General features: G+C 39.8%; 1 protein-coding gene across 1 annotated transcript; it reads right to left on the reverse strand.

Moving 5' to 3' along the window:
* Positions 1-10742: 10742 nt before the first annotated feature.
* Positions 10743-58827, reverse strand: Qrfpr (pyroglutamylated RFamide peptide receptor). Its single transcript, XM_038321038.1, has 6 exons — positions 58491-58827; positions 22040-22198; positions 18283-18344; positions 13204-13439; positions 11800-11897; positions 10743-11098 (listed from the first exon to the last, which is right to left on the reverse strand). Exons 1-6 carry the CDS (start codon positions 58825-58827, stop codon positions 10743-10745), a joined length of 1248 nt encoding a protein of 415 aa, XP_038176966.1.
* Between the last annotated feature and the right edge of the window lie 13262 nt (positions 58828-72089).

Below are 72089 nucleotides of genomic sequence, written 5' to 3' on the forward strand. Positions count from 1 at the left end.
GTGGTAATTGGGTAATAAAAAGGCCAAAATACATCATAGACATGTATATAGTTGTCAACGAATAAATAATGAAGATAGTGATTTTTAAAACAAAAATAATTTTAGAAGACAGGTATTGTTTTACACTGTCAGAAGTTTCTACAATAGACTCAGTAGAGGACAACTGGATTTTCATTTCTAAGCTGATGCACAGACAGTTGCTTTATGATCTGCTACAAGCCAGAACATGATACAGTAATTGCTCAGCCATCTTTCACAAGCAGTTTGTCAGAGCTAAAAGCCTTGGTAAAGGGTAAATCTTGATTCAAGGAAATTTTGGCGTTATTGCCTTGTGAACAAAGAGGCTGTCTTTTGCTGTAGATTTTTACTGTAGCTGACTCCCCTTCTGTTACACATTTGAGAATTAATTTCCACAGTTCAGAACTGTTTCTTATGCCTTTGTGTTATATGTGAAAACAGTTTCCCACTTCCAGGTCTTTGTTCCTTTCATATAGGTAAAAGCAGAGATCTGCCTTTCTGCAAGTATCTTTATCATCACGCATTTGGTCAGTGTTTAGGATTTAGGAAAGAGCATTCTTTTTAAGATATTCACAGATCTCCAATGACATAGAATTACTACGTGCCCAAGCTGCTGTTCTAGTTTACCTAACTTAAAAGATTCTTAACTCCTTACACTCACTTTCACTTCACCAATGATTTTAATTCAAGAAATTTACTGCTTGTCTTATACTCTCAAGGACAATTGAAGAGATAATTAGCTACAACCCAGAGAAAAACCCACAACACCATGTTCAGAATGGCTGATAAACAGCATACCCCAGAACTGATAATTTAAAGGTTTGGGTCTCCTCTTTGTTTCTACCGCCTAGGGCAAAACTTCAGACCTAGGCCCATAGAAATTGCAGTGTCTGAATTGTGCCTTTCAGATCAGAAGCCATTAGCTTACCCCTGACTGTTTACGTGGGTTATCTGGTTACCTGTATCTTCTATGCATGCTGGGAGAAAAGAAGCAGCGCACTGATTTAAACAATCCATGCCCTATCCATAATTTTACTGAAAATAAACCTTTGTAACTCTTTCTAACCACCTAAAAATATAGCATACTAACCTTCCACTCTAGAATTTCCTAATGATTTAATTCCTTTCTTAACTAACTTTCTCCATTAAGTAGTTCACTGGATGTGCACTTTTGAGCTAAGAGCCAAAGATCTCTGTGTGTGTAAAAACTTTTATCTGATTTTATTGGGGCAAAAGAATTCCATCCCTGGAACCTTCTAGGGCTGGGGAATTGCTGGTAATAAGGGTATATATGTCTGGGAATGTTTGTAACAGATAGAACAAGAAAAAACAATGGGAATAGAGAATAAAGTGAAGAAAAGAGAGACATGGTAAGAAAGAACCTACTGTGAGTAGACTTCTTAACCCTCAGATTTTAGGTCCTTTAACTTATTTTGGTGTCTTTAATTGAACCCTGAGAGGGTTGTTATTTAAGAGTCAGACTCTTAGGAAGCCCCATTAATTATTCTTTACTTGACTCACAGGAAGAAAACCTAGTTCTCATGAATATGATTTGGAAAAGACAGGTGTTTTAACTGCCCTTTCTGATTTTTTTTTTTTTTTGATGCTGCATATAAAACATGTGACCAAGTGGTAGTTTCTTGGCGGTTATTCTAAAAACAGATTCTGAAACTATATAATAAAGTCTTGACATCCTAATTATCAAAATCTACCTGGGTTCACCATTCTGAACAGATTTCATCTATGCATGATTTAAAAATATGATGATTTAAACTTGTTGAGAACACTGGTTTAAGGGTGATGTAGATCTCCTAACTTTGTTACCAGTTTTTCAGATAATGCTAAACTCTCATGTGTTAATAGTACTGTAACTCTTACCAAAAAGTTGGGGTAGCATTGGAAAGTGGTTAGCCTTTTGTGTGTGTGTGTGTGTGTGTGTGTGTGTATCAATCTATTTTTTTCTAAAAACTGGAAACATAAAATCGTTTTCCTTGATGAGATAAGCTAACTTCTTCCAGTTTCAAAGAAACTAATCTGTCAAATACCTAAGTCTGAATGACCAAAACTCATCTGTCATTTCTTTCAAATACAATCGTGCCATGGTACTTAAAGACATCTATTAATATTTTGTGGAACTAACTGAAAGTATATCTAAAATAGTTCTGCAGAAATCCAACTATAATAGTTTTCAGAATGTGTACTGACTTTCTTTCAAATCCATGGCCTCTTTCTTCATTAATTGTTGTTATAACCATCAGTGGATATGTACATGCATATGCATTCCTAGTGCACCCTGCTCATCTATATAGGCAGTCATGTATCTTTCACAGCTGACCTTTGGTACTGAATAACCAATTGCTGTGGTCGGTGTAGTGTCTTGATTTGTGCTACTGCTGTGGCAGCTTCACCACCATTGCTTCTGTCAGAATCAACACAGAGTATCTTCAGAACTGCCCGGGATCTATGAGTAAAACCTATCCTAAACTATCCTAAAGCGAGTTTTTATATATCATGTCTACTCATTGTCATTGAAGATATTGTGGGTATAAGTTAATGATAGACTGTAAACATTAAGAATTTCCTTTGCTATTGAAGTAACTTACTTTTTGCTTCTTTATCAAGTGTTGTCAATGTCCATATCTTATATATGTATTTTTAAACTTATAAGTACTAGAATACATTTATTATATTAAGTATATTCACACATTGTCTAACCTGTCATCCACTGGAGAATACCTCAGCTGGGTCCAGGTCTGACCTTTTGCTAGTGGATTATCATTAAATATTTATGTGCTGTGTTTCATTTAAGCACAAGTTGTCAATTTTTCTAGTATAAAAATTCAAGAATGGGGTTGCTCAGTCATAAAATAATTGTATACTTAGATTTTTCATTATATTTTTTATTTATTTGCTTTGTGTGCATGTGTGCTCATGTGTTTGGAAGGAGGCATATGTGTGCCGCAGCAAGTGGGTGGAGGTCCAAAGTCAGTTTGGGGGGAGTCAGTTCTCTGCTTCTACCATGTGACCACAGGGAACAGATGAAAATTATGATGAAAATTATGATGAACAGATGAAAAGTATGAAAATTAGATGGGAAAGGAGAGTGAGTGGGAGGAAGAGAAGGAGGGAAGGAGTGGGAAAAAGAGACATTCTATATTATTTGTTTCTTTGAATTTGTATCCTCTCATTCATTATATTTTAAGGTTAATTTGAAGCATAAGCATGACTCCACATTTCCCTAATCTTTTTTTTTACTTCTTTGTAGTAAGAGCCCGCTTGTTTGTTCCCGGCTGCTCAGATCCGAAACAATCACACAGAAATCGAATAATTTGCAATACTGTTTGTCCCATAGCTTAAGCATATTTCTGGCTAACTCATATCTTAAATAAACCCATCTTCATTAATTTGTGTATTACCATGAGGCTGTGATTTTCCTGCTAAAGTTCCAGAGTCTTTTTCCCACAGGGCTCCGTGGCATCTCCCTGACTCTGTCTTCTTTCTCCCAGCATTCAATTTAGTTTTCACTTCCTAGATTTACAGTGTTGCTTTTATTGGTTAATGAATAAAGAAGCTGTTTTGGCCAGTGGCTTAGCAGAATAAAGTTAGGCAGGGAAAACTAAACTGAATGCTGGGAGAAAAAAAGGCAGAGTCAGGGAGATGCCATATTGCTGTTAGCTGGAACCTTGCCGGTAGGCCACAAGCCTCATGGTAAAATATAAAATAATAGAAATGGGTTAATTTAATATGTAAGAGCTTGCTAGGAATATGCTATAGTGATTGGTCAAGCAGTGATTTAATTAATACAGTTTCTGTGTAGTTATTTCAAGAGTCTGGGTGGCCAGGGAAGGAACAAACAGCCTCCTACAATACTTCTTTATTATTTATTTTTATTTAATTTTTTTTTTTTTTTTTTTTTGGTTTTTCGAGACAGGGTTTCTCTGTGGCTTTGGAGCCTGTCCTGGAACTAGCTCTTGTAGACCAGGCTGGTCTCGAACTCACAGAGATCCGCCTACCTCTGCCTCCCGAGTGCTGGGATTAAAGGCATGCGCCACCACCGCCCGGCTTTATTTAAAATTTTTAATTCATTTTGCATACCAACCACAGTTCCCCCTTCCTTTCCTTCTCTTTCCCCTATTCGTTCTCCAGAAAGGTTAAGGCCTCCCATTGGGAGTCAACAAAGTCTGTCACATGGCATTGAGAAGGGCCAAAGCCCTCTTCCCTACGTTAAGGCTGAGCAAAATATCTTACCACAGTGAATGGGCTCTAAAATCAAGCTCATGCACCAGAAATAGGTCCTGATTCCACTACCAGGGGCCCCACAGACAGACCAAGGCACACATGCAGAGGGCCTAGTTCAGTGTCATGCAGGTACCCCAACTGTTGGTCCACTAGCTTGGGCCAGAGTCTCTGTGGATTTCCCAGTTATGATCTTGATACCCACTGTCATGTAATACCTCCTCCCTCTCTTTAACTGGACTCTTGGTGCTCTGGCCAGTGCTTAGCTGTGGGTCTCTGCCCTTTCTGCCATGAGTTACTGGATGGAGGTTCTATGATGATAATTAGGGTAGTCACCAATCTGATTATAGGAGAAGGCCAGATCAGGCACCTTCTTTACTATTGCTAGGAGTCTTAGCTAGGGTCATGCTTGTGGATTCCTGTGAATTTCTCTAGCCCCAGGTTTCTCCCTAATCCCATAATGGCTCCTTCTATCAAGACCTCTCTTTCACTGCTCTCCCTCTCCCCTTTCCATACCTCCCTGAACAGATCCATCCTGTTCCCTCAGGTTCTCATCCCCCATCTCCTCCACTGTACCCCCTGCCTCCAATTTACCCTGGAGATCTCACCGATTTCCCCTTCCTAGGGAAATCCATATGTCTCTCTTAGGGAACTTCTCATTACCTAGCTTCTCTGGAGCTGTAAATTGTAGCCTGGTTATCCTTTGCTTTACATCTAATATCTACTTATAAGTGAGTGCATACCATATTTGTCTTTCTGTGTTTTGGTTACCTCATTCAGGATGATTTTTTTCTAGTTTAATATGTTTGCCTGCAAATTTCATGATGTCATGTCTTTTTACAACTGAGTAATACTCCGTTATGTAAATATACCACATTTTCTTTATCTATTCTTTGGTTGAGGGGCAACTAGGTTGTTTCCAGTTTCTGGCTATAACAAATAATGCTGCTATGAACATAGCTGAGCAAATGTCCTTGTGGTATGAACATTCTTTGGGTATATGCCCAAGAGTGGTATCACTATATCTTGAAGTAGATTGTTCCCAAATTTTCTGAGAAGTCACCATACTGATTTCCAAAGTAACTGTACAAGTTTGCAGTCCCACCAGCAATTAAGGAGTGTTCCTTTTACTCCCTATCTTGTCCAAAATAAGCTGTCATCAGGGTTTTTGATGTTAACTATTCTGACAGGTATAAGACAGTATCTCAGAGTTGTTTTGATTTGCATTTCCCTGATTATCAAGGATGTTGAGCAATTCCTTAAATGTATTTTGGTCATTTGAGATTCCTCTGTTGAGAATTCTGTTTAGATCTGTAACCCATTTTTAAACTGGATTATTTTGTATTTTGATGTCTAGTTTTTTAAGTTTTTTATATACTTTGGAGATCAGCCCTCTGTTACATGTGGGGTTGGTGAAAAACTTTTCCCATTGTGTAGGCTGCCATTTTTTCTTATTTATCAGGTCCTTTGCCTTACAGTAGTTTTTCAGCTTCAGGAGGTTCTATTTATTAATTGTTTCTCTCAGTGTCTGTGCTACTAATGTTATAGTTGGGAAGTGGTCTCCTGTGCCAGTGTGTTCAAGGTACTTCCCACTTTCTCTCCTACCAGGATCAGTGTGGCTGGATTTATGTTGAGGTCTTTGGTCCACTTGGACTTGGATTTTGTACATGGCAATAGATAAGGATCTATTTATAGTCTTCTACATGTCAACATCCAGTTATGTCAACACTATTTGTTGAAGATGCTTTTTTCCCCATTGTACCATTTTGGCTTCTTTGTTAAAAATCAGGTGTTTATAGGTGTGTGGATTAATGTCAATGTCTTCAGTTTGATTCCATTGATACATGTGTCTGTTTTTATGCCAATACCAAGTTGTTTTTATTACTATATCTCTAGAGTAGAGCTTGAGGTCAGGGATGGTGATACCTCTGGGAGTTCCTTTTCTGTACAGAATTAATTTAGCCATCCTGCAGGATTTTTTATTTTCCAATATGAACTTGAGTGTTGTTCTTTCAAGGTCTGTGAATAATTGTATTGAGATTTTTATGGAGATTGCATTGAATCTGTAGATTGCTTTTGTTAAGATTGCTGTTTTTGCTATGTTGATCCTACCTATCCAAGGTCATGGAAAAATCTTTCTGTTTTCTGATATCTTTTTCAGTTTCTTTCTTCAAAGAGTTAAAATGCTTGTCATACATGTCTTTCACTTGTTTGGTTAGAGTTACCCCAAAATATTTTATATCATTTGTGGCTTTTGTAAAAGGTGATATTTCTCTGATGTCTTTCTTGGTCCATTTATAATTTATATATAAAAGGCTACTGATTCTTTTGAGTTAATTTGACATAAAACAAGGACACTATGCAACTTTGAATGCCTATCAAACAGTCTTAAACTGACACTGTATACTAAATACCTAGAGGAAACATCAGAAATATGTGTAATTATAAATTTATGTCAGAAATGCCAAAATTAAGAATAAACCAGTTGCTATGAAGACTTCCAATAATCTATGTCCTATCAGATTCTTACCAAACAATTCTCACAGCTGTATCAACTGTATTAAATGGAAAAATAAAAAAATAACCTGAGAAGAAATAAATTCAAATTATATTATTTGTAAGCCTGACTCTTTAAACAAGTTCTTAGGACTTCTCCCTGAGGACAGGAAAGGAGTCAGAAGCATCCGGAAGGAATCCGAGTGGTGGCTGGTGTGGTGGTTTCGTAAGGTCAGCTTTGTGAGCTAAAAGACACATGAAAAGTGGTGGTGGGTATGGTTGCATGCCAGGAAGATGCTTAGTGTCATTAGATTCACACTTAAAATATTTTGAAGAACAGAAAGTTTGTATTATGTGGATTTTTGCTACTGGAAAAGAGAATTGGAGAAAATATTTCAGAAAAAAAATTGAACCAGAAGAGTAAGTAAATAGCAGAATACAGAAATATCCTCACACTATCAAAAATTTCAAAGCACAGAAATTTAATATCCCATAAACCAGCTTCTGGCTAAGGACGTTTAGTGCTTTAAGAACATCTCTGCCTACTCAGGCCTTTTAACCTGATGGAATATGGTCAACAGATCGCATCTTCGTCCTTAAACATGGTTCCCATTCCTCATCATCTCCAACACCCCCTTAACAACATGGTCAATTCTCACAAGTCCCAAACTGTTTTCTTTAATTTATGTGCTGCATCTGAATGCCTTTCTCTCTTTCTTACAACAAAGACTGCAGTTTTAGGGTGAGCATTTAGTTTTGTTTTAGCCAAAACAATGTTTGTGTTTCACTCTTAATCTCCATTAAATGAGTTGTCTAGATGTCCCCAGCTTGCTCCTTGAGCAGCTGAGGAGAGGGCGCCTGAACTGCCCTTTACTATAGCCACACTGATGATTATCTTGCATATCACCATAGAAACTTCATCTGATGTTGGATGGAGACAGAGACAGAGACCCACATTGGAACACTGGACTGAGCTCCCAAGGTCCAAATGAGAAGCAGAAGGAGGGAGAACATGAGCAAGAAAGTCAGGACTGTGAGGGGTGCGTCCATTCACCGAGACAATGGGTCTGATCTAATGGGAGCTCACCAAGGCCAACTGGACTGGGACTGATGGAGCATGTGATCAAACCAGACTCTCTGAACATGGCTGACAAGGAGGGCTGACTGAGAAGCCAAGGACAATGGCACTGGGTTTTGATTCTACTGTATGTACTGGCTTTGTGGGAACCTAGTCTGTTTGGATCTTCACCTTCCTAGACCTGGATGGAGGGTGGAGGACCGTGGACTTCCCACAGGGCAGGGAACCCTGACTGCTCCTTGGACTGGAGAGGAAGGGGGAGAGGGGTGGAGGAGGGAAAGGGAAATGGGAGGAGGGGAGGAGGTGAAAATTTGTAAAATTATATAATTTAATAAAAAATAAAATAAAATAATGCTCCCAGGCCAAGCAAATTGATGTATTTTAATAGACATTTAAATTAAACATGTAAACTAAGAAATAATTTCTATATTAACAAAATCTGAAGAAATATTTGTAGGAGTAATGGGTATACAACATCTATTGTAAGTTTTCTGCCACTTGATAAAATGACATTAATATCCAGAATCTGTGATAATCTTCTCAAATTAAACATCTCCAATAATCCAATCAATAAGTGAGTTAATGGTTGAATACATGGTTGTTGAGGAAAGAAATTCAGATACTGGTCAGTGAACATATGAAAAAGCACTTAGCATTCTTTCATAGGATGGCAATAATTTTAAATATTCACTATTATCTAATATCTAAGTTTGTTAGGCTCTGCTCTGCACTACTTGGGAATTTTTTAATGTTCAATAATTGAGAAGCTAATACCTGCTAACTTAACATGTTTTCCACGGTCATATTTAGATTAGAAATTGTACAGATATGGCCAACAAGTGAAGGCAACCAAAGTCAGTGTTTCTTTGCTGTTTAGTGAGCAGCTTCTTTCTAACAGGATAGCTAGGCACACAGGCAGACAGTTCACAATAGAACCCAAACAATCCATTACCAAATACATAAACCAGCCTCCCTCTCTTTGATTTGCTGATTTCCCTGCCATATTGCATTTCCCCTCCCCAATATCACACATTATTTCATCTTCATCTTTTCCGTGTATGCCTTACTGACACACTGGCAATCTACCAAGGAGTCGGTAGCCTCATTTTTTAGTTCTCAGGTCTTAAAGCTTAAACCACAAAGTAGCCTCAGTGTTCTTGGCATTTTTGTTAGCATCTGAGAGGAGTCAAGGCTGGAAACAGGAGGCAGAAGAAACATGTAGGCTACAGGGCTAAGTCCTGACTTTGAAAGTTTTAGATGTTGGAAGGGAAATTGTCATATGTTCTAATGATGGGTAGCCTCTGAGTCTATGACATGGGGGAGTTAGAAGACCAAAGAGAGAAGGTTTGAGGGAAGAAACCAGGGTAGATAAATTTATTGAGTATCCCAGCCCCCCTCTTGGGGGCAGTCATGGAGCAGCAAGATTTCACAGGCACCATTCAGCTATACCCTTGTACCTTCATCAACCCATTACACTTATAAGGGCAGGTTGTTCATCCCACTAGGGAGAATAAATGGTTGAAAATACAAATATTTGTATTTAAGCCACGTGGTGTGTGTGTGTGTTTGTGTGTGTGCATGTGTGTGTGTCCATGTCCGTGTGTATGTGTGTGTCCTGTCCATACATGAAATCCCTCAAGCTATTCTTCTGAGTAGAGAACCCAAATGTATTTATGAGGGACAAGTTGGACAGAGTCAAGACAAGATGCCCAACAGGAAGAGGGGAAGCTGAGGACATGAGCAGGACAGTGCTTCAGAAGGCAAGACTGCTTTGTTCATCAAAACATTTTCTAATTTTGGCTCCTTAGTTTCCATGGGGACTTCATGGGGTAGAGCAGGTATCAACTGCAGTTTACCCCGGAACAAATGGCGCACGCCTTTAATCCCAGCACTCGGGAGGCAGAGGCAGGCGGATCTCTGAGTTTGAGGGTAGCCTGGTCTACAAGAGCTAGTTCCAAGACAGGCTCTAGAAACTACAGGGAAACCCTGTCTCGAAAAAAACAAAAAAAAAAAAAAAGTAAGAGATTTGTCTGTGACCACAGAAATGGTCACTCGGGGCTATATGAAACTCCACCCCATGTACTATATTGCTAAGCTACTTATCGCGTGGCTGCTTCTCCATCTTCTTAGACTTACTGGCTTCGGTAAGGGCTTCATTTGCAAAATAGTGACATGACCTCAATAGTCATGTGTGATGCTCAATTACTAAATTCAGTTCTAGAAGGAAGATGCATTCCTAATGTTTTCATTCAATTTAGCAATACATAGAAAGTCATATAACATTGACCACATAGACAAAAATTACTAGCAAGAACATTGCTTTTTATACAAGATTTTTAAAGCTCCACTTTAAGGCAGAAGAGATGGTTGCTCTTCCAGAGAACCTGGGTTTGATTCCCAGGATCCAAGTAGCAACAACTCACAACCTTCTGTAACTCCTTTCCTAGGAAATCGGATGTGCTCTTCTGGCCTCTGTGGGCACTCAGGTATACATGTGGTGCACAGACATAAACATAGATAAACCAATCATAAATGCAAAATAGAAACAAAAAACCTCACTTAAGAATCACAAGAATAACCAATAATTTTTCAAAATTGGAGTTCATATGTATTTTCCACAGAAAAATATTTTGTCACTATCATTAGTAAGTATGGTTGTTATTATTTTGGCTTCCTGAGACAGGATCTCTTGCAGCCTAGGTTACCCTAAAACTCATAATGCAGCTGAAAACTACTTTAAATTCCTGATTCTGCTGCCCTCACCTTTCAAGAGCTTGTCAGCATTTCTAATATAAAAGCTCTCTCCATTTTCTCAACGTAATCTTCTTTCAATTACAGTATGACGGGTACTAACTCCGAGGACTCCATTACAATTAATGTCTACATCTACAGACGAGTTCTCAGAAATTCAGAACTAAAGAGGACAAGAAGCGACTTTTGATGTTTTCTTCTTCTTTGGCTGTTCACACCACGTGACATTGATGTTGGTGTCCCCAAATGCTTCTCCCTTGATCTCTATGGGATTCTCTCCGCCAGCTAGCTTTGCTCTCCTCTGCATAGCCATAGCTCCTGAACTTCCATGCCTCAGTGCTAGAGAGGAGGTTTCTTTTACTATGCAATAGCAAACTGCCGACACAAAATTTTTTTTGAAGTTTTCATTCATAAGCGCATAGACAATGGGATTACAGATGGAGTTGAAAAATCCAATTATTTGCACTATGGCAAAAATCATCTTGATTGTGACTTCATCATATTCCTTTTCAAAATTACCTGAAATAAAGTAATAATTTAGAATGCTTCATCAAGAAATAACAGTAAATTTTTATCTTAAGTATTTACAAAGATTTGTTCTTGTGCAAGTGGCTAAGGATGTGAAAGTCATGATGGCTTTGAAAATGGTATCTGATACCTGAATAAAAGTAACATTTGAATATGCACTCACCATGCATTGCCTGGTGCCTGGTATATATGTAAGATTCATAGACTTGCAATTCAATAACACCAAGCCTCACATAAGTACAGTTACCCTTCACATATTCTCTTGCACTCCACAAACACAATCGTGTTGGGTACCAGTGAACAAATGAAGGAAAACTGCTTCTAGGCATTGGATTGGACTCCTAGATCCATTAAATTAACAAAGTGCAAGCCAAGGTTCTACACAGAGAATGTTCTCAAGGTGTTTCTCCATGCTAAACAGCATAAGGAGAGGAGGGGCAATATTGGAGAAGCTTGAAAAGCTTTTCTTTATCTTTTGTAACTAATAATGATTTAGTTCTAGTTGTGCAGTCACCTGCTGTGTGATGACTTGGTATTCTTTAATACACAAAAGCAATGTTTAGTATTTGACATTTGATTAGCCTAATGAACAGCAGTCAATGAGAAATCAATGATTTAATGCATGCTCTAGTAGGAAATGAACTATAAACTCTCTAGAAAGGGGATAACAAAGAAGAGTGGCAGGCACTCACTGTATTCAATCATCATGTGAAAGACATGGAAAGGTGCCCAGCACACAGCAAAGAGAGCCACCACTGTCACCATCATGATCACAGCTCGCTTCTTCCTCCTAAACCCACACAGAAACATTGCATTGGTTGGATTTGCCTTAGCAAATGCGTCAGTGTGCTATCAAATGCATTACTGTTTTAACCTACTTCACTTAAGCAGATGTTTTCAACTGTTGGCGAACTTCCTGAGGCTGCTCGTGGGCAGATTATCTGCTTCCCCCATCTCTACAGTCTTCGTACCTCACACACCTCAGTCTGGAACTCGGCTAGACTACAGACATAGGGCTTTCATTTTCCCAATAAGCCAGTGGACAGAGGCAGAAACGGGGGCAAGGGGAAGTTTAATTCACAATAGGGTGCCTAATAAATGATGTCCTCTAGGTTTAAGTTTAGGAGTGTCTCTTCAGGGATGTGGATTCCATTCACTCAGCATGTGTTCAGAGCAGTATACCTCTGATAGATAAATATCAGTACTTATGAAACACAGTAAGCCTCAAGGATAGAACTGAACTTTATAATAGGATCAACCAGAAATTCAAGCTGATTTTCTTCTTTCCCCTAAAACTAGATTTATATCTCCACAGGTTTACACATGTGCTTGGTGCTTTCTGTTTCAAAAGTCCAGTCTCACCGTCTGTCATTTCAGTCTGGCAACCCTTTCTTCTGGGGAAGTGGTATCCGTAGACCTGGGGGTGCTCAGCTGTCCTCTGGGGATGTGGTACCCATAGGTCTGGGGGTGCTCAGCTGTCTCAGGCCCCATCATGCACTCAGAGGAAAGTTTCCTTAACTGGTCAGTAGAGGTCACTGCATACTTTAAGAATTCATGCAATCCTGTCAAATCCCTAATCTAGGCAAGGTTCTGCTTGTTTGCTTAACAGTCATTCCACGTAGATTATTATGTCATGGAATGAGAAATACAGCAGTGACGTTTGTCTTGAAATTGATGCTAACAAATAAAATGAGATAGCACTGCCTTTGAGTTCAAATACAAAGTATCAATCATAATCATTTAAATACATTGGATTCCAGGGTTTCAAAGGATTTTCACACCATCTCAGTAGTTTAACATTTTCTCAAGTGGGAAGAGCTAAGGGTAGATGCAAACATATGCCCTTGTACTTGTGCGGAACTCGGGGTCCTCTGAAGCAAAGATTTCTGCATATTTTGGTATATTTCTAACACTGCTGGCAGAGGGAGAGCACAGTGGATCTTGACACCACCCCATAACATCATGGTTTCAAGTGAGCCCATGCTCTCAAACTGAGTTATCAATAATGCTCAGAACTGAATTATCCAGGCAACTGTCCCTTCAAGCACCACTAATAAAACAAATTTTAACACTGGCGAATACTTTCATAAACAGACCTGGCTATTTTGAACATTTCTCTTCCGTGAAGAGTTTGGAGCGCTGAGCTGTCCCCCACTCTTTTCTTGATCCAAAGCTCGTAACCGATTTTACCATAGAGGACGAGCAGCAGCAAGAGAGGTAGCAGGAAGAGGGTGACGAGGATGAAGGTGGTATAGATTTTCTGGTGCGTGGGGCTGCTCCACTCCTCCAAGCAGCAGATGTGTTCTTTTTCATATAGGAAGTCATATTTAACCTTTACAGTGAGAACAAGTCAGTTACAAAATACAATAACTGCCATCCAAAGAACAGAATGTAGCCAAGTATGACCTCTCAGAGACCTCCCACACGGTTGCTGATGAATTTTTTGAATTTGAGTCAGCCTTTACAGTTATTTTATTGAAAGTGTAGGCTTTCTCTTGATTACTAAGGCTCTGATTTTGTACTTTGTGATTTTAAATGGAATGCCGGATTATGTCTGAAATGGTCACTTGTTTTTTCCTATCTCATCTTCTGTTTCACTGGCCACAAGCTTTCAGTTAGCTGAGAGAGTGCACATGGGAAAATACCGTGTATCGTGTGCTAGCCAGTGTATTAGTAATTCAACTGTTACCTGTGCTTTCTCAGGTTATGATGAAAGAGATTTGACAAGCATCAATCTTCTTCAAAGCAGAAGGAACCTGACCATGTTTTTACCATTATTACCTGGTTCATGTTGGAACTACCAAACTGTAAAGGTAGCTGGTAGCTTTCAAAAGCAGAAATGAACAAGATGCTGGATTTAAACTATTGTCACACTATAGGTATTTTGATTGTATTTGTTTAACAATTTGCTGTTCTGAGTCCAGTGGACTCACCTTCCCAGTCCTAAATTCACTGTTTGCAGCCATGATAGATAGGCTCCTTTCAGAGGCAAAGTAAATATTTAAAATATATGCCAAGTCTTATCATTGGGATAGGCATGGAAAGGAGTGACCTTATCAAGTCTCAGTCACTGTGGAGTTCCAGATGACATATTTATACTTATAGTCCTAGCGATTCTCATCACCAATCTTCAGCATCAATTCAAAGATTAAGACCATTTGAGTTGTGGTCCAGATTTTAGTGATGAGTACAACTATGAATGATAACAATGAAAACAGATATAAAAATGAAATTATTTCTGACTCCATGTGGGCAATGATAACAATGAAAACAGATATAAAAATGAAATTATTTCTGACTCCATGTGGGCAGAGCCCACAAAGGTAAGTGACCATAGTGGTCATGTACTGAAACAACCTGAAAGCTCAGTGCTAAACTGTGATGGGTTCATGCTATGCCAGAAATAAACAAAGGATTCCTAATACATCTGAAGATAGATTTATGGCAATCAGTTTCACATTCTCTTTGTGATTTTTTATAGCTATAAGGAACAAACTGAGAGTCTTGCACACATGCAAGATAAGTGAACAACAACTGCTATAGAAATGAATACTTTGCACTGGTATAGAACTTAGTTTACTGACACAAATTTAAGGTCATTTTGTTATATGTATAATTCTGCTCTTATATTGCATTTGTGCAGCTCATATGAAAATGTAATGTATAATTAATAAATATATGTTAATAGTCATCTATAATAATCAATCTTGTAGTCATGTTAGTTAGGTTTTCTAGATGTACAGAGATATATTTCAGATAGATATGTATCCTTCAAACCTTTCAAAGACTTACAGAATATGGTATTTAAAGGTTTTAAGAACTTAGAACTTTTCATAACAATGAGACTCATCTACTCCTAGCAGCACCAATCTACTCCAAGAGGATGATGGTCACCAAATAAGCTCCTTATGGAGTTTGTTAGCTATTTGGGCAAGAAACTGCTCTTGTCTGTACTGATTGATGGCATGTTGTATGAACTGGACATGTAGGACCCACAAAAAATGACTGCTGAACTTGCCTAAAGGTGAGACAATCCTTTGGGGTTCCTGCTTCATGAAAGAGTAGGCCAGATATTCTGCAGGTCACAGAAGGAAGTGACTGACAAACTGCCAATATAGGTGGAACTGTGTTTGAAATTTCCTTCTTCATGGAAAAGTCTGCCAGATATTATGGGTCTGTAGGCTGAAGATGGGTGTGCCAGTATTACAGAACTTTGGGTGACTGTCCAGGTAACAAAATGTCTCTGTCAATTCTAGAGTTTTGGAAGTTGCTTACAATACACTTCACATTTACTTAGGTACTATTATATTCTTCTGGAGTCTTTGATGGAGTTGGAGAATAGTTATAATTATAGTTTTTTAGTTATGATAAAAGATAAAGTCGATATAAATATTGTAAGTGTAGTTCTTGCTTGATAACTGTTTTGTTGTATGCAATCTTGCTATATTAAAGTTAAAACCTTCTTTTATTATTTAGACAGAAAAAGGGAGGTGATGTGGGATTCCTCTCTGTATGCTGTGAATACCATTGGTAAATAAAGAAGCTGCTTTGGCCTACAGCAGGGCGGAATTGAGTAAGGCAGGAATTCAAGATTGCAAAGTGCCCATAGGTTGAATTACCTTGCTGACAACTCTTAGATTTGTCACCATTCTCCATTCCCAAGACAATGTTGGGCACCGAAGGACACTCCACTTGGAGCTTGTTTTCTTCTTCGCAAAACTGAGGTAGTGTGAGATTACTTTACAGTGTCCAGCTTATTCCTACCACTGAGCTGCACCCCTACTCTGACTTCACTGTTTCCAGGCAGATATTTTTCTAATCTTCCATTGTTCATGATTGTGGCTGTGGTTCAGCTCCATCTATATTTCCACTTCCATCACAACCTACTCCAACTCAAGATGGCCAGGTCCACCATCCAAGCCAAACCTTGCTCTTGAACACAATTCAAAAGACTTATGCCACTAAAGCCACCTTCATCCAGAAAACATAAATCCACTGGGCAAGCATTCTACAATTCCCTGTCCCCTGTCCTGAGTAAACTTTTAATCAAGGTACTCCAAGAATTAGGGAGACATCGTATTCTGATGAGGTCTGGGGTCCTGCAAATTCACATTTTTATTCACTGGGGAGAAATAAGGACACTTTATATTGAATCCTTCCATTTCCATCCCTAAAGACTATGAGTGAACTCAGCCATGAGAAAACCCAGAGAAAACAACAAGATCACGAAAGGCTGGCTTTGATGTTGTCTATCATTTGGGAACATGCTCTGGTTCTTACACTCAATTGCAGTCATTCTAATGGAGTTTCAAAATGATCCTGGGATGAACATTAGTATATTTATTTCAAAACTGAAACCTGACTTTTTCCTGAAGAAGCAAATAGGGTTTGGCTGAGTTTAGCAATGAGTATGGCTTTGCCTGTTAGATCTGGAAGATAAATTCTCTACAAATGAAATAATTTATATATTTAGAATATTTGATAAGACATTTTATTAAAATGGTAAATCTGTTTGATTTCTGCAGGCAGGAAATGATTGAGAATCATTAGGATTGTCTCAATTAGGATTGAGAACTAGATTTTGTCATTTATATTTCATGCTGCTGGAGGAATGGGGTGGCACCAGCAGAAGGAGGCAGCCACAGTGGCTATAGGGATGAGTAATGGGTTGGAGAATAGAGGTACAGCCAGAAATTCACAGGTTTTATCAGAAACCCCAAAGAGAAAAAAATCAGTCCTGGGCAGCACCCATGTCAGTACCAATACATCTGCTCAGTCCTCGCTTCTTTTTTATTGCACCCTGAGAGAGGTGCCAAATGTGTGGAAAGAAGTCTAAAAGTATTTTAAGTTAAGGGAAAGACAAAATTTTAAATAGCTCTAATTTTAGTATATGTGATGCCAGAGGTTTTATGTGACTGGGACACTGATCTTATAGCAGAGAAGACACCATTGTTGTGACTGACAGGAGCCACAGGAACTTAATTACCTGAGTTATTTTAATTGTAAGAGTTTCAGGTCTGCTCAAAGTTTCATCCATATTTTATTTTGAAATTCTCAGGTGATATTTTCACAGGTGGCAATGGAATAAAGCCACTTTCTGCTTTTACAGAGGCCAGCTCACTCAGTGGATCAGTTACACAAAGAATATCGGGACACTTCTTATTTTGTTTATTCTTGCACTTTTAGTATTATGGTGAGTACTTGCTGGACGAGCCCTCTAACACTGGGACAGCCCCCTCGTCCTTGAGCTACTTTCTCCAATGTACTTTCATATCAGGTCTCATTTGGAATCCTAGGTAAAGAATGTGGTATACACAGGAAGGATTCAGATTTGCATGTCTCTATTTAAAGATACAAAGGAACACATTGCTTTATAAATTGTATTCCAGGCTGCATTATGGATGCCCTATTGTTACACTACAAGTCATGCTAATGGACACCTCAGGAGACAGGCTAAGCTGTTCGGAACCACTATCCTAACCCATTCTTTTACTGTAAATTCCTACACATGATAGAAGGATCTCACAAAAGGTGTGGGAAATGACAAAATAGGGAGAAAATCAAGATCTAAACATGATGCTAATTCATATTTCCATTTGCTAGTGACTAGGACAACAGGAAAATTAGCTAGCAAAGAGACAATCTGTTACATCATTGGTTGACTTAAATTTTTTTTTAAAAAGTCAGCCAGGCATTGGTGGTGCACACCTTTAATCCCAGCACTCTGGAGGCAGAGGGAGGTGTATCTCTGCATGCAAGACCAGCTGGTCTACAGAGTGAGTTTCAGGACTTCCAGGGCTACACAGAAAAGCCTTGTCTCAGAAAATAATAATAATAATAATAATAATAATAACAATAACAATAACAACAACAACAACAACAACGCTGAAACAGTCATTGGAGTCTCATGTAAAAAGACTGGGATATTAAGAAAAAATGCATTAAGCAAAGAAAATGGAGAGATGGTCATTTTGGAACTTACTTTTTTGTAATTTTAACTTTAAATATTAATGGTGTAGTATCCAGTAAACTTAAACAGCAGAGAAGTCAATTTGAAAACATCATCTGATTTTGGGGAAATTGATGAGGTCATATATATTTACCATAATATTCTCCAAGGAAGGAAAATAAATATAAGAAGGAGAGTTGAGAAAATATCTCAGCTCTGAGCTTACCTCAAGTCGCTGTACATGCCACATGGGTGATCCTATGATGATGGCCACGAGCCACACCACACCTGCAACAATATGACAGTTATCAAAATGCAACATGCATACTTAACTCTCTACTCATAAAGATGCCTGGTCCCGTTTGCTCCCATCTTCTCTGCCTTGGAGTACAGCAATTATCTCCTTAAAGGATCTCTGTCCTTCCACTGCTTTGGAAAGCAGTGCTATGATAGTCTGAGAGAGAGAGAGAGAGAGAGAGAGAGAAAGAGAGAGAGAGAGAGAGATCCCACGTGTGTGAGGATCCTAGAGAAGAACATTGGATCTCACGATCTAGCACTTTCCGCATTATTGCATTGAGATAGAGTCTCTCACTGAAGCTGGAGGGCACCATTTTCAGCTAGACTGGCTGACCAGCAACCCCAGCAATTCTGTGGTCTCCACAACCCCAGTGCTGGGCTTACAGATGTGTCTAGCCATACCTGTCTTTTTATATGGGTTTTGGGTCCTCATGCTTGTACAGCAAACACTCTTACCCACTAAGCTGTCTTCCTAACCCCCACATTTTTTCAGTGTTAAAATCTCTTTTATATGACTGAATTGCCTGGAAGGTAAAAATCCAAATTCTATAGCAGCAGCCTGATAATATCCTCATTCTCTCCCTTCACCAGTGCAGGTCTTCCCACCTAAACTCTACATGTGGTCCATGTCCATTCTTACATTCCAGAAATCCCTACCCTGATCCACATCATATTTGTACCATATTGACCATATCTGTCATCACTGTGGACTTTGTTCTGGGATAACTTAGAAGTCACCTTCCCTAGGTAACATGAAGTTTGCTGTCATTTCAAAACAAACTCTATTTCTTTGGTGATTCTATGCCTACTCTTATTCATGTCTTCTCAACTTCCCCTGAAATGCTGGAGGACAAGGACAACCCAATTTTCATTTCCCCAATGAGAATCTAAGGAGAATTCTCAGCCCTTAGTAGGAGCTGATCCATGTTTGTTGGACCAATGAATAACTTCTTAAAGATTTAAATTTATTTACATGTATGGATATTTGTCTGCATGTATGTCTGTATACTGTATACATGTCTGATGCTAGGGAGTCCAGGAAAGGATGTCAGATCCTGTGGACTGGCACTGAAGTCAATTATGAGACACCATGCGGATCTTGCAAATCAAACCTCACTCCTCTGAAAGAACAGCCAGTGCTTTTAAGCACTGAGTCATCTCTCCAGCCCTGAAATGAATAACTTTTGAACATATTATAGAACATCTTCTATCGTTTCTTTTGTAAGCCTAAAATACATGTATGATTTTAAAAGATTTACTTTTATTATTTTTATTTATATATGTGTGTGTATGCCTCTGTGAGTGTGTGTGTGTGTATGTATACCTCTGTGAGTGTGTGTGTGTGTGTGTGTGTGTATGTGTGTGTGTGTGTGTGTGTGTGTGTGTATCCCTCTGTGAGTGAATGCCACATTTGTGCAGGCACTCATGGAGGCCAGAAGAGGGTATCAGATTCATTGGTGCTGGAGTTACAGGCAGTTGTTAATTATCTGACTTAGATGGAATGGAAGTCAAGTCCTCTCAAAGAGGAGTATGTTCCCGTATCTGATGAGCAATCTGTTTAGAACCTCTAAACATTTACCTTTATATTAATTTTAAAGTTAGCATTCAATGAAATAGGTTTCATTATGGCCCTTAAATTATTTAGACCTAGTTGTCATTATAGTTCTAGCGCCCAACTGCTCTCCCCATATTCTAAGCCCATTCCAGCTAGTTCCCTTGCATTTCCAATAGTCTTCCCTTCTGCTTCCATATTGACTTGGATACCTTCAAATATATGAATATAGTTGAGTGGCAAGTTGGGGCATATGTTAACTCTATTCTTTCTTGAGAAAGTTCTAGACTGACTTTCCTGCTGGTCACAGCTTTGAACCCCACAGCAGTGATGTGTTCCTCATGTTTTGTCTCATATGTAGACTCTAGAAACTAGAAAATTGTATGTGAAAGACAGAGAGACAGAAACACACAGAAAGAGAGAGAGAGAGCTTGGAAAGGAGGCCAGAAAAGGAGAAGAAAATTAATATGATTAAATCTTACATTCATTTTCAAGCAAATGCCATGACTTAATTTTTATGACTTGTAAATATACTACATATTTTTATATTTGTTGATGAGTTTCTGAACTATTCCTATTTCCTATTTATTGTGGATGAACGCAATAATTATGATGCATACTTGTGGATGTTGACTTGGAGCTCTTCAGGTACTTCTAGATCACAGTAGCTTTCTCTTCTTGAGAAAGCTCCGGACTGATTTTCCTAGTGGCTACAGTTCCATGCCCACAGAAGTCACAGCAGTGATGTGTTCCTTTACCCACATCCTCATCAGCATTTGCTGCTTTAAGATGGCCATTTCACTTTAAGATGACCATTCTGAGTGGGATGCAATGGAGTCTCAAGCAATTTAAATTTGTATGCTCTTCATGGCTAAGGATAGTGAAAGCCTTCCCAAGTGTTTATTAGCCATCAGTGTTGCTTCTTTTGTGAACTGTTTATTGAGTTCTTTAGCCCATTAATTGATTGGATTACAGTGGAAGGAGAGAATTGCAAGAATTCTCTGATCTGCACATATTTGTTGTAGCATGCACACACAAGCATACACATGTATACACACACCTACAAATAAATAAATGAAGTTTAGTGAAACAAATAAATGCAATTAAAATTTAATTAACTGTAGATGTGTGAGTTACATATGAGTCGTCTGCTCCATGTCAACTACATGCCTGTTTTTCTGCATGCACTATGCTTTTTTTCTGTGTCTCTGTAATATAATTTTGAGGTCAGATATTGAGTTACCTGTAACATTGTTCTTTTTTGCTCAGTGTCGAAATTCACTATTCAGTGTCTTTCATGAATGTGAATTTTGACATTGCTTTTTTTTTTAACTCTCTGAAAAATGTCACTGGGATTTTGATATAAATTGCATCAAATCTGTGGACTGCTTTTGCTCACAAAAGCCACTTTCACCCTATTAACTCTGTCAATTAATGAACACAGCAAGGGGGACTTTCCCACCTTAGTGTCTTCCTTCAGCATCTTAAAGCTTTCATCCTCGAGGTCATGCCTGTTACAACTGTATGGCATTGAGATTCACCCCAATTTTTCCTCCTTTTTAATAGCCTTCATCCTCCATGTACTCCTTACTTTAAACTCTTTCCATACCTATCTGTTGTTTTTATATTGGAAAAAGATAAATTTAGCTCTTTTTACAGAAGATATGACATAAGTTTCATAGTAACTGACAAATTCTTTTCCCTCTTGATTCGTCTGCTCACTTCCAACTGCTTAAAAATAAATTTGGTATTGCAAAGATTTCAGGATTACTTTCTAGAACAGTACAGTTCTATACTGTGGACATTCGTATAACAAAAATACCTGCCTCTTCTTGTCTCATGACTATTAGTAAAGTTTCTCTCTCTCATTGTCTTGGTAGTGAAAATTTTATCTATACCCTTACACCTAGACCATTATTCTCTGTCCCCCGGCCTCCTGCCTATGTTGGGTGGCATGAGGTAAGCCACCCAACTCTGACACAAGTTCTCCATCATGTGTTCTGGCTCAGCACACAAGAGCACAGAAAAAAACATAGCCTAGAGACCATGTACTGAACCCGTGAGCAAAGACGGTGTTTGTTTGAGTTCTTCAGCTCAGATGCTTTGTCACCGTGACACAAAGTGAAAAACACACCCAGCATTGTGAACGCCCTTTGATTGGTGTACTGCCGCTTCATCTTAAAAGGATGGACAAGCCCCTGGTGTCTCTCCATGGCAATGCAGGTCATCGTGAGGATTTCTGTCACAATAGCAGTGCACTGGACAAAGGGCACCATCTTACAAATGAAGGCTCCTATGGCAAGGAAAGAAAAAAATATATGTGTGAAAAACAGTATGATATTCAGTCTGTTTCTTTTTAATTATCACATTAATTAACTCTGAGCCTCTACTCATAGCTTCATAATTATAACTATATTACAGACACAGAATAATTAAAGAAATGTGTTGGGGCCCATGCTTTCTTTCTCTGGATAATTTTAATGCTCTAAAGCAAGCATCCATGCTAAAACAATCTGTACCTCACTACCGACAACATGCAGGAAAAAGTTTATGTGAGTAGGTAGAGATGGTGGAACATACCTGCCATCCTAGCACTCAGGAGATAAAGGCAAAAGGATCCAGAGAGTTTGAGATCCAGACTGGGTTACATAGTGAAATCAAAATCCACCCACCTGGATTGTATAGTTAAATCCTGTGGGGACCCAAAAATGTGAGCCTATTTCCACCTTGACTGAGAGTTTTAGCTTGTTCAAAGTTGTTGACAATTATGGCTCCACATCCTGAGGTAGGGTGTGGTTACTTGATATTTTGGACATTAAGATGGCTCATACAGGTACATCCACCCTGACCAAAGGTCAGAGAATTTAAGCATACTTCTACTCCTTCTTTTAAATTAAGAGGTTTGACCTTGGGAGTGGCTTCCTTCAGGATACTTGGTCTAGGATAGGTTCACTGCCTAAACAACAGAAAGCTTTTCTCAGGAATTAATGATTTGACGTCTCAAGTACTGAAGCAAGTAATTGTTCTAGTTGTCTTTTGTATCATATTACAGCAGTCTTTTGCCTTCTTCCCCTTTTGTATGGGGGTATAAAAGTGTATGGAAAATTAAATTCAGCAAATTTCAGTATTCACTGGAACTCTCTCCTGATACTCTCCTATGCTTCTGTTTGTTATTTTCACTTGGGTCTTTGTTCTCTTTACTTATTCTTCTAATCCCCATGCCCCTATCCTGGTAAGAGGCATATTTCTCGAAGCATGGTCTCCAACAAAACCCTGACTTAAAAATAAAACAAAACAAAAGACAACACCACAATGACTCTTGCTCAGAGAGGGCAAAGTATGACATGGTCTTAGGGTCTTAGCTGCTGGGTCATCTATTCTCTCCCCTTTAGCTTCTCTGTAAAATCATAGCAAGAAAATAATGGCCATCAGAGTCATAAAGTGCAGCTTTCACTTTTTATTTTCCTTTGGATCTCTGCCTAGTGCTTTATATAAGTATTCTATCATTATCCTTTGACTGTGCTTTTTCCAGTATGACTGGACAAGATGCTTCACTGTGAACACATTTCATTTGTTTGATAATTTTAACATATTTGAATATGTTGCTAAACATGTTAGAATCTAACAGTTTCTCCAGTATGACTGGACAAGATGCTTCATTGTGAACACATTTCATTTGTGTGATAATTTTAACATATTTGAATATGTTGCTAAACATGTTAGAATCTAGCAGTTAGATGCTAACCTGCTGTTTCTTGCCTTTTATCAATCAAATCGTAAGCCCTGTTCTGTCATGCCTGCTGCTCTTGGCATCTGTGATGTCTATTCTTGGTTGTCATCTTAACTACATATGAAATTAAGGAATGAGAAACCTTTGCTTAGGAAGATCTACTTCTAATCAATAGCTTTTGAGCTGGGAAAAGAAATATTTCTAAACCAGATCTAATGTGGACTACACCTTTTTTGGGAAGCCTATATAAGGACACAGAAAAAGGAAGCTTTTGCTATTTGCCTGCTTGTTCTCACCTTGCTGACAAGTTCATTCCTTCACTGGCAGTTGAATCTAATTCTTCCAGTGTATACTGAAGACCAGCTGAGACATCAGCCTTGTGAACTGAGCAACTATTAGATTCTTGGACTTTCTGTTCTCAGCCAGTTATTGCTGGATTAGTTGAACTGCAGCCAGTTAGTCATTGTAATAAATCCCCTTTCTATATAGAGAACTATTCATCCCACTCTAGAGAATCATGACCAATACAGCATCTGGCTTGCCCACCCCTTCCTTATTAATTATTCCTTGCTATCTGAGAACCATCATCTTGGGGAGGATATCTGAGAAGTTCTGTAATCCAAATTCATATCATACCAATTCTGCCTCTCTAGATAATGTTGGATTCCTGTAGTTACCTCACAATGAGCCCAGCCCACTTTAACATTATTTTAAACACATTTTCACAATTCTTTGAAAGTTTCTTACAAGTTCTTCTCATTTGCTTTAACACTCTGCCAAGCTGTGCAAAACACCTCTGTGGTAACCTCCTTCCTTGCACACATTCACCTGAGGCCTTTGCATGGCATTTTGATGCAGTATTTTTTTGTATTTTATAATTTGTTGAGAATACTTTAGACTGTACTTTAACCATAATCACACCTCCTTCAGATCCACTGCCCTTCCCTACATCACCCAACTCCATGTCTTCTTTAAAAAAGAACCCAGTGGAACCAATTTTTGCTGCCCTATACTCTGGAGTATGTGACCTTCAACTGAAGTATGGATGACTTGTTGTACCCTAGAGTCCAATCACAGAGGAGGAGTCACCCCAAGAGACCATCACTCACACCACAGCTGGTGTAAAAGCATGAGGATTTTATTAATTCTGACATGACAGGGTCTTCCAGCATTTGGGAGGCTAGAAAGACCCTGAATGGCTAGTACAGTCTATTTTTAAAGGAAAAAAAAACACAGAAGGAAGAGGGTTGTTCTTTAACTATTATGGTTGGCTTATTAAAAGGGCTATTACCAATAATTGGCTGGAGAGTGGTTGCCAGATCAGATGAGGGTCACTTTGCCCCTTTCTCAGGGCCTAAGTCAAAACATCAGCAACTGAGTCAACACCTAAGGGTTATCTTGCCCCTATTCAATAACTGAGTTCTATTTGGAGAACATTCACAAGGACTCAGGGAGATGATGGAAAGTTCCCAACATTTCAGTATGTGTGTGGGCAATTGTTAGGTCCATGGTTCCCAGGGGAGGGGGGAGCATTACTGCTGAGACTGAGAGGGCTCAGAATTGTCATAAATGGCTTCAGAATTGTCTTAAAGTTCTATAGACTTACCAGGAGCTTGATCTGAAAAAACAAACAAACAAACAAACAAACAAACAAAAAACCTGGCTCTCTTTTCCTCAGAAGCCAAGCCAATAATAGTCCACAGCTCCACATTTAGGGGTAGAAGGGGAATCAACAACTCCTCTCTCCATGCCAGAATGTTGACTGGCTTGATATTGCACAGACCTTGTCTAGGTAATCACAGCTGCTGTGAATTCAAGAGTGAAGAGGTTCTTCTGTGTCCAAAAGTCATTATGTCTGTCCAGTCCTCTCCAAACTCTGGTTCTTACCATCTTTCTTCACCCTTTTTTCAATGATTCCCAAACCTTCAAGGTGAGGAGTGTGGTATAGATGGCCCATCTGTGGATGAGCGCTCCTCTGATAATCATTTGTCCTTTGACCGACCAGCTGTGAGTTTCTGTGTCAACCAGCATTCAACATACAAAGAAAGTACTCTGATGAAATCTCAGAACTGGACTTATCTGTGGGTCAAGCTATGAACTTAGAGGACAGTTTGATACTGTATCCATTTAGCAGAATAACAGTAGTAGGATGACCCCTGTGAATGCCCCACCCATGGATTCTTGGTCAGATATGCTGTACCAGGAATGAAATCCAACCAGTAGCAGTGAGCTGTCTCCCTAATATTGTGCTACTATTGAAATCATGGACATATGTTGTCATACTGATTTTTAACAATGGAATATTTAGAGAAATTCTGTTCCTTTGCAGTGACAGCTCTTCACATTCTTTTAAAAATCTTTTGCCACAAATCTGTTAATGTTATATAGATGCCTATGAATAGATGGATGATACATATATATTTTATTTTCTTGTTTTATTATTCACTAAAAATCTCTACTCCTAATAGAAGGATATTTGTTCATTTTGCCCACTGATTATTCCTAATATTTATAACAGCTCAATAAGCATTGCAGCTGGGGATAATGACTTACAAGGAACTCTCAGTGTTCAAAGGCATCCTGGAATTCAATGTGGGAAGTTCTGATTGAAGAATTAATTTTGTTGTTGTTGTTGTTCTGATCACTTCTAGTTTTGCTTTCAGGGTCTCAGGAAAACAAACAAACAAAAAAAACTCACAAGAATTTTTTCTTAAATCATGTACTTGTCTCCTAACATATTTTTATCATTCCCAACTTTTCTAATTGATTCAAGTGTTCCTCATTTGATACACTTTTCAGACATTTCAACTCTCTAAACCAGTAAACTCAAGTTAGAGACAGTCAGGGCAGAAATTGGGAGACTTTCTTGCATCTCAGTCCTGGTCACCCTCATCTGCTATTAGTTTATGTCAACTTTTTGTACTAGACTTTTTACATTATTGACTTCTGAGGAAGCTGAAATCAAATTGAAATAAATTGGGGCCACTGAGTAGAAACTTTTGTTAATTCACTCCTCTCTGATGGTTAAGGAAATAAAGACCTGTAGAGGTAACTCTAGATATTAATCCTTCCCTCATTTTTTTTGGAACTCTGAACCTTAGAACTAGCCCTACTCACTTCAGAAATTTCCTATTACAATTCAAACTCTGTTCCAAGTTAAGCCCCAGACCATAGGTAAGATGTTCCAAGATCATAGGTAAGATGTCAATTTTACTAGCAATGTTTTAGATTTTTCTGTATTTGGACACCTAACAATCCTGTTTCACATTATTAATAAGGCACTAAATTTGTAAACCCAGTTTTTCTTTTGTTTTGTCTTGCTGAGACAGTGTTTCACCCTGACCCCTTCTGGTGGTTTTCAGTTACTTTCCCATGATGTGTGGTGTTCTCCAAGAGTGTTGTTGCTGCCACCCAGAAGAAAGAGAGCTTAAGACCAAGGCGAGAAGGAGAGGAGCCCCAAGCTCAAGCACTGCATCACCTGGTACAGCTCTAATTTGACCTGGCTTCATTACATGTCTGAGCTGCAAGTTTAACGAGAACGTTATAGAACCCCAAGGTGAGCTTGTACAGCAGACATTGGGAGATCAGGACAACTTAAACCAGGGGTTCTATTCCTAATTATGTGACCTTATAATTCAGTTCCCTATGTTGTGACAGCACCTACCATAAAATTATTTTATTGCTACTTCATAAATGTAATTTTGCTACTATTATGAATCATAATGTAAATATCAGATGTGCAAACCCCAAGGGGGTCTTGACTCACAAGTTAAGAAGCAACATTTTAAATTAGTCACAGCAAAGACAATCTTACTACCAAATAATTAAAAAAATAGGCTGTCTGTCTCTTCTAGCCCTCAACCTTCTTGAGCTAACCTTCTTGAGTCATTATCTCATGACTTATTAACTTTTGCTAATACTCTGTTGATATAGGAGGAGGTGAAGAAAGGCTTTGTCACAGGAAGGAAAATGTTTATGAAGGACAAAGCAGAAAGCATGAGAGGAGGCCAGAGAGCCTGGACTTCTGCAGAGAAAAATCCTCTAGTTTCTGAGAACCCCAAAGAGAAATAACAGGCTACCACAGAAAATGAGCAAGTAAAATGAGCTACAGAAGTAGGGATGTTTCCCAAATTCACAGAAGGAAGCAGAAGCTGTCCTGCTGTCTCTGGGGAGACACAGATGCTGAGTGAGAAGACAGCAAGATGATGTAAGTCATCATGGGAAAGAGATGTGAGACACGAGCTGGGCAAGCAGAGGTGGGCTGTGGAGCCGAGTTCCAGAAGCGATGCCCTAGTCGTGGCTCAAACCTGCCTCACCTGTTGTGTGGAGAGATGCTCAACTCACCTGCACACAGCCACTGAGGATGGCTGCATTTGTATCATGATGCCTGTAGTAAAATAATTGCTTGCTATGTGACCATTACTGTGACAGATATTCTTAGGTTTATTTTTCATTTTATCTATATTACTTAAAATGAGACTAGTATTCATGTGCAGTTATAAATAAATACATATGGAAAGCTCTTATAAAAATATCACATAAGTGGAGTCATTAATAACGATGACATTCAGGAAATCCCCTAGACTCACAGAAGTCATTTCAATTGTGAATAGATTGTTCCTTTGCATTACTGAGCAGTATCCCAGAGTGCATCTGTGCCACAGTTTATGCAACACTAGTCACTGAAGGAGATCAGGGTATACTCTGGTTTTTAATACAAATAAATAAATTTTGAAATTGACATACAGATTTTGGTGTGAATACAAATTTTTACTTACGTAAGATTGATATTCCAATTCTACTTCCAGCCTTGTTAGTGATGTGGGTTTGGTTTCAAGAAAAGCTGCTGCATCTTTTCTGCAGGGGATACATCACTGTGCATTCTTTTGTTTATTTCTTGGTTTATTTTTGAGGTGGTATTTTAATTACATTTCTCCCTTCTCTTTTCTCCTTCAAAACCCTCCCATACACTCCTCCCTGCCTCAATCATAGCCTCTCTCTTCATCAGTTGTTATTGCCTGCATATCTGTATTTGTATCAGCATACAGATTTTCAGGTATAACCTGTTGAGTCATACAGTGTTACTTGTATAAATGTTTTTAGGGCTGACTATTCACTGGACAACCAACTGGGGTGTTTTTCCTTAGAGCCACCTCTCCTGCTCCCAGCTTTCCCAGGTGCCTATGAGGGCCACAGTAGCACTACGGCTAGGCAGGCCCTGGCTCCAGCCTCCGGCTAGGCAGGCCCTGGCTCCAGCCTCCACTAGGCCTTAGCCCCAGTTTAGTTTCAGTTTCAGTTTCTATACCACGTTAAAGCGTGAAGAGGAGTCCCAGCCAACCATGATCAGATGATTTAATTCCCTCCTGGATGCCTCTCAAAGCAGCCTGCAAGCTTCACTCAGGGGCCCAGCCATTTTGTTGTCTGACAGGCAGCCAACAACATGCTGGAGTAAACAGTATTCTTGCTGATTGCATGTGTGAGGGATGGCCCTTGTTTAGTGGGACGACCCACGAACCCTAACACCTATAGTTCTTTCTTTGGGGTTGATACCTGTGGGCTTCTCCGTATCCACATGGCATGCTCATTGGTGTACTAGTCAGTTCTCACCTGAGTGGTCATGTTGGTGAGATTTTATTGGTGAAGGGTCTGTTATTTCCAGGGTAGACAATATCACAGCAAACTACCTGAATCCTCTGACTCTTACAATCTTTTCCACGATGTTCCATGAGCCTAAGGGTGGGGTTTTTTCCTAGATGTATCCCTTGAGACTGGGCTCCACAACTTCCCATGTTGATTGGTTGGGGTTTTCTGTAGTAGTCCCCTTGCGTTGCAAAGAGAAGTTTCCTTGATGAAAAGTGAAGACTACATTTGCCTGTGGGTAGAAGGACAAATGTCTATAGATTGTTGTGATTATGCTGCTTTAATAAATTTGTGGTTGTAGATTCTCCTTCAATAATCATGATTTTCCTAGCTCTGATTTGTTAGATAGGTTTTCAGTACCAGGCATAGTATCCCTCTTGTTGTGCTTGTCTTAAGTGCAATTAGAGAACTAATGTTTATAACCAAGGTTTATGTGCCACTATTGCACCTGTAGGAACACTGATATTGTTCATAGTAATATAGCTATATACATCTACTGACTCCTTTCCTCCCTTGGAAGCCTGCATGGTACCTTCTGATACCATTACAGATAGTCCTCAAGGAGGAGGCTTTGAACACAATTTCAGCTGAGGGGCCTCTGGGAGAGCATGGAGTCCTTACCAATAAGAACTTACCTTCCACCTCTGGGGAGCACCTAAGAGCAATAGCAGCACCATGTAACTTGGGAATCTCTTGGACAGCTATGACCAATAACTCAACAGCAGTCCTCTCATGCCTGGATTGGGGCTTTTGTTAAAGGGACTTTAGCTGTCAGAGGGAGCACTGTCAGCCCAAATGGTAAATTTTTATTTAAAATGCATATGTATATATTTATAGACCAAATTGTGTGAATTATAGATATTTTGTGTAGCTAGTTAATAGTATGTTTTCTTGTGAGCGATTCAGAAAGACTTACTATTATCTTACCCTCCTCTATTCTTCTACGTTTATCTCCCTCCCTAATTAGAGCCTCCTCTTTTTCCACCAGTCAGCTCACTTGCACCATGCTATCTCTCTCTCTATTGATCCTTACCTCCCAAACGCACAGTGGTCCTTTCTCACTTTCCTCGTTTCTGCAGTTATTCCAGTTATATGCTCAAATCTGTCAATTTGTGTCTAGGAAACTTCGATTAGAACAAAAATGAGACATTTGTCCTTCTGGGTCTGAGTTGTCTCACTAAATACAATCATTTCTAGTTTCATCCATTGTATACAGATTTTCTTAGGGCTGAATAGTATCCCATATTTTTATTGAAAATAAGATTTTCATATAATATATATTCTGATCATGGTTTCCCCTTTCTTATCTCCTCGCAGATCCTCCCCACCTCAACACCTATCAAACTCCATGCCTTTTTCTCTCTCTTTAGAAAACAAAAAGGCAAATTTTAAAAAAGACAAACCATAATAACACAAACAGAAATAAAACAAAAAAAACAAAGAAAAATCATAAGAAATGTAGACACACACCATTAAAAAACAGAAAATTGGAAACCATAATAGACATGCAAAAGACAAGTAGAGGTAAAGAAAAAAAACTCAAAGCATTGTGAGACAAAGCATTTCAAAACAAGCCATTCAATTTGTTTTGTGTCTGTCATCTATTGCTGGTCATAAGGCATGCCCTTATGTTGGGGAATATATTCAGGTGTGTGAGTTTAGTTTATGTTGCATTTGTTTAACTCTGTGAAGTCGTGTTACTGTGCCTGTCTAAAACACCTGATGGTCCTAATAAAGAGATGAATGGCCAATAGTAAGGCAGGAGCAAGGATAGGTGGGGCTAGCAGGCAGAGAGGATAAATAGAAAGAGAACTGAGAGAACCAAGAATGAAGATAAAAATAAGAGTCAGAAAACAAGGAGAGGAGGACATTAGGGGCCAGCCACACAGTCACCCAGCCAGACAGGCACCCAACAAGTCACAGAGGAAGAAGGAAAATAAGACATACAGAAGGAAGATAAAGGCCCATAGGCAAACGGTAGTGGGGATAATTTAAGAAAAGCTAGTTAGAAATAAGCCAAGCTATGGCCAGGTATTTATAATGAAGATTAAGCCTTCATGTGTGATTTATTTTGGAGTTGAGTGGTAGGACTCCCCCCCCCACAAAAAAAACAACAGAAGAGTAAACGTCACACAATACCCTTAATTATGGTTTATCTTCCCTGTGAAACTTCATTGGAGAAAACGAGTTTTCCTTTGTGAGTGGTTATCAATAGGAGATAGCTTTTGGGATAGGGATGTGTCTACTTCCCCTCTCAACACTGGGACCCTGTACTGGCTAATTTTATGTCAACTTGACACAAGCTAAAGTCATCTGAGAGGAGGGAAATTAAGAAAATGTACCATCCTGAGGCTGATGATCCTCAGTTCTATAAGAAAGAAGACTGAGCAAGTCATGAGTAACAATGTAGTCTTCCTCCGTGGCCTCTGTATCAGTTCCTGGCTCTGGGTTCCTGCCCTGCTTGGGTTCCTGTCTGGATTTCCTTTGATGATGAGAAGTGCTAGAGATGTATAAGACAAATAAACCCTTTATCTCTTAGTTATTTTTAGTCATGGTGTTTCATTGCAACAGAAGAACTCCGAGTTAAGACAGGCTGCATACATATTTCCACAGTCTCTGTGAATTCATATATGTGCCAATCCTGTTATGTCTGAAAGGCTCTATTTCCTGTCTTCCATCCCTACTAGTTCCTTTCAGTCTCTGTGCTTCCTCTTTGATAGAGTTCCCTGAGTCCCAAGAGGAGGGAGCTGATGAAGACAGCCCACTTAGGACCGAATGTCTCAAGGTCTCTGACTCTCTGCATATTGTCCTGTTGTAATCTCTGTACTAGTTCCCATATTCTGCAGAAGAAAACTCCACTGATGAAGGAGCAAAGCAGTAATCTGCAGATATAGCAGAATGGTGTTAGGAGTCATTTCATTGCTAGATTAGTTTAATAGAACAGTAAAGTTTGGTTTTCCCTGGGTCCATGGCCTATGTTGTCAGAGTCACATGAGTAGTCTCAGACAGAGGTTCCATATTATGTTCGGGCCTTAAATCCAATCATATCCTTCCATCTGTTGAAGGACAAGAGGTTGTTCTGACTTTCTGGCTATTGTGAATAGAGCAGCAATGAACATGACTGAGCATGTATCTGAACTAGGATGTCAAGTCCTTTGAACATATGCCAAGGATTGGTATAGCTGGTGAAGTAGAATAATGTAGAAAAGATCAGTTATTAGGCACTGGCTTGACGTATTTAGTGACTGACTGAGAGCCCTGCTTGTGCTGTTTATTTGCTAATCATTACTTCACTGGAGACCTGAAACAGGATGACCTGGAGAAATAGTTGAAACATTGTGTTGTTGCCCTTAACAACCTGCTGACTCTCCTCTATGCTTCTGTCTTATGGTAGACTTATTTCTACCATAAGACTTCTTATGGAGGCTTCTCCACACTGATTTCCACGGTGACTGCACCAGTTTTCAACCCTACCAGCAGTGAATGTGTTTCTTATGTTGTATTCTTGTTTTTAACAAGTCTTTTTCCAAGCAAATTTTGAAAACTGAGCAAAATAAGCTATTTGAAAATAGCTGTTGTAATGGCACACTCAATATTGCCTCCCTTTCAGATGAGATGTAGATGGCCTGGCTTTGCTGCCGTTTGCCATGCACTCCCAGTGCTAATGCAAAAACACTGCCACTCTGTTGTTTGCCTCTTCATAAATATTCTGGTTTATTACCAGAAGGCCTGTATCGAGATCTTTAGTATTAGAATTGTGAAATAAGGGCATGATGGAACATATTTTTCTGTTTAATTTGGTTTACTTTTTGGCTTGTTTGTTTCTCCTTCATAACTGTGCTGCTTGTTTTAAATCTGAAGACTTCTTTCCGGTACATGTTTTGTGGCATTCCTGTTTATCAGATCCTTCTGTGTTCAAAGAATATTCCTTTATGTAGAATCTTTGTCCTTGTCATATGATCCTTCCTTCGTGTTAAGCCCCTTCTCTTGCCCTTCAAAGTCTTTCTGAAGGAGATTGCTTCTGATTTGCAAAGTCACTATCTTCGTAAAGCAGGCACCGGCCCGTCGCCTTAGTAACCTGCCTCTGAAAATGCAAGAGTCTGTGTGAAAATGTGCTCTGGTCCCTTAAAATGTCACATTCCCTAGAGAATGATTCCATTGAGTATAACAAAAACACAGGAAGAATAACATTCAATATGTGAGATTCTTAAAGTACTTCCCTGTGTAAACTGACAATATGAACACTCCATAGTAGGGCTTAAAGGAAGGTTTTTAGTGTAGATAAGAGAAAGAACAGCCCGAAACATCTGGAAAAGTCCAGAGAAGAGAAAGGAAGCGAACTGAACATTGCCAGCTGACTGGACCTGGCCAGGGCTATCTGTGGGGGAGGGGAGAATAGCAGAGGATAGAGAATAGGAAAAACAGTGAGAGAAGGAGGGGCAGAGCAGAGAAAAGTGAGAAAAGGAAATGGAGAGAAAGAGACCATATTCAGAATAAAAGGATTAAAGGGAAATGAGTACCTGAGGGTAAGAGGAAGCCCTGAGCTGGAGGGAGTGTAGGGTAGGGGAAGAGGTGAGAGGGCTAGGATATTAGCATGGACTTTGAAATGTGTAACAGGTACTTGTGATACCAAGGGACCTGGAGGCCAGCATGGGTTTTGATATGTTGATAGACCCCACAGGAAGTCATTTGTCCTTCTGCTGGATATAATGGAAATGTTAGATGAAACCAAGTTTCACAAATTCTCAGTATTACAAGTCGTATCTAACTGCCAGAAATCCTCCTATTGTCTAAGTTGAGCTCAATTTTGGAGTTTGGGGAATTGAGGTTTCCTCTGGACCCGACATTCTCTCTAATTACAAAATTATTACAAGTTTTTCTTAGTAAAATAGTTTGTGTTCAGCTGTTCTGTATTAGTAACATGTTTCCAGTAAGGCAGAGCAGCTAGCATGCCACAATTAATAAATGTGTAAGGAGATGCAGGTAAAACCTGCACTAGAAAATAGGGCAGTAGGTGACCTGTAATTCATGCAAAAGAGAGCAAACGGAAAGCCCAAGAAAGGGGAAGCGGGAACAAGCTAAGACATCCATATTTATAGTAGGTGTGAAGGGTGGCAATGGGTGACTGGGCAGAATGGAGCAAATTCAGTCAAACAATGAACCTCAAAACCTGCCAGATTCCTTATCTTCTTTACATCATGACTGGGACCTCTAGATGGATTTTCAGAAGCAGTTGTGATTTAAGACTGAAAAACTAAAGAGCTACTCTTCATTTAATCTCAGGTTCATGTTTATAGAAGTTCATTGCATAGTGGTACAAGAAAAATGAAGCCATTATAGACCACCAAGTCCAGGGACAAGTTTGTCACACTAGCTGTGTAGCCCATAAGTGAGGTCGGTTGGTTTGATGCATTCCAGGTTTTCTCTGTGCCTAACTTTCTAAGATTGATGTTCTAAAAGAACTATCATGACACTGAACCATTCTTTAGACTCTTTTCTGGCTCCTTTAAAGTTAGTCTTTCTTTTTTTTTTTTTTTTACTAAGTAACAATTGCAGAGAACATCTCCCACTGAGCCAAATGAGGTAGTGCATCCTCCTCTTTTATTGTTAACCCTAAGCACAGACCTTCTTTTGAGAACACCAGGCATGTTTTCCAAAGCAATTCCTTCTGATCTTGATGCTATTCCGGTAGGAGCCAGCCAAGATAAGCTTAATAGAAACAGACCACCCAAAGGAAGTTCTTAACTTCCAAACATTATCACCTGCCAGGGTAGGACTCAGCCATGATAAGTTTAATGGAGGCCTGAGTCTGCAGTAGATTACCCTGAACCAATACCTGGTTGTAGGAAGATCCATAGACTGAGCTTACCTGAGCACCACCCAAGAATACACTATCCAAAGGAAATTCCTAATGTTCCAACCATTGTAGATAAGATCACCCGCCAGTTTTTGCCTAGCAATCTTGTCTACTTCCAATATCCAGGAGGATAACTAGATGTTTTTCTTTGGGTTCACCTTCCTATCTAGTTTCTCTAGGATCCTGAAATATAGGCTCAATTCTACGGGTAGAATCCACTTATGAGTGAGTACATACCATATTCATCTTTTTGGGTCTGGGTTACCTCACTCAGAATGGTGTTTTCTATTTCCATCCATTTGCATGCAAAATTCAAGATGTCATTGTTTTTTACCGCTGAGTAGTCCTCTAATGCGTATATATTCCACACTTTATTTATCCATTCTTCCATTGAGGGGCATCTAGGTCGTTTCCAAGATCTGGCTATTACAAATAATGCTGCTATAAACATAGTTGAACAAATGCTTTGTAGTATGATAGGGCATCTCTTGGGTATATTCCCAGGAGTGGTATTGCTGGGTCCTGGGGTAGGTTGATCACGAATTTCCTGAGAAACGGCCACACTGCTTTCCAAAGTGGTTGCACAAGTTTGCATTCCCACCAACAATGGATGAGTGTTCCCCTTACTCCATATCCTCTCCAGCAAAGGCTATATCATTGGTGTTTTTAATTTTAGCTATTCTGACAGGTGTAAGATGGTATCTCAAAGTTGTTTTGATTTGCATTTCCCTGATGGCTAAGGAGGTTGAGCATGACCTTAAGTGTCTTTTGTCCATTTGAACTTCTTCAGTTGAGGATTCTCTGTTCAGATCAGTACCCCATTTTTAATTGAGTTAATTAGCATTTCAAAGTCTAGTTTCTTGAGTTCTTTATATATTTTGGAGATCAGACCTTTGACTGTTGCGGGGTTGGTGAAGATCTTCTCCCAATCAGTAGGTTGCCTTTTTGTCTTATTGACAGTATCCTTTGCTTTACAGAAGCTTCTCAGTTTTAGGAGGTCCCATTTATTCAATGTTGCCCTTATTGTCTGTGCTACTGGGGTTGGGGGTGGGGGTAGGATGGGAGTAAGGGGAGATGGAGAGGGAAAAGTGAGAAGGGGAGGATGGGGAGAGCTTGGGGGAATGGGACAGTTGGGATGGAGGAAGAGTGGATATGGAATCAGGGAAGTATATATCTTAATTAAGGGAGACATTTGAAGATAGGCAAGAGATTAGACTCTAGAGGGGTTCCCAGGTGTCCAAGGAGATGTCCCAGTTTGCTCCTTGAGCAGCTGAGGAGAGGGGGCCTGAACTGGCCCTTTACTATAGCCACACTGATGATTATCTTGCATATCACCATAGAATCTTCATCTGGCACTGGATGGAGATAGAGACAGAGACCCACATTGGAGCACTGGACTGAACTCCCAAGGTCCAAATGAGGAGCAGAAGGAGGGAGAACATGAGCAAGAAAGTCAGGACTGTGAGGGGTGCGCCCATTCACCAAGACAATGGGACTGATCTAATGGGAGCTCACTAAGGCCAACTGGACTGAGACTGATGGAGCATGTGATCAAACTAGACTCTCTGAACGTGGCTGACAAGGAGGGCTAACTGAAAAGCCAAGAACAATGGCACTGGGATTTGATTCTACTGTGTGTATTGGCTTTGTGGGAACCTAGTCTGTTTGGATCTTCACCTTCCTAGACCTGGATGGATGGGGGAGGAACTTGGACTTCCCACAGGGCAGGGAACCCTGACTGCTCCTTGGACTGGAGAGGAAGGGGGAGGGGGGATGGGGGAAGGGAAGGGAAATGGGAGGAGGTGAGGAGGTGAAAATTTGTAAAATTATATAATTTAATAAAAAATGAAAAAAAAGATCAACGGCCAGCAAACACTCACCAGGACACCAATCAGCCAATCAGGGGTTCTGAACCTTAGAAATCCCTCACTCTCACTTTTATTACTATAAAAACCCAACTCTAACTGAGCTCGGGCTCTCTGATTATTCCAATAATCAGACATACGTAGAGACTGAGTTTGCAAACTTTTATAAAACAAAGGCTCTTTACTTTTACATGTGGGACTCGGTTTCCTTGCTGGTTTGGGAGGTTTTTGTGGATCTGGACATAACAATTCCAACTTCATTTGGAAGATAGCCTGAAAATGTTCTTACATGTGATTTTGTTTAGAATTTTGTTTATTAAGTTTAAGGGCACTTTTTCTCTTTATTATGTTTTTATGTATTAATTGCATGTGCGGGTGTATATGTGGAAACCATAGAACAACTGAAAATGTCCTTTCTCTTCTTTCAGTCTGTGGGCTTCCAGGGACCCAGCTAGGGTCATCGAGGATGCAGCCATCAAGCACGGCAGTAAGAGCCTTTAACTGCTGAGCCATCTGGCTGACCCCATTTTATTCCTGTAGACTCATCAACACTGGGTGACACATTCATCTCAGAAGATAGCTAGAATCCCACTGGGAAAACACCAAGTAGAGAGACATCTATTAAACTATCTCACTAAAGTAAAACTACGAATTAATGTTTGTTTCTAAATTCCCTTCCATAAAAACCAAACAAACGAAATCCTTTCTTTCCAGGCTTCCTTTGTCTGTCTTGTTCTCTTTTACTCTGAAATAGTTTTTTTCCATGTCCAGCAATCCCAGGTTGTCCTCATGAGACAGCAGAAGAGGAAATATGAAGGCCTGTACCAGTGAAAAGGCTCCCAGCCCTTCCTTACCTAGGTTTCATTCAACCAAAGAACATGTTCAGAAAAACTCACATTATATGGATCTGAGGGAAGTGAGTCCTACATTAATGACCCATAACAGATCAGTACAAATCTTGACTCATTACTCTGAGACCCCCACTTTACCCTCTTGGATCCTGTCCTCCAGCCTCAGAGGCACCTGCAACTTTCATCATCTGAGAGCAGGGCAAGGAAGTGTTTCTCTGTGGGAACCGACTTGAGAAACTAGGTCTAGGCAGGTGGACTCACACTGAGGACCTCATGGATTCCAGACTTGGAGACTTTTAGCTTGCCAGGTTGCAGCACACAGGAATTTTGTATTTCTCCTCAAGATATTCCTTCAATTACAAAAAATGTCTCAGGTGGATTAGTACCGAAAGACTAATACACCAGAATAAAACTATCTATAATAGTAGCCTATAATTTTTATTATTCCAATAGCCGAAAATGCTATTTTAGAAAAAATGCTATTTAGACTAAATTGGCTTCCTAGTTCCCACTAGTGACCAAAAATTAGACTATTAAAATAATGGACTAAAATAAGCCCAGGTTAAACATTAGGACAATAATACAAAATTCAGAAATAATGGTTTCATTATGTTTAGAATTTTAAAGTAACCCATTGTGAAGTAACAGGGGTGGGGAGATTAACTTTTTGTAAACCAGGAAATGAACAGAAATGCTCAGAGTAGACATTAGAAAGAATTTGTTGAGTCAAGAAAACGAATTATATTGTGATCATCAATAATGCCTTTAAAAACAGGATTATATATGAATTTTACATAGCTCATTATTTACATTTAATAAATACACAACTCTCTGTCTTGCAGAGACTGATTGACTGGTTAGAAGTATGGTGCCCTGGTTGCAAGGTCCAGAAACTACTTACCATATCCTGGGCTAGTTCTAACCCTCGAGAACACCCTTTCCCTGCTTAGCTTTGTGTTGGAACCAACATATAGTGACTAATAGATTTTCAAAAATATTTATAATCTATTAACTTAGCAGACCACTAGCTTCTACTAATCCAAAATCTAGAAATGTGACCTTGGACCTATGGAAAGCTTCCCCCATCTTGCTTGTGTCTACCACTCTACTGTGTACACTGGTATATTTTAAGTTTGCCTTAACATATGACTTTTTCCTATAGTTTCTGTTTTATTTTTATTTTTTTAAAAAGAGAACAAATTATCTTTTTTCATTTTACATACCAATCCCAGTTCTCTCTCCCTCCTCTTCTCCCAGTCCCTTCACCTTCCCCCTCACCTCACTCCCAATCCATTCCTCAGAGAGGATAAGGTACATTACTTTGGGTAAAATCCAGTGCTCTCCCTACCATATCTAGGCTGAGCAAGGTATCCATCCAAAGAGAATAGGTTCCCTAAAAGCCAGTAAGCAGCGGGGATAAGTCCTGGTGCCACTGCCAGTGACCCCGCAGTCTGCCTGAGCCATACAACTGTCGCCCACATTCAGAGGGACTAGTTTGAACCTATACTGGTTCCTTCCCTGTCCAGCTGGAGTTGGTGAGCTCAAGTAATCTTTATTCTATAAAACTATACAACTTCATAAAACTGCTTCCACATCAAAACATGGAATTTGGGGTAACCTAAAGCTGTGTTTCTGGACCATGATCACTAATGGGTCCAGAAGAAACTGTTTCATATTCTCTTTAAGATGGGAGCTGTGGTTTTTGTGTCGACAGAATTAATGTCAAAAGTAAAAGAATGGCCAAGTAAACTAAAGTGTTAATGAGTCTAATTTGTTCCTGTGCACAAAGTATTTATCTTCATCAGTCTGCACTCAATGGGATTTTCCTCTGAAGATGCAACTTTGTACTCCAACCAACAGAAACTTGTCCATGACAGAAATAGTAAGTGCTAGGTCCAAAACTCCAAAAGTTAGTTCCAATGAATAGATCTCAAGATGACATTCTGGGCTCAGCTCAAGCTGATACAGAGATAAAAGCCAACACTCAGCATTCATCAGGCACCTGTGAAATGGGTTTCTGTCTGCCAAGAACTACATCCCTTATCTCTTCCTACCTCACACAAATGGGGCATCTGGTTACATATAAAGCCTCACACTAACCTCCAGGATCCTTTTAGTGAGTACCTGCAACATACATCAAAGCCTCTCCACACTAGTATCCAGGCTCTTCTCATCTCCCCCCTATGCTAACTTCAGGCTGTTCAGCTTATGGCTTCCTCCCCCATCTTTCAGCTACCTCTTTAAAATTGACAAGGCTTTTCCCCAGTTTTGCTCCTCTATCAGTCCTCAAGAGGTAACCATGACAGCTTTTGACTCCCCAAATCCTCTGGCTGTTCTCTTTCTACAAGCCAACAGATAGCCATGCGGCAGTTCCATATTTCCCATAAACCTTTTGTTTCCACGTGTGCATGGAGAGAGTTGGTTCTGTGATTTCACTGCACCCTCACTTACGGTACTAAAGGTCTTTATTCCTCAGTACCAGCAAAATCCACACCACACAAATGACTGCTTTGGATCTATACAGAGAGAACAGCCACTTCTTTAATCAGAGGAAACCTAACACACATGAGGCTTTAAGCAATAACATGGGGGTGGGAAACTAATGTGTCTGAATTAAAGAAATCAATGTGCTATTTGGCCATTATGAATTACAGCATTGAATGACTGTCTCATATTGTCTTCTTTATTAGAAATTTATGTACATAATTTAAGTATTTAGAAGACCTAGGGGTATTTAATATATATCATTTAATACACAATTTAAAAAGTTCTGAAGTAGCAGCATACTCTGTAAAATGAAGTTACTCTACAATGTCTAATATCAATCTCTTAGAGACTGCACTGCATGCTAATGAGTGATTTTTCTTTACAAGAATGCTAACTGATGGTCATTTCTGGATTATTTTCTAAATTTTAATAATAAGAAGTATTATTTTTAAAGTATAGTTGAGTTGGGGGCAGAGTAGAATTTACTGTTCATATAGGGAAGAAAGACAAAACCTTAATGAGAGATGAATGATAAAAACATGTTTGCTTGAATCTTCCAACTTTTAACATACCTCTGCACCACTGGGCTCCTCTAAAGAGACACCATAATGCATATGTAGAAAAGGTCCCCAAGCATTCCTGGGTAGAAATTAGCCACCTGTGCTCTGGACACCTAATGTGCAGCAAATGTCTACACTACACAGGCCAAGCAGAACTAGTATCTCAGGTTTAAATATGTGATGTCTGATGACAGTGAGCATCCCAGGTTTGAATTGTACCTCTGTCTCATTCTCCTCCTCTCCTTGCTCTTTACTTTGAGATACACAGGCATGCACAGGGAATATAGTTTACACTCATTACCAAATAGAAAGTAAAAACCTTTGGCCTGAAATGAGAAAAAGGAGGCAATTTCCCCTGTAAAGATGCCCTATTCTCCCGCTTACTGATTAAAATCAGAAAACCACATTCTCTATGTCTGCATACATGCCTAAGAGCCACTCCCTTTAAGCTGTGGGGGTCATTTTCTTTCAAACTAGCACACCTACCTAGAACCTTCATTGCTACTGACTTGTTTTCATGGTAGTGGAAGGTAATTTGCATGTTACCGAAGGAGAAAGGTAAACACCAACCCAGATACAAACTTTGATCTATAATGGTGACCTGCCTGCAGGGTGCACTAGTATACCAGTGTAGCACAAAGTTTGTGAGACTAACAAACCAATATCTGATTTGTTTTAAGGCTCACTATAGAATGCATAGCCAACACTGCTTGGATGACCAAGAGCCTGAAACCAGATAAGCGAGGGACTTGGAGGAAAACTGAATACTACTGTTCTGCTAAACAAATGTAGCAGCAAACACTCCCTAATGACAATCTGCTGTACTCATAGATCAGTGTCTTGCTCAGCCATCATCAGGGATGCATCCTTCTTTAGTATACAAAAACAGAGACACAGCTGGACAAGGAGCAAAGACTAAGGTATCTTGGAATATAAATGTGATATCTCATTCATTTCCCTCCCCTTATAGGTCAGCGAACCCTGTAGAAGATGAGGCAGAAAAATAGTAAGCACCATAGAGATGGAGAACACCAAGCAAACAGCGAACAAAGCCTTCTAAACACATCAAGACTGATGCACGTACAAGCTCACGGAGTCTGTGGTAGCATGCACAGAGCCTGCATGGATCTGCACCAGATGAGGTCCCAGCCCTGAGAGTGGAAATAGACACAAGCCCACATCCCTAACTCAGAAACTGTCTTCAATCGATATCCACTCACAAATTAAAAATTAGCTTTCTCCAATGGAGTCTACCTGGGTTTTGTAGTGCCTCACTATATAAACCAGGCTGCAAGCCTCGTAGGGCCAACACAGAACAAACTCCATGGTATCTTTGTGGTCTTCTTGCCTCATAATGCTTTATTTTAGGCAACTTTTTTTTTCCAGTTTATTTATTTTTTTATTAAAAATTGCCATCTCCTCCCCTCCTCCTCCCCTTCCCTCCCCTCCCCTCCACCCACACCCCCACTCCCTCCCTCTTGAGGCCAAACAGCCATCAGGGTTCTCTACACTATGTTGAGTCCAAGGTCCTCCCAACTCCCCCCAGGTCCAGGAAGGTGAGCAACCAAACTGACAAGGCTCACACAGAGCCCGTCCATGTCGTAGAGACCAAGCCCATCGCCATTGTCCTTGGCTCCTCGGTCAGCCTCCAGCATCAGCCACCCTCAGAGAGTCCGATTTGGTCGCATGTTCCATCAGTCCCATTCCAAGTGGACTTGGTGGTCTCCCATTAGTTCTGTCCTGCCGTCTCAGTGGGTGAACGCAACTTTTTTTAATTGTTATGTTAGATGCCTATTTTGTTTGGTTTTGTTTTTAGTTTTGCTAATGAGAGCAAAGAAGAATGTGGAGTTTGCATTTGTTAATCATCTGGCTGTACACAGATGCAAATTGATACTCTTCAAGGCTGAAGAGAGCGGTCGCACATGGTGCCCTCTACTGTTACAGTTGAATGTCCAAGCACGGGATATTAAGACCTGAGTCCAAGAGGTAACAGCTCTTATTTGGAGCTAGAAATCGAGGTTGCAGCTTTTAGTAACTTTTGGTGTCGCCGCTTGCCTTCATGTCTAGATGTTGAGATGCCTGAGTTCCTGGTAGTAACCAGGAACTCTTGAGACACTTGACCTGAAGACTTGACCATACTCAACCCCTCATTCGTGCTTACGTTCATCCTGTCTCCTCTTTCATGATGTCCTTACAGAGAGTGACAGCGCTGTCTTACTCATGGCTAAATATGTAGCAACCACTTACTCTCAGCACTTTGGCAAGTTAGGAATCTCCTCAGCTATCACTGCCCACTGCAATAGAAGCTTCTCTGAACAAAGCTGGCACCAGCCCTGATCTATGAGCATAAAGCTGATTATTTAGAAGGCAACTTGACAGACCTATCATGCCCATTTTGCAAATCAGCAGCAATGGCTTCCACAGTATGGCCTGTGACCTCTCAGCTATGGGATTTTGACCAAGTTTCTAGCACCAGACCTGAAGTCTCTTCTTTGGATCAGCCTTGCTTTCAATTAGAAAGTGGTTTATTTTCCTTTAAGGTTTGTCACTATTGCCCAGTAGGCACATTGTGCTTGACTGGTTACCAGTGTAGTGTGCAGGGACCACAGCTGAGTAAGACTGTTCAGTTCAAGTTTGACCCCTCCATGTCCTACAACCCGAGTATGTGGTAACCTCAGCAATGGAGTCTTACTACTTAGTTCTGCTGGGAGTCAACACCAGGGTCAATGTCTATAATATTTGTAGGACCTCAAAAGCCTCATTCCACAAATGTACCAGTGGTATACTTGATTCTTGATTTTTGTTTCTGCTTGCTTTGTTGTTTTCCTTTTAAGTACTATCAGCATAGTATATATCCAATAATTAAAATCTCATACTGTATTTCTTTTTATCTATTCCACCCTTGAGTTCTTACTTGGAATTATTCTTTTAAGTTTGGCACATTCCCAACACACAACCATTAATATGTTCATTTATAGCTCAAGGGATGCCATACCAAAATTCAAATGTTAAGGACAGCTGCACTACAAGACCAAAGTGCCCTGATATACTGACAACAGCATAAGAGGGAACCTATGACATTATTATTAAAATAACAAGTTATGCCTAAATATTAAACTTATATTGCTTCTCTTCCTCCTTTTCTAGCTAGGAGCCTCCAATATTCTTGGCATCTCACAAAAATTCCATTTATAGTAAAAGACAAGTCTTAAGACCCCTGTTTAACTTTTATGATCCATGGTTATAGTCCTATCTAAGGCAGCTCTAGAGCCACCCTACAATTTCACTTATTGAAAAAGTGGAAAGATATGGGGTGGAGTCCTTCAGAGACCCTTTGAACAAGATAATCCCCGAAGCCCATAAATAACCACTATTAAGATGCCTAATTATCACTGCCTTTTGAGAAGCCCACAACCATGCTCTCGAGGATATCCTGTTCTTTCCCTAAGAGCTCTCTTTCGATTACCACCCATGCTTAAATCCACGTTAAACTTTACTTTTAATAAATGCCAAATCTGCTTCATATTGACTTGTCCTGAAATTCCTTTTCGTGGTCAAGTGAAGAAGCAGCTTTAACTGAGTGGAGGTCCGTAAAGGCTAAGGGAGCTCCTGCAGGCTGCTGGCACCTGCTCTCGGCTGTGTCTCCTGCTAGACCACCACCGAAAGACACATTGAATTTGCTACAGTCAACTGCATTTGCTAATTCCCCTTAGGTGTTTGGTTATGACCATGATATATGCACAAATGAGAGTGCTTGCCAGCTTTACATCCTTCAAACTGTTAGAGTCTAACAGATGCCTGTGGCGATTAACAGATAAAGATAAAAGACTGTTTGGGCTCATTTTGAAGCTTCCAGCCCATGAAGAATTGCCTCCCCTTGACCTTGGAGCAAAGCAGCCCATTATGGCGGGAATATATTACAGAACAAATCTATTTGCCTCGTGCCAAGAAATAAACTACAGAGGAAGAAGGGGCTGAACTCTCACTATTGCTTCTAAGTCACGCTCTCAGCAGCCTAAGAACTCCCCCTCACTCCCTCCTCTGAAAGGTTCTAACATCTCCCAACAGTGGCAACCCGATGAAGCCTTTAACACATGACCAGAATTTTGAGGGATATTTGAAGTTTAAATCTCAGCAAATATGTAGCAATGTTTACATGACTATGCTCTTTGATGCTTTCTGTTTTTAGATACTTGAGTTTTTTAAATGGCTAATACTCACCCAAAACTTCCTAACTCATTAGCAGATTATAACCCCTAGCTCTAAATTTCTTGATACAAATTACTGTTGCCTCTATCAGAAGGTGTTCAGAGAATGCACTCAGACAATATCTCTTGAACACCAATCTGAGCACTGGCATGAAAGCTAGAGGTTGAAAAAAAAAACCACTCTGCTTCTTTAATTATGATGATGAGAAATAATAATTCTTTTAAAAAAGCTATAGTTTGTCCCCTCTGAACCTCAAGGTCAAGTTCACATTGATCATGAAATAATGAGGATGTAGATCAAATCTGATTATCACATATAGAAGTGGTGCCTCCCAAGACAGGTACAATTCCATAAAACCATCAGGATGAAGCCTCCATGACTAGAGATTGCTTGAAGCAGAGGAAGAGATCACAGAATACACACAGAAACGCCAACACATATGCATGCATGCAGAACTCACACATATACAAACATCCCCTAGCCCTTGTAATGTCCTACCCTACCTCATCTGGAGAATTTATGAGGAAGAACGCCATTTCCAAATGTAGGTACTTGGATATCCAGGATGGCGAGTTAAATAAATCACTTTTTGCTATGAAATACCACTCAGCCACAGGCATTTAATTAAAGCAACGAACAATGGAAAGATGTACCAGCGTAGAGCTCCATAAAGACCACACTTACTATGAAGACATTTTTTATCCCTTGTTAGGGTTTAAATGTGAAAAAATCTCCAGAGACTAGTGTTTCTGGTCATGTGATCTGAAGTTGCTGGCGCAATTCTAGGAGATTGTGGGAGCTTTGGAATTTGGGCCTAACTGGTAGACAAAGCCTCCTAGGGTACTCCTAGAAAGCTGAAGTCCAGCCTCCGGACTCTCTACTTCATCACATGCATAGATGTGAACCAGCTACTCTGTATATTCCAACTCTAGCACCAATCACCATCCTCCCCTGATGTGATAGACTAAAACTATGGACCCAATCAAGCCTTTTGGCCCTTAATTTGCTGATTTGTCAAAGTAATCTGAATGTTAACTGATATACTTACTTAATTTTGATCATCTAAATGCCAGTCATCAACAAGTAAAACAGACAGATATGCTATGTATTAAGTTTTGCACCAACCCCTTGCATAAGGATGTGAACAGTAGATACTAACAGCAAAAGACCTAATTACTACAGTAAGCAGCCTGAGGTACAGTGTTGAAGCAGAGGTATGCAGCTACATTGACTTGCCCAGAGAAAGCACCCAGTAAATATAACAAAACAAAATAAATCAAAATAGTAGAAACTGGTGGTAAAAACCAATCAACTTTAATAAGTGGCCCTTTATTCTTTCTAGAGAAGGGCAAAAGTTGCATTGATAGCCACGCCTAGAGATGGTGAATTCCTTCTGCTGAGCCTCACAGAGATATTGCTCTGAGTTCTGCTTCAGTTTCCATGACAGCTACCTGCTTCTCACCTTGTCTTCAAAAGACGCTAGCCTCCTCCATGACTGCCACAAAATAAGCCATCCTATAACACCAATTACTTGAAGTAAATTGAGTCTTTGTTCCTCACAACTAAATAATGCCTGTACAAAATACAGGAAAAGGAGGTACAATTTCATATGCCATCACAGAAATGAACAGGGATTCCACAAAAGCTTCAAATATGACTATAATGGAAAATACTCATTAATCCCTTTGAACACAGAATCTATGCTAATCTGTTTAGTGGACCGATTAGATCAAACAGACCTGCTTCTGACTTTATGGGATTTATATACTGAGGGTGGGATGCAAACCAAAGAAGCAAATGATCACAAGGTCATAAAATTACCCAGATGTGGTATTTCCTCAATACTAAAAATGTAAATTTATTTGAATTTTGAATGTTTTCACCATTTCAACCAGATTATTGGAGCATCTTGCAAACTTATTACAGTTTGTAATTGCACTGTAATATAAATTTAACTGGAGTTTTATTTTACTTCATTAAATACTTTTTTTAAACAGTGGCCATTGCTAGTTTCCAAGGCTTTGTTATTTTACCGTTAAAAAAGTCTCAGACACTACTCATGTTTCTTATTCAGAACCTATTGGGGAAGTCACTGCTTGAATCAGAATCATATTGATACTCCCACACCAGAGAAGAAAATGTGAACTGTCAGCTGAAACCTTGCCAGTAGGCCATGAGCCTTGTAGTAAAATATAAAATAATGGTAATGGGCTAATTCTCGATGTAAGTGCTAGCTAGCAATATGCTTAAGTGATTGGCCAAGCAATGATTTAATTAATACACTTTCTGAGTGATTATTTTGGTCCTGGGCAGCCAGGAATGAACAAGCAGCCTCTACTACGTATCTCCATAGAAAGAACTCTGGGCTCTCTGATTGAGGAAGTCACCCGCATCAAAGATGTTGTGCCTCTTGTTTAGGACATCTAATATAATGAGGGCCTAATAAGTCATTAATCGAACGTAGTCTCATGAGTGATACCAGAGAGACCAGATTAAGAACCCCTCATCTGGAATTTAAAATGGTTGAAAGATATTTAAGGCAATGCTCAACTTCCTTAGCCATCAGAGAAATGCAAATCAAAACAACTCTGAGATTTCATCTTACTCCTGTAAGATCAAAAACACTGATGACAACTCATGCTGGAGAGGTTGTAGGGTAAGGGGGCCACTCTTACATTGCTGGTGAAAGTGCAATCTGGTACAGCCCCTTTGGATATCAGTACAGCAATTTCTCAGAAAATTAAGAAACAACCTTCCTCAAGACCCAGAAATAACACTTTTGGGTATATACTCAAAGGGCACTCAATCGTATCACAAGGACTTGTGCTTAACTATGTTCATAACAGCATTGTTTGTTATAGCCAGAACATGGAAACAACCTAAATGCCCCTCAACCAAAGAAAGGATAAGGAAAATGTGGTACATTTACACAATGGAGTACTACACAGCAGAAAAAAGAACGATATCTTGAAATTTGCAGGCAAATGGATGGATCTAGAAAACATCATATTGGGTGAGGTAACCCAGACCCAGAAAGGCAAATATCATACTCATGCATGCATGGCTTTTAGGTATAAAGCAAAGAAAAACTAACCTACAATTCACAATCTCGGAAAATCTAGACAACAATAAGGACCCTAAGAGAGACATACATGGATCTAATTTACATGGGAAGTAGAAAAAAACAAGATCTCCTGAGTAAATTGGGAACATAGGGACCATGGGAGAGGGTAGAAGGGGAGGGAAGAGGAAGAAAGGGGAGTAGAGAAAAATATATAGCTCTATAAAAACAATTAAAAAATAAAATATAAGACTGAAAAAATAAATTATTTAAGAAATGGTTAAAAAAGAAAAGAAAGAGAAATTATTTCTGAGGTTTATCCATGTTGTAGAATATAACAATAATTTGTTTGTTTATACAACTGAATATATTCCAAATATTATATATTCACTAAATGGATATATAAAATTTTCTTTACCAATTTCTCAGTTGTTGGATATTCTTTTTTTCAACTTTAAGGCTATTGTGAATAAAATCACATTTGTGTATAGATTAAAAGTTTTAAAAATTGAAAGAAAAAAGAACCTCTTGTCTGAGCCAAGATGAAAGTTCTGCCCTACAGAATGGGAGCAATGGTTTCTTTTATCACCCTACCTTTGAGGGGCTTATTCCACAGAACATAGAATTGATAAAATAGAACATTTGAGCATCTCTATCTCTCACCTGTGGAGTGAGGACAATGTACTTGGTACATGGTAAGCGTTCTGTGCATAGTTGGCTTCTTGTCACTCTTATCATTTCCTTGGCTCTAAAGTGCACAGTATTGCCCGTGACTGTCCAGATCGAGAAAATCCATGCCTTGTGGGAAAAAGCAGTCAACACCAAGGGGCCAACAGCATTATGTCACAGTGCCCCTGGACCTGGCGGTCAAAGTGAGAAGACCTTACTCTCCTTTCCAGGCCATGAATCAGATAGCAAGAACGAGCACAGAAAAATGGCTGCGTGTGTGCTCATAATGAAAGGAAATTTAGTATGTGTTCTGGGGGCAGGGTTGTCACAGTGACTTACTGAATTAGAAGGCAGGGTAACAAGTCAACAGGATCACTTTATGCTGATCTGCTGTATCTACATTATCCCTACAGTCAGGGGTGACTTGGAAAGTCATGTGAGCCTCAGTTACCAAAGTGGCATCAACCCCAGGAAAGCCTTCACAGCCCACTCCAGTACCCTTTCCTAGGGATCTGCCACTGCCTCTGCAGCAAATGAAAGCACCACTGCGCTCCATTTTCTCAGTGTAAACAACAAGTCTAGATCCTGATATTTTCAGAATAGAAGTAAGATTGTTCGGTAACTAATCAATAAATTAGCATAAGTTATCTGTAAATTGATATGAATAAAGCAATTGTTTTGTACAAATGCATAATGGATATATTTAAGATATTACCAACAGCATGACAGTTCTTAAACTTCTTGTTGTCTTATTGTATTTTTTATTTTTATGTGTATGGGTGTTTTGCCTGCATGTTTTTTTTTTTTTTTTTTTTTTTTTTTTTTTTGGGCAATACAATCGTGTGGTACCCAATTAGAAAAGGGTATTGAATCCCATAGAACTGGAGCTACTGAAGTTAGCCACTGTATGGGTGCTGGCAATTGACCCTGGTTCTTCTGGAAATCAGTGGTCATTCTTCAGCCCCTTTGTTTGTGTTCTGAGACAGGGTCTTGTGTATCTCAGGTTAACTTTGAACTCACTATATTGCTGAGAACAACCTTAGACTTCTGGTCCTCCTGCGCTATCCTCTGAGTGCTTGGCTTATGGTTGCATACCACTGTATCTGGTTTATATGGTGCAGTGGCTCAAGCCCAGAGTCTTATCCATGCTGGGCAAACATTCTACCAACTGAGCTATATCCTCTCGTCCAGTTTTTAAAAATCATTCTTTTTTGGATACAAGTCTATTCTACATACAAATATACCAAACGCTTAAAAAAAATAAGACTTTGCATTGACAACAATTAGTTACAATTATTACAGTAAGTGCCCAGTCCTTTCAATGCACGCTGTCCTTTATTGTCAATTCAGGCCTTCCAAGTGCATATGTTTCCCAAGGGTACAGATGAAGAAACGATATTTTAAAATTTTAAATAATTTTCCTCAATGTCAAACACTGCTTTGCAAACTTATATCATTAGCATACTCAAAGCGCATTTCAATTCCACAAGGAATTTTTTTAAATATTAGTCTCTTTTCATGCACATGCTAAAGATTATTCATTTATTTACTTGTTCAGACAATGTCTCACCCAATAACTCGGGATGGTCTCAAACTTGCATCAATCTTGCTGCCTCGGTCTCCCAAGTACTTGAATTGAAAGCGTGAGCCACCATACCTGGCTTTGAAAGAGATGTGTAGGTGAAAAATACAAACAACCCTTCAATTTATTTTTTGTTTTCAATTGTGTGGTGATATTTTGTTTGTGATTTAACAAATAAAGCTCGCCTGAAGATCAGAGTGCAGAGCTAGCCACTAGTTAGTCATAGAGGCCAGGCAGTGGTGGCACACACCTTTAAAACAGATCTCTGTGAGTTCAAGTCCACCTTGTGCTACAGGAGATTGAATCAGTCTAAAGGAGAAACAGAGTCAAGCAGTGGTGGCTCACACCTTTAATCCCAGTACTAGTGAGGTGGAGATGGGAAGTGATATGACAGGAGGGAGAGAGGAATATAAGGCAGGAAGAGACAGGAGTGCAGCAGTTGGTCTGAGGAACTTGAGAGACTGAATACCCTGCTCAGTCTAAGGATTTGGTGGAGGTAAGAATTAGGGGCTGGTTGCTCTGTTTTTCTTGTCTTTCAGCTTTTACCCCATAATATCTGACTCCAAGTTTTTATTATTAAGACCAATTAGTGTACTACAATTGTGTGTGTGCGTGTGTGTTTGCACATGTGTGTGTGTGTGTGTGTGCCACATGTGTGTGGGTACTCAGAGGCCAGATGACGATGTTGGATACCCTGAAGTTAGAGTTACAGGTGATTGTGTGTTGCCTGACATGGCTACTTGGAGCCCAATTCCTGCCCTCTGTAAAAACAAATGGAGCCTAATAACTGAACATCTCTCCAGCTCTGAGATATAACTATTACAGACATGTTAAAATCAAGCTAGAAATCCTAAGAACTGAACAGCTATTAATTCAGCAAGTTGTACAACTTACATCTTTGTCATATAACTCTGCAGTTTCATCTCACACTGCAGGAGGCAGCAGCAGGCATATAATAATTATGACTCTCTTCTGCTTTGTACTCTAATACGGGTGATTTAACCCAGACATTTGTTGTAGAATCTAATTGATAAGGCAACTGAAAAAAGGGGAAACAGAACTGTCAGCTGAGGCTGTGCGATTCCAGAGTACACATTTGTCTCCTGCACCACACTGTCTGTCTTCCTCCCAGGCTCTCCCAGGCACTGACACACAATCTTTCCAGATTCCATTACACAAATGACTTACAGTCTTGGTGATATGAGCAGAAATGTCTTAGAAACTCAGTCACAGGAAGAATGAACAATTCCTGCTTTAATTTTAGTTTTGAGAAATCACAAAAATCAGGAAGCTTGTACCTGTGCACTTCAGTGCTAATCACTGGGTACCAGCAGTCTGAAGATGTGAGCAAATGTGAGCACAACTCTTTCTTGGCACCATGGCTGAAAGGGAACTGGCCAGAGAAGGTGCCTAACTCCATCCACTGACCTACCATGATGCCTGAGCAGAGTAGGCTGTCAAGAAAACCGTCTACAAAAGGGGACATAAGCATAAAAGGAGTGGCAGAGAGTGATGTCCACCCCAGAGCAGGAGAGCTTGACAGGGGTTCATCTTGATCTCAAAAAGCCTACTTTCAGACTTAGGCTATAAATAAGAACATAACAAAAAAATCAAAGACAGGGTAATTACATTTGAGGAGCTTAGAGCCACATCATTTGAATTCAGTCCCACAACTGCATGTGACCAATTATATAAAACACACTGGACTGCTCCACACATTTTCCTCCCCCAGAAAAACTTCTTATCCAGCAGTCAAGCATTCCCCAGCATGTTGGTGGCTAATGGGGTCACACATGTCTCCCCTGCAGCTGTTAGCTTGGCTAATGTGATGAACCCACATTCACGAAGCCATATAAATTCACCTAGATTCCCAGCGTTTATTACTTACACAAAAAGAACAAATAAGATCTACATGGTATCAGTACTTTGTGTTCCTATTCCCAGAGAAAGTCAGCAAACTTGAAGGTCAAGGTGACCAGTCACATAGTCAATGATTCACTCTTCTGGAGCCAAGCACTCTGAAACCAAGTGTTCCATACCATTGTACAGCCTGTATGGAAGGGAGAAGTTCTTAGACCAACTTAATCCAAAGTAGGGAGATGGCTGGAAACCCTTTCCCACAAGAAAGGGATAGGAAACTGTCTTTAGTAGCATCTTACTCCAGGAGGTAGCTCTCGTAATTCTGTGAACTTGGGTTAGATGGCAAAGTCTGTGTAGTCTGGGTGAATACATGTAAGTCAGGCCGAGTGCCATGGCAAAAACACCTGCCTACTCTACTTAGTCTACCCAAGTTATTCAGGGAGGAGTGAGCCCAGTCCGCCCAACCACCTCTCCTCCACCTCAGCACCATCACAGGATACAGAAGTAACCTCCGAAAAGAAGGTTCCAAAGTTTGGGCCACAAGTTAAGGGTACAAGGAAAACGTCCAGGCTTGATCGCTGCTGTCTTTTCCTGTGAAGTAACAATAAATACTATTGGCCCAGGTACAGAGGCTCTCCTGAATAAAATCTCATGACTGCTGCCGCTGCCTTTTTATCTCTCGGGAAAATTTAGTGACTGTCTTGACTGACAGTGTCATTTTCTTTCCAAATGTGTATCAAACTGATGCTAGCCAGATGACACAATCCTCCCTTCCTATCCAGAGGAACTCCTGATGTAATTCCTCACCCAGTCAGAAAGTTGGGAACATGTCATTTTCACTCTGAACAGGTCCTCCATTCATATATCAACTTCTTCCATGAATTTCGACATTCCTTGTCAGGCATCTTCTACACACCAACTTGATGCAGTCCGCTGTGCATGAGCTCATTCTTCCTTTTCCTCTCCCCTCCCTCCCTTTCAGTGAAGCCCCTGTCTGTAGTTTACATACATGTATGGCTCTGCTTGTTAACAACAGAGGCAGCTGCTGTTCTGATGAAGCTTCTACATCATTCACCTACAGCAGTAGCTGTGGCTGTGGATAAAAGATTGGAATCCTTTGACATAAGTTATGCTAATTATAATGAAGTTACATTCTCTAGAAAGGAAAATAATTATTCTCTGTTCTATGTGCTTAGAATTCCAACCTGTCTATGTGAACACACTTGCATATGTGTGTGGAGGGTATATATATGTGTGTGTGTGTGTGTGTGTGTGTGTGTGTGTGTGACATGTGGTATATGCATATGCTAGACATGTGGTGTATGTGATATGTGCATGCAAGTGTATACAGGAATATGCTCATCAATATATGTATGTGTGGAGGCCAGAGACTGAGCTGAGCATCCCAAAGTCATCTTGAAAGCCTCTGGAAAGTTTAAGGGCTTCAATAAGGACATAACAGACTGCATGCAATGCAATTGTCGTAAATTTTTGCTGAACTCCTTTTATATACAACTTTCTGAATTTTACAAGCAGTTTTAAGTTCTATTTCTTAAATAAATTAAAAATAAGGCCTCGCTGGTACATGTGGACAGGACTGTGCTATCCACTATTTATTTTAATCGCATTGGTGCTGTTGGTATTTGCAGTGCTTCCACAGTTCTCAACCTCAGCTGTGAATTATAACACATCCTGATCTCTGGAACTTTTGAAAGCATGGTAGCAGTATCACAATCAAACCAATTAATTCAGTATCTTTAGGGGTGGGGACTAGGTATCTTTACCTTGTAAACTCAAGGAGTTCCATGCGTAGTCAGGATTAAGAACAATTCCTTGTAGGGGAATTCTCAAATCAGCCACAGGGAAGTTTAATTTCCCACCTCTCCTTTCTTTATGAGCACCGTTCAGAGACCATGTGTGATGGGCACTCCCTTGAGCTTGTCACCATCATTTAGGATATTTTTGGAATCTCTCCCTCTCTCTTTTTTAATTGCTTTAAGTAACTGCTGCAAATGAGGTGCATCACCTAAGGAATTAAATTCAGGCAAATAAACATGTTTACAGATATAATGACTCAGCTGTCAGCAGTGGTACCAAGAGACACAATGTCTTTGCTTGGTGATGTGATAGAAGAGGCAAGCCTAGTGTTTTCATTTCCTTGACTCTTTGCTTTGTGAGCCTAATATGTAGCAGTTGATTTCTATGGTGTAAATTCTCCCAATAGAGATAATTTTAGTCCCACAACAAGACATTCTGACACAATCCCTGGGTAGAGTTGTTGGGTACCACATGCTCCAGAGGACAGAGCAAGCTGCATCTGAAATGAGAGTTACTCTCTGGACTTGGTCTGTCAGAGGGAGTTTCTAGGAGCGCTTCAGAGACTTTCTATGCAAGCAGGTCTGAGAACAACTGCTGACAGGGGTGCTTCCTAACTTCCAAGGGCACGTGCCTCACCCGAGGATTTTGGTAGAACACTTAGTAAGTGCTGCGGTCTCTAGGAACAGAGATGTGCTCCTTAGTTCTCTGTCAGCTTCACACAAGTGAAAGCTACCTGGGAGGAAGAATTCCTTGATTTAGGGAATGCTTCCATCCGATTGTCTGCAGGCAGGTCTGTGAGGCATCTTCTTGATTAGACTGGTATGACGGATCACCCATTGGGGCAGTGCCACCCCTGAGAAGAGTTCTTAGGCCTATAAGCAAGTAGAGAGCAAGCCTACTAGTAAACAAACAGTATTCCTCTATGTCTTCTGTTTCATCCAGTTGCTTCCTCCAAACTCTTGCCTTGAGTTCTTATCCTGACTTCCCTTTGTGGTGGATTGTGAAAGACGGGTAAGATAAATAAACCCTTTCTTTTCCAAGTTGCTTTTAGTTGTGCTGTTTTATCCCAGCAATGGACAACAAGCTAGGACAGGAGAGAAGTAAATGAGGACAAGCAGTCATTCACAGACTACTGTCCCAAGTTTAGAAGAGAGTCTTAGAAAACTCATAACTTAAAGTGTATGGATTATGTACGACCAAAGTTATCCAGGTGCTTTACTTCACAAAAATGCATTTTTTAAGATTTGAGATAGATGCCAGCATCATGAAAATCTATGTTCATGGCTTGAGGAAGGAGAAGGAGAGAGAAATGGAAATAACGATTACACTAGAAATTGTGATAGCCTGTCCACAGCTCTGGAGGAGGCTATTTTGCCCTTCCAGGAGACAGCCACCACCACCCCTGCCACTGTCTGTATCACCTTATCCCTAGAAGCATTGAGAAGTATTCATATTTTAGGCTTTTACATAACTCATTTTTCTCCCCAGTTATGGTAGCCTTCTTTTCCTATTTCCTACAGTTCCACACATATCAGCTGTGTATGCCTGTAGGACCTTACACAGTGTTCTGAAAACATCAGACCTTTCTCTCCCCAAACTGTGGACTGACCATGTTCCTCCAGCACAGCCCATCCTCCTCTGTGGAATCATACTTCAAGACCTGGCTCAACCAACACAGCCAAGGAAAGCCTTCCCATCTCTCCCTTGGTCCAAGAGCAGACTGGATCTTCTTCTGGATAGTAAAGACTGTCTTTGCTCACTTTTGGTATATTCTATTCTCTGAGGCTCCACAGTGGTCTAGATAAGCTTTCATGCTCTTGAGGAAAAATAGTTTGCCTTATAGCAAATTCTCAACCATTTTATCAAATGAATAAATTAAAACTAAGTTTTGACTCTTACTATATTTAAATGTCTTTTGCTAATATATCAAAGGAATTTTTCAATACTATGCTAACATATAATGTGCAAATTACTTCCTTCCATATCCTTGATCAGTCTTTCTATAGGCCATTTCTTCTGCTCTCTGTTTTGGTTTTGGTCACTCGATGTAAGGAATATTATTTATTCCATAAATCTTGTCCTAGATAAATAAGGAGAGGAACTTCTAATTAAACACTTTTGAATAACTTGTACTTCCATGACATGGCCACTTAATGGTTTTGTTTCTGCTTTTTGAGACAGAGTTTCACCATGTCATCAGACTTGTCAGAAACATAAAGTCTTCCTGCCTCTCTGCCTCCCTCAGTCCTGGGATTAGAGGTATGTGTCACCATGCCTAAGGCAATCATCCTTTCCAAACCACTTTTGCTAACACACTTTGTTCTTACACCATCCCTATACAATCTAAGAGCTACATATGACCTTTGGTTAGTATTTAGAAGCTAAAGTGATATATCCTCCACAGAGTAGGAAGAAACAGAAGCAGAAAGATTAAAAGAACCCTCAGCTATGCCTACCTATGACCTCTTAGGGGAGATCTGTGACCTTCCTGAGCATCATCTCTCAACAGGACTTGGAGTAAAAAATTTGTCTCACTCTACTTACTAACTTCTCCAAACTTTAACATATTATTTAAAAGCTGGAACCCAGACCTGCTCAGTTAGCCCGTGTTAGAGGCAAAGTCTGGACCTTCCAGAGTTAGCAAAGATCCATGCTGTTTGCCCTCACCATGACAATATAACTACCCAGTAGAACAAATATTTTCCTAAATACATGTATAAGCAGGAAAAGTAGTAATATTATAACTTCTCCTCAAAAAGCACATCTATTTGATAATTTAAATTTCTCCCTTAATTTGATGGAATTAGCGCTAGTGGGTAACTCTAAGATGCCCAAATGCATCTTTTAACAAAGAACACAAAAAGTTTCTAATCTGTAATCAATTTACAAAGATCTATACCCTGGAATACTTTCTTTTTTTCAGATCTTTTTTAAAAATTGTTTTTATTGAACTATATATTCTCCACTCTCCTCCCTTCCTCTCCCTGCCCCTTCTACCCTCTCCCATGGTTCCCATGCTCCCAATTTACTCAGGAGATCTTGTGTTTTTCTACCTCCCATGTACATTAGATCTATGTATGTCTTTTTTAGGGTCCTCATTGTTGTCTAGGTTCTCTGGGATTATGAATTGTAGGCTGTTTTTCTTTGTTTTGTGTCTAAAAGCTACTCATGAGTGAGTACATATGATATTTGTCTTTCTGGGTCTGGGTTACCTCACAGTATGATGTTTTCTAGCTCCATCCATTTTCCTGCAAAATTCAAATTGTCATTGTTTTTTCCTGCTGTGTAGTACTCCATTGTTTAAATGGACCACATTTTCATTATCCATTCTTTGCTCGATGGGCATTTAGGTTGTTTCCATACCCTGGAATACTTTCAAGTCAATTTTATGTACTTATTTTCGATGTTTTTTAGAAAACACTTCTAAGGTGAAATGACAACCAGCAATTTAGCATTCTTATCACCAACAATAAATGCAACGCACATGAAAAACAGCACCACTGAAAGTATTTGCGGGTGATCCATCTCCTAGCGAATAAGGTGAGATAAAAACAGCCTCCCTGTGTTTAAAGAAATTAGTCTCGGGGAGGAAACGGCAGGATGAGAAGGCAATGATCCATTTCTCATGCATTTACAACCACTTTCCAAGAATTTTAACACACCTACAGGATACAGTCGCTCATGTAAGCAAGCAAGCAAGCAAGGCAGAATTAGAACTTCCTGTCTAAGGTGCCCTGGAAGCAGTGGGGAGAACATTGCTGAAGGTCTTCTGAGGCACGGGAAGCCAGTGTCCTCTTGTCTTTCCATCCTACCCACGGCTCCTCTCTCACTGACTCCTGTCTTAGGGGTTTCTGGACCTTTTCTACCTCTTATTCTAATGAAGGGCAAGTTCACCAGTCCTTTAGAAGTTGAGGGAACTTGTTTACTGTTACTTCTCCCTTTATAAGTCCATGAATAGAAGCACCAGAAAGAACTAATCCAAGACTTTCTTTGCAGTGTATAGTTGTTGTGAAAGGTTTTAAGTCTGTATTAGGAAATACATGCAAGAACCTATCTGGAAATCACATAAGCAACTGGGAAGGAAGCCTAGAAGTTGGGGGGGGGGGGGGGGATACCTTTGGGATTATTATTTTTTTATTATTATTATTTGAGAGATTATTCTAAAATTTTAGTGGTTTATTTTAAACAGTGTGCGTGTGTAACCTTGTAATTATGGGGAAGAGCTGAAGTGAGTGAAGAATCACCTCTGTCCTGGACTGCACTTAAATATCTTTGGGACAAGAAGATGCCACAAGTCACAAAGAAAACAAAACAAAAATCCAAATGCCTCCTCAGCAAGTAAGCCCTGCAAGGAAACAAAAGGCCATCCGAAAAGGGGGGGCAGGGACCTCCTTACCCCCCAGCCAGGTGTCGGAGACGTTCTGGAGCATGGTGACCGGCATGCAGAAGAAGACGATGAGCAGGTCGCTGAGCGCCAGGGAGCAGATGAAAATGTTGGTGACGGTGCGCATGGCCTTGCTGCGGGTCACCACATAGACCACCAGGGCGTTTCCGAAGAGTGCCAGGGCGAAGATGATCAGGCCGACGAGCAGGAGGGCCAGCCTGACCCGGGCGGGCAGCTGCGGGGTGAGCACCAGTGGCCGTAGCCTATAGCGCGCGATAAACTGCGAGCGCGTCAGGTTGTGCAGCCTCAGCAACGCCGAGAGCTGCTCCGCGGTCAGGTTCCACGGCATGATGGACTCCAAAGCCGGGACGATCGCCCGTGGGGCTGCCCGAGGCCGGGGAGGCGTGGGAGAGAAGTGGCGCCGCCGCGGTGCGAACCCCGCGAGAGAAGCTGGCGGTGACCAAGGTAAAGTCAGCGCTGCCGGTCAAACTGTTCGCAGTTCTAAGAAAGTTCCTAGCCAAGCGCTGAGATTCTCAGAAACCTTACAGAGCCACGTGAGGCTAAGTGCCTCTTGCCCCCCAGTTTTCTGGACCCTAGTGGAGTTGAACCCCGCCTCTCCGCATACTCTCCATCTCCTAGTGGGCTGTCTCCTGCGCAAAGCACCTAGCATCAAGCATCTTTCCTTGTCAAGAGCCACACAGCGTCCTGCTGTTGAGGTTTTCAAAAGTCTCTTGGTTTTTTCCTTTTGTGCAATCATGGATGGGACATAACTACTCATGGCAAAACAGGGTTAAGTATTTTCTGCCTTGAAATAATAGTTACAGAAGAGAGGTTGCAGTCATATAAAAGGGTTTTATGCATACACTCAGTTTTCTCTGTTGTGTCTCAATTACGTATAATATAGTACAAAGCAAGAAATTTTGCATTTATGGTAAAAACTCAGAAACATATTGGAAAACAGTTGGGTTGTCTCCCGCATTGGTCTACTGATGAAATTGCTTTGGAAAAAAAAAAACCTAGTTTTTGTAGGAATTTAGTTTGCTCTTCAAGAAGTTTGATGGGTCTGTCATTTCCTGAGCTGTTTGTTGTTGTTGCTGTTTTGTCTGGATCATCTTAACTTAACACTAGGGGTAGCGTTATCAGAGGAAAGGTTGAGAAAATGCTTCTGCCAGGTGGCCTATCAGATAGTCTGGGGAGTATTGTCTTGATTGATGATGGATGTGGGAGGATGCAGCTCTCTGCGGGCAGTGCCACCACAAGCAGATGATTCTGGACGGTAAATGAAAGCAAGCAGAGCGAGCCATGAGAGAGCAAGCCAGTAAGCCGTACTTCTCCATGTCTTTGCATCAGTTCCTGCCCTGGGATTCCTGTCCTGGCTTTCCCTCAGTGATGTAGTAAGACCTGAGAACTGTAAGCTAAAATAAACCCCTCTTCCCAAGCTGCTTCCGGTCATGGTTGTCATTTATTTCGAGGTGATTCTGTACCAGTGAAATCGGGGTCACCACTCAAAGTTCTTAGCCTCATGAAAGGAATTTAAGAAAAGCCTCTAAAGTAGCCTTGGTTACTCTTGTGGTTTAAAAGAGAAACTTTAATGCTACTGTAACACACACCCATCAATCACCCCTAAAATCATTTAAGTCATGACCCAAAGAAGATGAAAACTATTTTGGCCATGAAAACCTAGAGATCTAGTTCTAAAGCTTTTCAGTAGAAAGGCTTGGTGTCTGGCCTGGCATTCCGGTCCCTACCCTTATACAAAGTCTCCTAACTCGATGCTCATGCAAAAGATAAGGAACGGGATCTCCCAGCAGGCATTGCTGACTAGAAATCCAAGGACATTTCTGACCATGCTGCTTGTGGGTTCCTGCACTAACCTGCCTGTCTGGCTCCCATGTCCTATTCTCATCCTTCTCCACTCTGACCTTAACTGCCATCGAAAAAAATTTAAGTGTTGATTTATCTAGCTTTCCAAAGCTGAGTGGGGTAGCTGAGTGTTGAAGCTGAGGTCCACTGCAGTATGACTCTATAGAGGACCCAAAAGCACAACGGTAGTTGTATCTGTTACATTATTTATTCACTACTTACCACAGTATGCTAGTGTCAGTGTACCAGTTCGAGCCAAGCGTAAAAACCTTAGCTTTAACTTTCTCCAAATATAACTGGCTGAACTATTTCTTCTACAGCCATTTAGAATGAATGACCTGTTGTAGAAATTGAATCTTCACATGTTAAAAAAAAATCAAGACCTTTAAGAGAAAATGAAAAAAACATATTGACTTTATCTCCACTCTTATAGTTTCTACTGTTCCTTCTTATTATGCCAGGATTTCCTTCTGGATAATTCCTTTCCTTTTAAATACACACACACATGCATGCATACACACACACAATGCACACACAATGTACACATGCACAACCACACATGCAAACACACATCATACATACACACACAGACACACACGCACAGACACTCACAGGAAGGACAACTTTTAAGAGTCAGTTCTCTCCTGTGGGATCAGGCTGGGGATCAGACTCAGGTCATTGGGCCTTTGCTTCTATTGAATGAGCCATGCCCTTGTCCCTGGATAATTAATTTCCTTTCTTATTATTTTGTTTGTCTTTACAAGACATTCTTTTGCGATCTATTTTAAGAATGCTGGAAGCAAAGTCACTCCATTTCTCTTTACTAAGGAATGCCCCAGTTTCCCCTGTTTCTAAAGGACATTTTCAGTGGATATGTCTGGATTAGAAGGTTTTTAAATTTTTCTCCCTAGCCTTTGAAAAACTTTCTTACTTTTTTCTGGTTCCTGTGATCTCTAAAAGTAAAACCTATTACCACCTGGATTGTTTCTTCCTGCAGGTTTGATATCTCTTACTATTATTTTAAGACTTTACTGCTTTTGATTTTCAGAAGTTTTGCTGGTATTATCAGATTTGGGGTCATAGATTGTGTCACAACAAGCCAGGTTCAACCGCTGGTCCTAAACAAAACAAGTGAGGCAAATAATAGTGAAGAGAAGAAAAAGGATATTTATTTAATGGGATCCAATTAGAAAGAAGGAAATAAGGTCCAAGCCTGTGCCTGAAGTCCTGGCATGGTGTTAAAGACAGAGTAGCACATACAATAAGTGACCCCCTAGTCCACACATGACCTTGCCCACCGCTCACCATTTTGTCATCATCCAGTTCTCAACCTCTGGCTAGGCCAGGATTTTGGAATTCTCCTCACCCAGCAAGGGGTTTCTGGGAGAATCCTAGTTTCTTGAGTCCCATTGTTTCAGCAGTCTGATAACCAGAGTTAGAGACAAGTGTCTCTCCAAAATACCTCCATCCCTGCCATGCCAGTTAGTTATCGGACATGTATCTTCATGCTTGCTTCTTTGGCTTATCTTATTTGGGATTTTCTGAGCCTCTTGAATTTGGAAAATCCTATATATTGGGAATTTTCGCCTCTATTTCTTTGTATTCTTTATTTTTTTTTAATTTCTTGACTTTATTTTAAATGTTTCAATGTTTTGCCTGCATGTGTGTATTTGAGCCATGTGAGTGCCTAGTGCCTATGGAGGTGAGAAGGAGTAGGATTCCTTGACACTGGAGTTATAGATGGTTGTGAGCTACCATGTAAGTGCTGTCAACCAAACCCTAGTCCTCTGCAAAAGCAATGAGTTTTCTTATTTGTGGAAGATCGCTCCAGTCCTCTGTATTACTTTTAAAGTTTTTTATGTGCTATACATTTTCCCCAATCCCCTTTCCTCCTCCCCTTTCCTTTCCTACCTTTCCCCTTTCCCCCATGTTCCCAATTTACTTAGGAGATTTTGTCTTTTCTCCACTTCCTAAGGCAGATCCATGTATGTCTCTCTTATGGTGCGGGAGAATTGTCTGTATTCTGTCAATCATGTTTTAAATAAACGCTGATTGGCCAGGCAGGAAGTATAGGTGGGTCAACCAGACAGGAAGTAGAGGCAGGGCGAGGAGACTAGGAGAATGCTAGGAAGGAGGAAGCCCATTCCTCCCATTCCTGCCCAGACTTCGAAGAAGCAACATGTGATCTGCCCCGCTGTGAAAGGTACTGAGCCACATGGCTATCATAGATCAGAATAATGGGTTAATATAAGCTACCAGAACTAATAAGTAGCCTAATGGGCCAATCAGTTTTATAACTTATGGAGATCTCTGTGTGATTTTCTTTGGGGCTTGCCGGATGTGGGGTATTGGGTGGGACAGAAACCCCAACAAGTTGGCTTTCCATGTTACACTCTTAGGGTTCTCATTGTTGTATAGGTTCTCTGGGGTTTTGCTTGTAAGCTCATTGTCCTTTGCTTTATGTCTAATATCTACTGATGAGTGGGTACATATTATAATTGTATTTCTGAGTTTGGGTTACCTCACTCAAGATGACTTTTTCTAGTTCTGTCCATTTGCAAGCAAATTTCAAGATGTCTTTGTTTTTCACAGCTGAGTAGTACTCCATTGTGTAAATATATTATACTATCCTTATCCATTCTTTGACCGAAGGGCATCTAGGTTCTTTCCAGGTTCTGGCTATTAGCAATAACACTGCTATGCACATAATTGAGCAAATATCATTGTTGTGTGAGTGTGCATCCTTTGGGTATATGCTCAAAAGTAGTTTGCTGGGTCTTGAGGTAGATTGATTGGTAATTTTCTGAAAAATTGCCATAATGATTTCCAAACTGGCTGTGCCAGCTTGCACTCCCACCAGCAATGAAGGAGTGTTCCCCTTCCCCACATTCTCTCCAGCATGAGCTGTTATCAGAGTTTTTGATCTTGGCAATTCTGACAGGTGTAAGATGGTAATATGTAAGTTGTTTTGATTTGCATTTCCCTGATGACTAAGGATGTTGAGCATTTCTTTAAGTGTCCTTTTACTTTAAGAATACTCTATTGAGAATTATCTGTTTAGTTCTGTACCCCATTTTTATGGAATTACTGGGTCTTTTGATGTCTATTTTTTTGAATTTTTTGTATAATTTGGAGATAAGTCCTCTGTCAGATGTGTGGTTGGTAGATTTTAGATTGTCCCCCATTCTGTAGGCAACTGTGTCTATGCTACTGGTGTTATATTTAGGAAGTGTTCTCCTATGCCAATGCATTCAAGGTTATTTCCTGCTTTGTCTTCTATGAGATTCAGTGTGGTTTGTTTTATGTTGAGGTCTTTGATCCATTTGAACTTGAGTTTTGCACATGGCAATAGATATGGATCTATTTGCATTCTTCTACATGCCAATATCCAGTTATGCAAGACCATTTGTTGAAGATGCTTTCTTTTTTTCATTTCATAGTTTTAGCTTCTTTGTCAAAAACCAGGTGTTCATAGGTGTGTGGATTGATATAAGGGTCTTCAATTTAATTCCATTGGTCTACCTGTCTGCTTTTATGCCACTACCAAGCTGTTTTCATTATTGTAGCTCTATAATATATTTCAAAGTTAGGTATGGTGACACATCCAGAAGTTCCTTTGTTGTACAGAATTGTTTTGGCTGTTCTGGGATTGTTTTTCCATATGAAGCTGACTATTATTCTTTTGAGGTCTGTGAAGAATTTTGCTGGGATTTTGAGGGGTATTGATTGAATCTGTAGATTGCTTTTGGTGGGACTGTCATTTTTACTACATTAGTCCTACCTGTCCAAGAACATGGGAGATCTTTCCATTTTCTGATGTCTACTTAATTTCTTTCTTCAAAGACTTAAAGTTCTTGTCATACAGGTGTTTCACTCCTTTGGTTATAGTTATCCCTAAAGAGTGATGTTTCTCTCGTTTCTTTCTCAGCCCATTTATCATCTGTGTATAGAAGGCTACTGAGTTTTTTGAGTTAATCTTGTATCCTACTACATTATTGAAGGTGTTTTTCAATTGTAGTAGTTCCTTGGTAGAATTTTTGGGGTCAGTTATGTACACTATCATATCATCAGCAAAGAGCAAAAGTTTTACTTCTACTTTTCCAATTTGAATTCCCTTGATCTCCTTTTGTTTTATTATTGGTCTAGCTAGGACTTCAAGTACTATATTGAATAGATATGGAGAGAGTGAACAACCTTGCCTTGTTCCTGATTTTAGTGGGATCACTTTGAGTTTCTCTCCATTTAATTTGATGTTGACTGTCAGCTTGCTGTATATTGCCTTCATTATATTTAGGTATGTTCATTGTATTTCTGATCTCTCCAAGACCTTTATCATGAAAAGGTGTTGAACTTTGTCAAAGACTTTTTCAGCATCTAATGGCATGACCATGTGTTATTTTTTCCTTTCAGTTTATTTATGTGGTAGATTATACTGATGGGCTTTTGTGTGTTGAACCATCCCTGCATCTCTGGGATGATGCATACTTGGTCATGATGGATAATTTTTTCTGTTATGTTCTTGGATTCATTTGATAATATTTTATTAAGTATTTTTACATAAATGTTTATGATGGAAATTAGTCTGTAATTTTCTATATTAGTTGTGTCTCTGTGTGGTTTGGTTATCAGGATAACTTTAGCCTTTTAAAAAACAATTTGGCAATGTTCCTTTTATTTCTATTGTGTAAAACAATTTGAGGAATATTGGTATTTGCTCTTCTTTGAAGTTCTGGTAGAATAATCCTGTGCTGAAATCATCTGACTCTGGGCTGTTTTTTGTTGGGAGACTTTTGATGACTGTTTCTATTTCCATAGAGATTATAGGTCAATTTAGATTGTTTATCTGGGCTTGATTTAATTTTGAAATATTTTAGTTATCCAGAAAATTGCTCATTTTCTTTATATCTTCCAATTTTTGCAGAGTACATGTTTTTTAAAGTATGATCCTGTGGATTTCCTCTATGTCTGTTGTTATATCCCCCTTTTAATTTCTAATTTTGTTAACTTGGATATTCTATCTCTGCCTTTTGATTATTTTGGATAAAGGTTTGTCTATCTTGTTGATTTTATCAAAGAACCAACTCTTTGTCTCATTGATTCTTTGTATTTCTATCCTTGAATCTATTTTATTGATTTCAACTCTCAGTTTTAGTATTTCCTGCCATGTATTCCTCCTGGGGGAGTTTTCTTCATTTTGTTCTAGAGCTTCCAGTTGTTCTGCTAATCCACTGGTGTGGTATTTTTAGGGTCCTTCATGTAGGCATTCAGTGCTACGAACTTTCCTCATCACTGCTTTTGTTGTGTCCCATAAGTCTAGGTATGCCATGTGGTCATTTTCCTTGAATTCTAGGAAGTCTTTAATTTCTTTCCTTATTTCTTCCTTGACCCAGTGATGATTCAGTTGAGAATTGTTCAATTTCCATGAGTTTATAGGCTCTCTTAAATTAGTGCTGTTGTTAAATTCTATTTTTTTTTTTTTTTTTTTGGTTTTTTCGAGACAGGGTTTCCCTGTAGTTTCTAGAGCCTGTCCTGGAACTAGCTCTTGTAGACCAGGCTGTCCTCGAACTCAGAGATTCGCCTGTCTCTGCTTCCCGAGTGCTGGGATTAAAGGCGTGTGCCACCACCGCCTTAGTGATCTGATAAGATACAGGGGACTATTTCATTTTTTTTCATATCTGAGTTACCTCTCCAGGCCCCATTTGTATTTTTTTTAAGAATCAGGTGGAAGGCTTTCTCCTTGAGCATGTTGCATTTTTTTTCTTTCTCTCCTAGATTGCAACATTCCCTTTGATGCCCATTGACTCACCATTCATAACTATCCTCCGTAGTGAGGATTTATTTTGACTTCTAATTTCAATTGCCAATTTTAAAAGAAAAATTGGTTAACTGACCTGAAAAGTTGATGTTTTATTGCTTTTGTAAGTTATTGAACAAATGTTCTCAAGTAAGGTAAAAGTCCCTGATGTGTACAATTTGTTCAGGTGATGCCCATTGTGTGTTAGTGCATTCTATCTCTGGTCCTGTTAAGCCCCTCCCCATGGACTGTTAGTAATTCCTTGTCCTCTATGGGTATTCTCAAAATATGGCACACAGAATGTTATATATTAGGAATAAGAGGACAGAGTGATAATTCTGGGTGGCAGAGCCCTTTTCACTTTCTTATGAAATAAGGAAGCCTGGATATCCTTAGTTCAAAGTTGCCAAGCTTAACGGTGCATTAGAATCATTCCATCAGTGTCCAATGTCTCCTGCTACATTTGGACTTAATTTAGAATGAACCAGGTGAAACTCTAGTTCTTGGCCATGGCCTTGAATATTGGTTAGAAAATGACCTTAACAAGACCACAAAGAGGAGAGTCACAGGATAAAGTTAGTAATGAGCCTGTATTGTGGCTCATCATGACTTAAGAGACTAGGGAAGGACTTGGGTTAGGGCTATGGAAGACTCTTAACTATGAAGGTAAACTTAAAGAAAATGGAAAAAGAAGCCTAGTTCTTAAATATGAGATACAAAGTATAGCAAGGAACAAGTTAAAATGCCAGTTTAGAGTAGGCCAAAGGACACCAGTGATCAAGAATATCTTAGTTCATGTTGAGCCACAGTGAGAATTGTTCTGTGCGCTTCACAGTAAGCTGACTCCAGGCATCACATCTGGGCTCTGCTGGCATCTGCTTAGCTTCAGCTCAGTAGCACCAGCTGAGGGGCTTCACAGGGGATCTCACATCAGGAAGCCAGCCAGTCATTTACAAGGCACTGTGGATATATATGCCAGATGTTGGTATAACTATGCCAGTCCCTGTGCATGGTTGACCTGATGTCTTGACTTTACATGGGTTCTCACCCTTGATTCAGCAAAGAAAGGAAGACTGTTTCAATGAGGCAGCACTTTGAGCTCCCAGACTGGCAGCATATGGTGCTGTTTTCCGAAGACCTCAGGCAGCGCAGCAAGCAAGGCTCAGCAACTTCATCATCTTAAAGGTTAACAGCTGCGTCTCTGCAGTCTCCTGCTCTACTAATCATTAGTATCTAGCAGGGAAGCTAAATGCAATGCTATGAACTTACAATAGGCTTAGAGGAACATAGCATCTTCCTGAAATGAAGAAGTCTGTAGATTCCAAACAGAAAGGGCAGCCAGAACCCTCACTTCTGATATCTGCAGCTAGAAAAGCCCTATTCTTCTCCATTCCACCCATCAGGTTTTAAAAAGTGAGTTCCCTTCTCAGTGCTTCAAGGCCCTGTGGTCAAAGAAACAAATGGAAGGCCCATGAAGAATGTTGAAAAGGTAATTTTTAATTAGTGTATGATAAAGAAGCTAGTAGTGTAGAAAAGATTTCCTAGGAAGTGACTTTCAACATCTGTTGCATGGGAGGGAGAAAGGCCCGCTTGTTTGTCCTGGCCACCAAGCTAGCTTAGCCCCAAAATAACCACACAGAAATTGTATTAATTAAATCACTGCTTGGTCCATTAGCTCTAGCCTCTTATTGGTTAACTCTCACATCTCGATTTAACCCATTTCTGTTGATCTGTATATCACCACATAGCAGTGGCTTACCAGCAAAGATTCAGCATGTCTGACTCTGGTGGTAGATCCATAACATCTCTCCTCACTCTCTTTTCTTCCTCCCAGAATTCAATTCTATCTTCTCCGCCTACCTAAGTTCTGCCCTATCAGGCCAAGGCAGTTTATTTATTAACCAATATAAGCAACACACAGAGGGGACTGCTACATCACCTCCCCTTTTCTGTTTAAATAAAAAGGAAGGTTTTTAACTTTAACATAGTAAATTGCATATAACAGGTATCAAGCAAGAATTACAGTTACAGTTTTTCTATTTACTTTATCTTTTATCATAACTAAGAAAAACTATAACTATTTATTCTTCAACTCCATCAAAGACTCCGGAAGGTTATAATATTACCTAAATAAATAGGAAGTACATTGTAAGCAACTTCCAAAACTCTAGAATTTACAGAGACATCTCCCTGCCTGGACAGTCATTCAAAGTTCTTCTGTACTGCTGGCCATCCATTTTCAGCCTACAGGCCCATAGTATCCAGCAGACTTTTCCATGAAGCAGGAAATTTCAAATACACTTCAGTCACTTTCTTTTGTATTCTGCAGAATGCCTCCCAGACTCTTTCATGAAGCAGGAACCCCAAAGGGTCATCTCACCTTTAGACAAGTTCAATAGTCATTTTTTTGTAGGTACTGCATGTCTAGTTCAGCAATTCAAGCAAAAGCAGTTTCTTGCCCAAATGGCTAAGGAGCCTCTTCAATGCCCATCTTCCTCTTGAAGTATATTTGTGTTGCCAGAAACAGATCTGTCTCATTGTCATGAAAAGTCCTAAATTTTTAAAATTTTTATAGCCATATTCTGTAGTCTTTGAAAGCTTTGAAGAATACCTATACATCTGAAATATGTCTCTATACATCTAAAAAAATCCAACTAAATGACTACAAGCTTAACTATTAAAGATGATTATTTATTAACCTATATTTCTTAATTATACATTACATTTTTTTGGTTTTTCGAGACAGGGTTTCCCTGTAGTTTCTAGAGCGTGTCCTGGAGCTAGCTCTTGTAGACCAGGCTGGCCTCGAACTCAGAGATCCGCCTGCCTCTGCCTCCTGAGTGCTGGGATTAAAGGCAAGCACCACCACTGCCCGGCTATACATTACATTTTTAAATGAGCTTCATAATCACAATACCCTAATCAAGATCAGAACTATATATACATATAACAAAATGGACCTTAAGTTTGTATCAATAAACCAAAATCCATATCAATGCTAATCTCTATAGCATATCTCCCTTTAAATGTAAAAGAACATTTATAAACAATATTTGGGAATATGGGAGTAGTTTTGTCCATACTACTTCCTGCTGTTTGGGGGCACTGTTAATCAGGTCTTTCATGGTATATCCTGTGTTCTAGGTTCCTCTCAGTCAGCAGTTGGGCAAAGTAATTTTTGGGGGGTGTTCTGGGCAACCTTTCAGGGGGTCTTGGTGTATGAAACCATATTTGCCTGGAAGCACTCCATAGGTTCTCATCTTCTGTGAAAACAAAAGAAGAACCTCTTTTCCCAAGCAACATGTCCTTAGACCCAAATTCTGAAGTCAAGATACCTTTACAGTATAAATGCTGTTTTAGCTTAGCAGCCCACACAATGAAATATTTCTTTATACTTAGCTCCTTCACAGTCAAAAATTTAAAGAAAACACAATAATATACATAATCCAGACTGCCTGTGAATTTTCTATTACTCTTGTTCTCTCTCCCAAACCTTCATACATTTATCCAACACTGTGACCCACTTAGAGGTCATTTATGTCTGAATCTGTACTATTGTGAAATCTGTAATTCTTTGCTATCCAGGAACACTTTTGCTTTGCGCTTTTAAAATGCTAAGCATTTAAGAATCTAAGCTGTGACATTACTAAAGGTCAAATATTTTACTGCCTGCTTGCTCTGCCCAGTTCAGCATCGTGGGGCTGCTTGTGCCTTTGAGAAATGCACAATGCCCCAGTTTCAGGCAAACAGCCTGTCCAAGTTGCCATCAAGCAAGATACAGCAATCTGCTCACAAACCCCATTCAAATGCTCTTTCTCCCCACCCCCCACAAAAGGAGCCAGAGGTCACACTGGCAGCATAGCCTAGAAAGCCTGCATTTCAAAATGGCATGGCTGTTTTTCCTGCTGCTGCTGCTGAGTCAGGAAAATCTCTCCTAAAAGAGCTGTGGCACACTGCCAACAAACAGCAAAGGCTGTTTTAAACTCTGTAATTTTTTTATAACTTTTTAAAGCTTTTTCATGTTTTACGTGGATTTATGAGCACATGTTGGAGATCAATTGTTGCATGGGGAGAGAGAGACCTGCTTGTTCATCTCAGCTACCTGGATAGCTTAGCCCCCAAAATAACCACACAGAAATTGTATTAATTAAATAATTGCTTGACCCATTAGCTCTAGTCTCTTATTGTTTAACTAACTCTCACATCTTGATTTAACCCATTTCTATTAATCTGTATATCACCACATAGCAGTGGCTTATTAGCAAAGATTCAGCATGTTTGACTCTGGTGGTGGATCCATAGCATCTCTCCTTACCCTGCTTTCTTCTTCCCGTAATTCAATTCTATTTTCTCTGCCAACCTAAGTTCTGCCCTATCAGGCCAAGGCAGTTTCTTTATTCATTAACCAATATAAACAACATACAGAGGGGACTCCCACATCAAACACCTGTGACCCCAAGGCTGTAGGTGAGACATAAAGAGGTTTTATTCACAGGGAAGAACAACTTACAAGTGGCATTAGAGCATTAGATCAAGCAGTTTGTAATCAGAGCTGGCTTTTATCAGACAGCTTCTCTTATCCATCGCTCATTTCCATATATGAAGTGCTGAGAAGTGAACCATTGATGTAAATACTCCAGGATTGTCAGCAATCACAACAGCCCCATCTACATGCCTGGAGATATAAGAACAGAGGGACAGCAACCAGGTGCCACAGAAAAAAATCATGGCTGCCATTTAAAATGTGTACCACTTTAACTGACCTAACTTCTGTTCCTTATTTTTGGCAGCTCTAACATGGAGATGGCAATAATACCAGAGGGACATGTAGAGATTAGAATATTGGTATTCCAATATTAATTACAATATAAAATTTTCAATATAAAAGGTAGATAATATTGATATAATTTATGACAACATAAATTTTGTATTTAGTACATTCAATTTCAACTACACACTAGAATGACCAGGGAAATGTTAATGCATATGGAATCTGGATCCCACTCTCTGTGATACTAATTACCCAATTTGAATGAGGGTGGACATCAGGTTCTCCCTTACAACTCATGGGTAATCAAGTTTGAGATGACTTATGCAAACAATGACTCCCTTGATTTTAGAAATAAAGGGGTATTGTTGAATAAACAGGCATTTGGCTAATAAAGAGATAGATGAGTTTAATCTGGTCATAATGACCCCTAAACAAACCAGATAAGCCATTGGAGAAATCAGCTTTGTGGCTTCAATTTAGGGTGTGATAGAATTGAATCCAATGTGTGTTTGATGGATTCTCATCCTATGGGAACCACCACAAAACTGTGTAAACTAATAAATCATGACCAATGCATTGGTGCAAATGATTCATAAGATTGATATTTTGTCAAGGAAACCACATGGGGGAAATACTGTTCTATTCAGAATGATGTGTATACTCATACAAAGATTGTAATCATAAGCTGTTATTACTTCTTTGGATTGGCTTATCATGAGGGTAACACATAATTGCTGATATCCCTAGGATAGCATAGCCTACACACTATTAGCTGAACCAGAAATTCTGTCCCACTGCCATTTCTGAGGCACAGATTATTATACCGCCACAAAAATAATTATTAATGCTATATAATGCTACATTTTCCAGAAAATGCTGAATGTCTTGAAACAAATGTATCTTCATTTTGCAATCTAAACAGCAAATAGTCCTATTATCCAATGGAAGAAAAATGCTTTGCCCCTTACCACAGCTGGACATGATTACAGAGAGATCACCACCAACAAATAGCCCTGAAACAGTGTTCCATGTAGAACCCCACAGTAGCACAGTTCCTGAGTTTAGCAAGACAGGTAACAAAATCTTTTGCAGACAAACTTTTTGTTAAGAAATTGTATACTACTTAAAGACCAATTGTGGGACAGAGTTATTGTGGACCAGCCCCAACAAAAGACATTTCCTA

The sequence above is a fragment of the Arvicola amphibius genome, chromosome 2, assembly GCF_903992535.2.
Source record: "Arvicola amphibius chromosome 2, mArvAmp1.2, whole genome shotgun sequence".
Taxonomy (NCBI): Eukaryota; Metazoa; Chordata; class Mammalia; order Rodentia; family Cricetidae; genus Arvicola; species Arvicola amphibius.

What these genes read in the sequence shown, in the direction of transcription:
- Qrfpr (XM_038321038.1), bottom strand. Translation starts at nt 58,827, where the DNA reads ATGCCGTGGAACCTGACCGCGGAGCAGCTCTCGGCGTTGCTGAGGCTG. An exon ending in GGCATGTACAGCGACTTGAG is followed by an intron (nt 13,440 to 18,282) that starts GTAAGCTCAGAG and finishes CTCACTGTAAAG; the next exon opens with GTTAAATATGACTTCCTATA. An exon ending in TCACATGATGATTGAATACA is followed by an intron (nt 11,099 to 11,799) that starts GTGAGTGCCTGC and finishes ACTTTATTTCAG; the next exon opens with GTAATTTTGAAAAGGAATAT.